The sequence below is a fragment of the Benincasa hispida genome, chromosome 8 (assembly GCF_027475165.1).
Source record: "Benincasa hispida cultivar pf3 chromosome 8, pf3_genome.v1.1, whole genome shotgun sequence".
Classification (NCBI taxonomy): Eukaryota; Viridiplantae; Streptophyta; class Magnoliopsida; order Cucurbitales; family Cucurbitaceae; genus Benincasa; species Benincasa hispida.
Genome location: NC_143485.1, coordinates 42,748,522 through 42,820,120, shown reverse-complemented (window position 1 = coordinate 42,820,120; position 71,599 = coordinate 42,748,522). Strand labels below are relative to the sequence as shown.

Here is a 71,599-nt window from a genome sequence, read left to right as displayed (position 1 = left end):
ATCCTTACCTGATTATTGTTGTGATGGTGAAGACATCTGGTTGACCGTTAGCCCTCTTATATGCTTCTATATAGTAGAGTGGTATCATCCAAATCGTGTGTTGAGACAGTTCAGTTTACTAAAAACGAAACCGTTGTTGTTCTATACACTCCCAGCATTACACCAGATCGATTTGAAAAGTAAGCACGATCAAGACTGGCGTCGAATCCATGCGGAATATTTATCCTACTGGCATGGACGAATGATCGTTGTGCACAAGGAGAATTAACAAATGGGCCCGTTGTATCAGATAACTATTTTCCTAGTACAATTCAATCACGAGACGATTTATCACACCTGACGGCGCTTACTATTACTGCATGGTAAGAGATTTAAAATCAGACATTTTCTATATATGTGATATGATATTGTTTAATATTTATTTTTTTTTATCGTATAGAATAATTTTATCGGCGATGTTCAACAATATTCAGAACAACTTACCAGACTTGGGTTCAATGTGTCAGCAAACATTGGTCAATGTAGAAAATATTATTCAACAAACAAGACGACTCAATATTGCTGACATCGATCGAAGATGTATTCGTCGTAGACGACAGTGATAAGGGTGAACCTAATTTGGAGGGCCACAAAGACAACCCCCATGAAGGGTGAGGGCCAAGAGGTCGTTTTTTAAATTTCATGTAAACTTTCATTTTCAAATTGTAAATTAAAGAACTAATTGTAAATATTCTTAAATATCATGACTTTTTTTTTTAATATGAGTGCAAGATGTTTTCATTGTAGATTAAATATATAATTAAGTTTAATAATAAAGGAATTTGTGGACACATTCCTAATGTCTTAATATTGTTGTACATCTACATTTTAAAAAAAAAAAATTAGTCAACACACTTAAAAAAAAGAAAAAAAAAAAGCAAATCGTGGACCAGGTCCACGAGTTTAAATGGTATTTGTGTACCGGATACACGAGTTTGCCACATGGCAATCGTGTACTCCGTACACGATTTCACTACCCCAATTTTGTCAATAGTTTCCCCAAACACCGAAAAAATTTATATCTTAACCTATTTTTGTCATTATATATTAAAAAAATATTATTTTAAAAAAAAATCATAATGCTTATATAGGTAAAATTTAAGTAATTAAAACTAATAAAAAGTACTTTTTTTAAGAACTGTTTTATATGAAAGAGAGAGGTATGAAAATTGAGATAAAGCAATGGAGGATATGATTGGTTGATATTAGATTACACTTCTAAACTTACCTCTTCCACTAATTCCTGGCTGAAGCTGAAGCTGAAGCTGAAGGACAACCAAATTCCTTCTCAAGCTTCCTTTCCCCTTCAACAATGGCGGTCACTTCACAATCACCTTCTTCCTCCGCTGCCACTGCTGCTCCTTCTCACCTTACCAACCGCTTCTCCATTCCCAGATTCCGCCACGTCTCTAACCATTCCCGCCCCTTCCCTTCCTCCACATACAATCCACTCACCATCGTCGCCATGGCCCCTCAGAAGAAGGTACTACTGCGATTCTTTCTCCTATTATAATAACACATCAACAATTTCTCTTTCGATCGCGTTGTTTTTTGGGAGCTAAATCGAAATTGATGGATTCAGGTGAACAAATACGACGACGCTTGGGAGAAGAAATGGTTTGGAGCTGGAATCTTCTACGAGAGCGCGGAAGATGTGGAAGTGGATGTGTTCAAGAAGCTTGAGACGAAGAAAGTGCTTAGCAATGTCGAAAAAGCTGGGCTGTTATCCAAGGCGGAGGAATTAGGGTTTACGCTGTCTTCGATTGAGAAATTGGGGGTTTTTTCTAAAGCTGAGGAATTAGGGCTTCTTAGCTTGCTTGAGAAGATTGTCAGCTCCTCTCCCTCCGCTTTGGCCTCCCTTGCTCTTCCTATTCTCGTGACGGCGCTGGCCGCGATTGTTCTCATTCCCGATGACTCGGTGGCGCTTGTAGTTTTGCAGGCGGTGGTTGGCGGTGGACTGGCGCTTGGGGCTGCCGGATTGTTGGTTGGATCGGTGGTGCTGGGTGGGTTGCAGGAAGCTGATTGAATAAGGTGTGTAGGTAAATTGAATAGTACTTTTGGAATAGTTTTTAATTTGTTTTGTGTAATTATGAACCATAAACATGCTGTTTCTAAAGTGAGTTTTAAAAGGGTCAGTGGATGATGACCCATAAATTAGGGGGGGAGGGGGGAATAAAAGTAAAATGCCTGTTTTCTGAAAGAAAAAAAAATGTGTATTTGATCTTTTGCTGACGTCAAATTGGAGTAAAATTATCAAAATATATTCACGCATATACAGAAAGCAATCTCTCGCTTGCCTCGCTCCTCACACTCGCACGCAGAAAAGATCCATTTTTCTTTCCCTTCTCGCCGGTCTTGCTCTTCCTTTCCTCACTGGTTTGTTCATCCTTTTCTCGCACAGTCTTGCCAAGCGCTCGGACATCAACAATCGCTTTCCTCGGAGTTGTTCGTGTGAACTCATCGAAGAAGAAGATACAGCGAAAAGAGATCGAAGAAGAAGATGTAATAGAAGAAGTCGGAGAAAGAAAGATGAAAAGGGGAAAAAAAGGAAAAAAAAAAAAAAACATGGAGAGCACACAAGAAAGTAAGGGCAATATTGTAGTTCTACGTGATCATGACATCATCAAAGCACAATATTATAATTCCACGTGATCATGACATCATTGAAGGGTCATTTGATATTTTTTAAAAAAATTTAGGACGTTTGGCATTTTGAATCTTTAAAATGAATCTTTTAAACCATTATCCGGTGTGGATTAGTAAATAGCTGTTTTTGGTATCATAATTTCATTTCTTTTAACAGGTATTCAAAGTATAGCCAACTTTACTTCAAATATTTAATTTCAACATTTTCAACCCTTACTTAGATGGGTGATTAGGAACACAAATTTTAGGGAAATAGAATTTCTTAATATTAGTAGTCGTTGAGAAAATTAAATCATAAATTTGATCAAAATAGTTCGAAGATTAGTTAGAATTTAATCTCTATAATTTGATAAAATCTTATTAGTTTCTATGATTTGATAAAATGGTAGGGACTATTTATGAGTATTTTATCAAATTATAAGGATTAAATTCCAACTTTTTTCAAACATGGAAATCAAATTTACAATTTAGTAATTATTTTTGGCTCCATTTTATTTTCCATAGAGAAAATTATCAACATGTAATTTAGAGATAAGGGACATTTTTTTTAGTTCAACCAATTATGAGAGTAAGAATTCAAGCTTCTAATCTTTTTGTCAAAGTTATTGTTGAAGTATGAACAAAATCTCATATTACATAGATAAGGAATTGAGACAATATCTTCATTAGTATAAAATCATTTAAGTGAATAAAAATAAATCGATAAACTAAATGTTATGGGAGTTGCTCCAAAGAACATATGAGCATTAATCCACATAAGTATGTCTAAGTTGACAAATAATTCCAAGCTTAAAACATAGACATTAAAGGACACCTTTTTTCTTTTTATCGGAGTTATTTTGCAAAATCTTGTCATGATAAAGGAGGAACAAGCACATTTGGAGAGCGCAGTACAATTGAGGAGTTGTATGCTACCATTCGGGAAGGATGAATTACTCCCGAAAAGGAATCTATTGATTCTCTTCCAATTGATTGGACCGTAGGTGTAATGATTAGGGGGGTAAATCGAAGATCAAACATCAAATTATGAATAATCTTGACTCTTTGAATTCAACTTTCAAATTCAACTGGTGTTAAACTAAACAAAATGAACCATCATGTTTTGGTTCATATTTCAGAAGAAAAATGAAAATAACAAATACATATCCTCTAAAAGATTGAAATTGTTTTACATCATTCAAAGTTCAAACTAATTGTTACCCTAAACAGATCTCTTCAATGGAAGGAGAGGATCAAGTTCAAAGCTTTTTATTATAACTATTTTTTTTAAGGAAGTCTTTTATTAAAAAGAAGGTAGAAGGAAAGGGCTTTTCAAGAGGAAGGTGGTGGAGCATTCTGTTCAGCTTCATGGAGCAGTTTCAAGAGCTCTTCTTTCTTGACAGCCAAAGCCTGCATCTTGGCTTCAAGCTTCTCAAGCTTCTGTCTTAGTTTTGTTGGGTCTTTCTTATCTGCTGGGTCTTTATCTTTCTTCTTCTTCTCTTTCTTTTCCTTCTTTTTCTCATCATCTTCTTCTTCTCCATGTTTCTCTTTATCTTTCTTCTCCTTCTTCTCAGCCTTGCCCTCGTGATTCTCTTCTGAGGTTTCTCCCATTATTTAATCTGTCAACATTCCAAACCGTTCTAAAAGGTGTTATTAAAATCACACATATTTTTAAAAAATAGGAACGTTACCTTTTAACTTTACATATACATTTCAAAGACTATCCCAGAACTAGAAATCCGTCGGAGAATGAAAATTAAGATTGGGTATGGTGTGATCTTTTCGTTAGTAGGATTATGTCCCCCACCTAAAAAAAACCATGGTGGTGTATAGTTATAAAAACCTCTTTAATATGTAGTGTGTGGTGAACCTGAATTCGTGAGTTATATATCGTTCGCCTAATCTTTATAGAGATTTTTGAAATTGCATACCACCTTCTTTGTTAAGGGGATTTTGGCCCCCATTATTGAAAATATACCACAGTGGGGTACAATTACAAAAACCTCCTCAAGATGTAGGGTGCGGCAAATTATATATGTCATGGATTCCTGAACACCAAATGATCTAGAATAGAATTTAAGACTGAATACTATCACACCGTTGAAGATCCCACATTGAAAAAAAAAATCAAGGATCTCACATTCTTTATTATATATATGAATTACCCTGTTTATCGTCAATTGGTTTTGAGATGGAACCCATGTTCTCTAATACACACCATTTCGAGTCATCGAGATCCATTCTAGGTACCCATTTTCATTTAAAATATAAAAATAGAAATCTATTTTTAGTTTTCATTCTAGATACTAGATTTCTATTTTGGGAATAATTTTGGAACATTTATAGTACGTCAAGGTAATATCACAATTTTTAAAAGAATGAGTATTCTTTAAAAAACAAAAGGCAATATTCAACTGTTAATTGACAGTATCATTCGTAAGAGAGTCAGATATCAATGCTTTGAACATAAAAACCGAATAGAATTCATACAAATTGGAGTGAAAGTAAATCATAACCAGAACATGGGCCAATTCAACTACTAAAACAGTGGAGAGAGAGAACCTGAAATTGCAGTGAGGTCCGTACCAATAGTTACTCTTTCACGACAGAATTGAACGCAAACTGAATGAACAATGTTGTGCAATTATTGGGTCTGCACCTCTCCTCCATAAATATGGCAACCCAACGGCTAGAAATTGGTGTGGGTTGCCGAGAATTCAGCCACACGACTTGGTAATCTCATTTCTAGTGGCCCTGATTTCTTAAAGGCATTTTCAACACCAAATATAAACAAAATAATCAAAGGCTTATAACATTAAGTTAAACAAAAGGAAAAGAAAAGGAAAGCTCTGTATTATTCTGAATCTTTTTCAAAGCCTACCAACAGTAGAAGAAAATCTGATAATGTTAGGATATCATTTGTGATGTTCTAACTTTTCAAGACACAATTACAGCAAACTCAGCTGCTTCCCAATCAAATACTCTATATTTTTCCCACCATTTCTCTCTTATTCAAAATCTGAAATAGTGTTAGTCAATCGAATTATAACTCCAAGAACAAAAGAACATGATGACAGCTTGTTACTTTTTTCTCAGCTCCCTTTTCACACTTTACCATGTTATTTTTGGGACATCTTTTTCAACTTAACCAGTTGAACCTTTTTTTTTTTTTGTTCTTTTTTCGTCCCTACTGGCCACCAAATAACCAACTCAATCACCCCATCAATTTGGGGTTCTAATTATGGAAAACCCCACAAAAGGGGTGGGAAAAAAATACACTTTTTAATACTTCATTTACTATTCTAACCCTACATTAACCGGTCTGATAGGCTCGGAAGTCGTCGGAAAAAGTTCAGACTTGCTGACGGCATAGGATCCCGGAACATGGGGTGGCGCAAGTAGTAGAACCCAAGTGCAACCGCCACCATTTTTGGTGGCACGGCATAGAGGATCAATGTGATGGCGAAACATACTCCAATGAACAACTTTGTGGCTCGAGGGTCCCTCCAGCTAACCAACGCTTGTACCCTCTCCCCTTGAGTCGCAAGATCCCCCAACACTGTTTGGACTCTAGCAGCTAGTATCCTTAGCCGATCGTACCTTACCCGGATTATGTCTGGTGGCTTTGAGCTCGGAATTGTGTCGAATTCCTCATCTAGTTCGTCTGGATCCACCGCCTCAGCGTGCGACAACCGTGTGTCCATTCCCGCAGGTATCTTCGGCCTGAACCGATAGTACCAAACTCCGATTAAGAACACATATAGAAACCCTGTTGGGACAATCAAATCCGGGTACCAAACGAGCACTAAATACAGTATATGAACAAGCATTGTGGTGATGGGGTTCCTCCATCTTCGGATATCATCCAACCATTTGGCCAATCCAACCGCCCATGCCAAAACTGCTACAATCCTAAACCAATTCGCCTTGCTTTTTCTCATACTCCAAGCGTGTGAATCTGCATCCAACATGTATCGAACCACCTCCGAGCCCAATGGTGGCTCGGACCGGCCTAGCCAAGTTGCCACCATCTTCGTGGCGGCTCTGCGTAAAGCCTCCTGTTGAGCCACCCCAAGAGGACGGAGATAATGCATTCTTGGAAGTAATGGTTGGCCGTAAACTGCACATGTATCCGGCAACAATGCTGGACAAGCGAACCGGATGGCCAGCTCGATTTCCCCCATTTTCTTCAACCCTGTTCTCTGCAACACCAACAGAGGGTACGAGTTTGTATAGATTTTGTTGCTCTCGAGAGTTGACACCCGAATCCTTACTTTTCCAATGTGGTAATCGGGCTTGTCCTCCGCCGCGTCCGAGTACATTCGCCAGTTGTCGAAGACGCCGATGGTGAGAACAGTGCAAGGGTCATAGACCTGCCACGTGTACTGTTCGTTCCAACGTGGATCAAAGCTGTCCGTCATCGTTCTGGTTCGGACCCACTTTTTCCCGTACTTCGCGACACAGTAAGCGTCGGTGGACCCCTTTCCCGGATCCTTCGTCTTCATCGGAAGCAAACCTCGTGCTCCGAGAATCCCGAGCTCCAGAATTCCAACAGCCGGCTTCCACAGCTGCTTTGCCGTCGGCCGGAAATCGCTGCACACGTGCGCCGCCTCGTCTAACACGTGATATCCGCCCTCCAAACAGAGGCGGAGATAAATTCTGCCACTGTATGTTTCACCACCATTGCCGCCTTCTAATGAGAACCATTTCGCTGCTACATACCGCTCATCGAACCGCTGTTCAACTGTGTCCACTGGAATCATGACATGGCCGAGGAGTACGGCCTCCTTGCTTGTTCGGTCTTCGACAAGTAAGATTAGGGAATCTTCAAGAGGCTCACCGGCGACGAAGACGAGGTCCTCGTTCCAGTGAAATGAGGCGCTGTGGTTGTTCATGGAACCTCGCCTGGTTCGAGCCGACTGAAAACTCAGCTGTGCTTTGACTCGAATCTCTGGTGCCGTTAATGGAGGCAGATTTGAAGCGATGTGAAGGTCCTGCGCTTCTATCACTGAAACTCTCAAGTACCATAACTTGGGAGATTGATAAACCTTCGAGCGTGTATGAGCCACGTGTGGCGCATCCGAGCACCAAGCTTCCGAAAATGCGTCGTCAGCTTGAGTTCCGATCCAAACAGAAAGCTGAATGTCGCCGGAAATTTTAGAGGGTTGTTGATCTCCGGCACCACCTTCGAGGCGGTACCACTGAGGAGCCAGTGGGCTATCGGGTGGATCTCGTACTGGTACATCGGAAAGATCAAAGCAAACGCCGCCGAGGAACTGCTCTGATGGCGTATCCCATACGGCAATCTCCAACGTCGTATTTGCCATATCAGGTCTGTTATGGCGGAGGGCAAAGACACGGTTCCATTCTGGCGATTCAGTCGGTTCACCAGGGCGATGACTAGCTGGATCCGATTTCACGAAATGGCCTGATGTGCGAATCTGTAAGTAAGGGCGCTCGTTAGGAGCGAGGTTTCTGGCTTTCACAATACGGATGAAGAGATACTGCATCGGTTCCACAAGATCGTATGGATGAATCCTCTCCGTCTCGGCCGTGAATTTCTTATTGATTACTCTCGGAGAGTAATCGCCATTCGGCCTTCTCAAAACCCTAATCCCTTCCCCAAATCCTGCTGCTTTGTTACTCTGCATCCTTCTCATTTCCGGTGCAAATTGCCCCTCTGCTGGCGGAGGACCATGTACCTCCCCCGGTGGTGGCTCAGAATGTACCGGCATCTCCTGCCGCGGCGACTCCTCGATAACCACCACCGGCGGCGAGTTCGAATCGTCGCGACCAACCTCCCCCTGCGGCGGAAGCTCGAACGTCCTCACTTCCTCGACCACAGCCTCCGGAGTTTTAGGCTTCTCAGTAACAGTTGGAGGAGGCGGTTGCTCCTCCTGCGGCGGAGGCGGCGGCGGAGCTTCTTCGACTAACTCATCGTAGTAACAGATCCTAAGTCCAATTTCGCCTCTAATCCAGCTGAAGACGCTCTTCTTCTCCAATTGATAGTAAACCAAACCTTCATCCCCTCTCTTCGCAAACTGGCTTCCGTACAGCTTCACCCTCCCCAAGAAGTGATTCTTCCGGCCACTGCCATTGCCGTACCTCTTATCGTTGAAAATTTCAATATCGAGCTCCTCGTAGTCCATATTATCAGGATCGGAGACGATGAATTCGAGCGGCTCGTTCCAGACGGGATTGAGCTCGCGAAACTTAGTGGCGGTACGCTTCCTCTGGCCATCAAAATCGGCGACGACGTAAGGACTAGAGCTTCCTTGGCCATCTTTGGGAAGAAGGTTGCGAGCATCGGCAACTTCGACAACAAGCTTTCTAACGGTTTTGCGCGGCGACGGCGGCGATGGCGATGGCGGTGGCTGTGGCTGTGGCTGTGGCGGTGGCGGTGGCGGTGGCTGTGACTGTGGCTGTGGCTGTGGCGGTGGTGGCGTCGTCATGGTCTCATTTTCGTATGAAGCAAAAAATAAATCAGAAAAACAAAATAAAAGAAGAGAGAGCGTTGATAGCGGAGGAGAAAAATAGAGGGAAACTCTAAACAAGAGTTTGTGATGTATAGAATATTTTATGCCCTTTGCTTTCACCTTTTTCATTTATTTCGTTTTTCTATACTTTTTTCCCCTCAATATTCAAATATTTCATTCTTATTTTTATCCCTTTAATTCCAATTTTATTAACTTTTAACATTAAATTACAAATCTCATCTTTGTGCTTCTTTTTAATAGTTTAACTTTAACCTATTTTAATTTATACGGCTCCATATCAACTAATTAACACATCATATGATTGACAAAAATGTTGGAAGTTTTAAACTTATGGTTAAAAAAGAAAAAAAAAATTGGTTCCTAAAATTTAGTAAAAACAATATCTCTAAATAAATTTATTAAAATTAGACGTCAATTTTTAATATTTTATAATGTAAATTTTATATTTTATAAAAAAAATCTCAAATCTCTAATTAGTTTATCGATTTATTTATGTAATAAATGTCATTAAATCTTAATAATAATTTTTATGATAGGGACTAAATTGTTACGAAACTTATATAGTAAAATTTAATGACTATATTATTACAAAGTTGAGAGTTCATGGACTGAATCGTTACAAATTAAGTTTCAGAGATTAAATTGTCATTTTTATAAAAGCTTAAGGATTAAAAGTGATTTTTAATCTAAATTTATCTATATATTTTATTCACTTGTTTCTTTAAATATTTAGTTCATAATTGATTCTGAGTTGATACAATAATGATAAAAATAATTAGTGAGACTTACTAAAGTTTGAAAATTGAATTGAAACTTTTAAAAATGATTTAAACGAAAAATAAATTGACGCAACTTCTAATTTTGAAATTAAACTCAAACTAATTTAACTAAATTTTAGGCTAAATTTTTTTCTTTCTTTTCTCTCTATATACTTTGAAATTAATTTCATTTTATCCTATATATAATTTAATTTTTAAACTTTCAATCAATCTTAAAATTTTCAAATTTATTCAACTTTTCACCATCATACTACTACAACTAATAAATTTCGCTCAATGTGAATACAGTATACAAAATTTATGAATAAAAAATGACAAATACTAGTCATTTCTTGAAGAAGTTAACCATACACTAATGATATATACTTATTTTAAAATTTATATAAGTACAACGACTTTAAAAATGATAGAAAATATAGAAATTAAAGTAACAAAATATAAATCCTAAAATAAATGAACGCAAAAATGGTGCTTCAATTTAAATTTTATTTCGCATCCATAACTTTGATCAGAATGTTTTACTTTGATATTTTTGTGAAGAAATTCAAAATTTAAATATTCAACTTCTTAATCGATAATATATATCTTAACTAATCGGGTTATTTAAAAGAATATTATTAATATTTTGAAGATTCTCTAAAAGGGAAAAAAAAAAAAGAAAAAAAAAAGAATAAGAATGTTAGAGAGAGTGGGGAGGGTGCGGTGTCAGTGGGGGAGAGATTAGATTCCATTCTCTCTTCCGAAGGTTTTGAATCCACTTTTTTTTTTCCTCTCTCTCTCATATATTCCAAAACAAATAAAATATTATTCTTGTACTATAAAAATATATATACTCCAAAAAAATGTAAATAAAATAAAATAAAATAAAAAAATAAAAGAGAGAGAAACTGTATGGAGAGTTAGGATTCCAAGAGATTTTTCTTCCAACACATGATATTAAATTGGAAATGTTGTTGTCACATAAGCATGATTATGAATTTTAATAATGTTAGAAGAAATAAAGTATTAAGGTATTTTTATACATGTCTACTTCTCTGTTTCTATTTATTATAGAACTACATAATAATAATAATAATAATAATATAAGGTATTTAAGTAACTTTTAAGTCATAGGTAGGTGTTGCCTTTGGGTAGATGAACAATGTTAGAGGACTACAATGCAATCAAATAATTAGGTCACATTGTCAAATAAAGTGTGAAGTTGAACTTTAAAGTAGACCAAAAATTGGAGCTTCTTGACTTAAAAAGAATTTCCATCAAATTTTAGATATATCGGATTTTTATTTCTTTAGGTATAACGAGTATAATTCCGTTTCAAGGTTAGAAGTTTAATTCTTTTAGTTAAATGTTGTAGAAAAGAGCATAATTCAACCAACATAAATCTTGTATTTTTTTTCTTTAAAATCAAAAGTTCAATTATTCTAGTTCACATGAAAACAAATTACACAAATTAAAAGTAAAATTAACAAAAAAAATGCTTATTAATTAAATTTTTGGGACTACACCGAGTCATTTTCCTTTGGTTTTTCGCCGTGATAGAAAATTAAAACACATATTTTAGTTTTTGTTTGGTTACCATTTGATTTATTAAAATCGTGTTTGTTTTCTTTTAATTTCTTTACCGTGGTTTTTATTTTTCTTTCATAAATATTTAAATTATTAGTCAAATTCCAAAAAAAAAAAAAATCTATTGTCTTTTTAGTTTTCCAAATTTTGATTTTGATTTTAAAACATTTGTATATAATTTTTTTTTTTTAAAAAAAAAACAAACTCAACTGACTGATTATCAAACTAGATGTTAATATCTAAACATTAATTTCTAATAATTTGGTTTATGTACTCTAATTTTGTAAGAATTTAATCTATAAACTTTGACATTGAATAATATAAGATTTATATGGTAGTCAATTTGAATATATACATGTTTTCTGATTTGTTGAATTGAGTGAATGTGTGCTTAGCAAATATATTTAGAATTTCTTCAAATATATTTTAAATTTTTTGAAAAATTTTAAATTATTTCTATTAAAAAAGATTTAAAATAATAAATATAATATTTCATGTTCTAATTTCAATTCATTTTTGTCAAACTAAACCATGTGTATACTATAAATGATATGATATGATATTGTAAAATAATAATTGTAAACAAAAAAATCATAAAAAAGCATGTTCATAAATTAATTAGTAGTAATTTGAGTTTTTTATACGGATGACCAATTCCTAGAATCCTTTTATGATTAATAATCTACTATTTACAAAGGTATGAATTATAACATTCAGTTTATGTCATAGTACACTACCGCATTTTATATCGCGACAGGGATGATCAAGTCTATCATAGCCCTAACACGATGGTCTTCTCTATTGCCATTAATTTTTTTTTTCACAATAAACTATGAGAAAAGTGGGAGTAATTTTTAATTTGCGTAAACCATATCTCGCTTTACAAAAAGCATGTGTCAAAAGACACAACAAAGTTACATATTTTATAACGTATTGCATCAGGGATGACCATGCGTAGTCATAATGTGATGATCGTCTGCATCGCAATCTTCATTTTTCTCATAGTGCAATAAACTGTGAAAAAAATGGGGATAACAAAATATAAAGATTTTACCATGATATAAATGATATCGTATTAAGATTGCAATAGATTTGGTTATCTTTAACGCAATACGTTATAAAATGCAATAATGCTCTATGAGGTAAATAAAAGGTTAGAATTTCTATATTTGTGAGAGTAGGTCATCAATCATAAAAGCTGTGTATGAGTCATCCATACAAAAACTCTTATACTTAATATTTAGTAGATATTTACAACTAATTTTGTAAATAGAACTTAATATTTTGGAAAATTATTTAAATTGAGATCAAATTTCTAGACGACTACCAGACACAAATTGGAACCTATTTTTGTTAAATCCACTATTTTCAAAATTTTATTTTTAAGTTACTTATCAATTATTTGTAATAATTTAGTTTCTATTGGGAGAATTATTTTTAAAATCTAATTATATTTTTAATATGTAGAAGGTAAATGAATTATATTGCAAAGTGACACTTAATTTTGATGAAACTTTTCATTTTAAAAAACAAAATTAAGGCTCATTTTGGTAATCACTTGATTTTTAGTTCCAATTAAGCTTATAATTGCCATTTTACCTTTAAATTTCTTATCTTATTACCTACTTTCTATCAATATTTTAAAAAACTAAGTTAAAATTTGAAAATTAAAAGAAAAATAGTTTTTAAAATGTGTAATTGTTTTAAATGACAAACTTGTAGAAATATTTTCAAATCTAGCAAAATGTCGATAGATAATAATAGATAGTGATATACTACTATCATCTACCACATCTATTAAATAAGTTGACTCATCTTGCTATATTTGAAGACAACCCTTTTAATATTTTGTTTTTTTAAAGAAATTTTAGCTAAGAAATCAATTATATTATTTTACCTAAGAAAAGATAAAAATTATCGTAAGAAATTGAAAAAAAAAAATTAATATTTAAAAATAAAAATTAGAAATAAGTGATTATCAAACATAACTTAAATTGTTGAATATTGAAGTTTAGAAACTAAATTGTTAAATTTGCAAAGGATGGAGTTTACAAAAGATGATTCAAATATACTACCCACATTGTGACTTGTCTCCTCTTGAGGCCAGCATGAGATGATATATCCCCATATCGTATATCATCTCAATTTTTGGAGACTCATTATCCTATCTCACCGATTTTATATTCCAAACGATCTCTTAGATTCATTCTAAAACTATCATCAGTTTCTGCCTAACTCTCATTTAAATGATCTTTTGAGTAAAACCATTTAGTTTTTTTGCTCTCATACATTCAACTGTTTAAAACTACATATCAATATATCATAGCACAACACAATTTCGAACAATTTATGCTTGTAATGCACCTACTAGATGCTCCTTCACGATGGCACGTGAGATTCCCCCTCCCCCTTTCCCCAAAAAAAGCAACCCACAAAAGTTCATTCCAAACGAAAACAACAAGCTCTCCCCTTTCCCCCAAAATCACTTCCATTACTCTACTCATCACTGACTCATCATTTCTTTCTTTCTCCTCCTCTACCTACTTCTTCACAGATCTTCAATGGAGATCCCAATATTCAGCAGGAGCTTTACAATGGATGAAAAAGAGGGTCTTCACGGTACCAATTTCTCGCTGCAATCGCTTAGTTACTGTGAACTATGGCCAAGGGCCTGTTTTTGCCCTTGTGGAAGAAGCTTCTCAATCCCAATGTCTTATTCTGCACTTTCTGAATGGGTGGACTTTGTTGCTAGAGAATCTGATCCCCTCATCTCATAAAAAGTAATTTTCTTTTCTCACCGATGCTTCTTCTTCTGTCCTTTGGCATATTTTTTTTTTCCCTCTCCGTGACATCATTTCAAATTTTCAATGCTTAAATATATGATAATGGGTGTGAAAAAGGATGTGTTTCTCTTCAACTTTCTCCATTCTCTGACTAATATCACCCCTCCAGACAGTTGCTTACCTTTGGGGCTCTAATCCATATCTATAGTGTTTATGTCTATCCCACTGAAAAAGAAACTTGGATTCCATATAGTTTGGACAAACTCTAAAATGGGTTGTGATCAAGTACATCAAACCGTGTGGTTAAAGTGTTGATATAATGAAATGAGGTTTTTGTATGGATGATCCATTTCTAGAGGCATTATTGTAGAATAATCCAAATCCTAAAAAACGAATGAAAGCTAACCTTCGGTTGACATTACAGAGCACTATCGCGTTAGAGGGACATCTCTCCCATTGCAAAATAATCGAAGCCGTAACACAAAATTCATTTCAATCAAGATTTTTTTAAGTCAATGGCTATATATATATATTCAACAGTTGACCAACGGATGATTAAAAATGAAAAGAGCATGAGAGCTCCGACCATTTCACAATGGATAAGACGTCCCTTATACGATATTGCATTCCAAGCGGTGGAGTGATGTACGTAGAAGGTTAGTTTTCATTAGTTTTTGAGGATTGGATCATTCCGCATGAATGCCGTTGGGATCGGGTCATCCGTACAAAAATCTCGTAAATTACCGTTACCCTGTTTTAGTTTTGATTGTTTATTAGAGAGGGAAGTTTTGGGTTCAAATTATGAATTCCCGTAATGTCATTTATCGTCCGAATTAGTATTGATTTTTCACTTGTTGGGCTTTCTATAAATTTTCAAGTCCATAAATGAGGAAGAGAGTTGAAAGGTTGATATAATAAGTTTAGAGTTGATAAAGTGATTTAACATAAATATGTATTTGTCTTCAATAATATGATCCATTTCTTTCTCTTGTTCTGCATCACCCTGAGGAGAAATTTCTGGTGATGTTTGTTTTGACTATGTTTTATGTTATGTTCTTCAAGAAGATAAGGTTAATTCACCCATCATTTTGAGACTGCTTTCATTGGACAGATAGACTTATTTGAATAAGATTTTCACTTGTTTCACGCAAAGAATTTTTGTCTTTCTTTATTAAATTAATTAAGATTCTTTTTTATTAGATTATGAAAAGTAAACCCATTCATTTTCCCTTAATCCTAAATAGAAACCCCATCAAGAAATTTTCATTTGTGATCACATTTTACTTGTATGACGTTCTCATATTCTGGTTTGGTTTATACTTTAGTACCTTTTATCATAATTCATTCTAAATTTTCTTTTTAGAATAAAAAAAAATTCCCCCTTTTGAAGGAAAAAGGTAGATTTATGCCATTATCTGAAAAATAACCCTGCAAATTCATATTGATTTTATTTCCAGTGTTTGAGACAAGCTGAGAAGGCTATCTCTGCTTTATTTTATTCCTTTGCTTTTTTACTTGTATCCAATTGCTGTTTAATAGCCTTTAAACAAAATTCTGTCCAACAGAAAAACTATGCTCTTTCTTGGCTCCAGAAAGAATAATGTAGGGGACAATTAATTTTCCGGTGATATCTTCAAAATATGGAATTTGGAAGTCTAGGCTACTGTTGGACCATAAGTAGTCTTCTCTGAATTGAAATCTCTGTTAATCTTGTTTAGAATGAAGGATATACTTGTAAATACTTAAATTTGATTTTATTATCTTGGAAACATTGTTTACTTAATATAGTTTTCAATATTCTTGTTAGAAATACTGACCCTTAATTGCTTTTGGAGCTAGAAGATCCAAAATTTAGGAGAAAATGAAGGGAAAAAATGGAAAGAAGATATGGTATGCCATTATGCATCCAATTCCTTAGTTTTGGGAAATAAAATTCATTTCTTTTTGTGGAGCTGTCACTTAGCTTATTCGATTTGGTCGAGATTCTTGGATGTTTTCGAACTCTCTTTCGCGTGGAGTAGAATTGCTGGCTATGATTGAGGAAATTTTGTTGAGAACTTTCCCTTTGGGGGGAAGGTGAAAATCCTTTAGTAGGTTTATCTTTTGGTTGTTATATAGATTTAGTTTGAAAGGAATCATAGAATTTTTCGAGGGGTTGAACATGCTGTTTCTTTTTTAATTCCTGTAAATTCTTTTTCGGTTTCTTATGAAAAAGTAGTTATTTCTTAATTTAATTGTAATTTCAAAGAACCCAAGATCTTACAATTCACATATTTGGCAAGTAAATGGAAAGTCCCAAGACCACAATTCCTTGAAAGTGGATAAAGAAAGCAAATAAGAAGTTGACCGTTGAAGGGGATGGTTCCCCTTTAATTCCTCTCCATTTCTCATTTACTTATTTAATGAAGCTCTGAATTTATCATTGTTAGATAACCATTCCAAATTCAAATGGATTGTTGAGAATTAACACAAGTTTACAAAGAAAAGTACCTCAAAAAGATTAAAAACAGCAGAAATAGAAGATGAGAGAAACAGAAACCACCATTGTTGGGATTAAACTGCTAATGATATTTGGTTTTGTGATGATATTTCCAACCCTGAAGGCTAATATTGCAGATTTTGATGAGGTATGGCAGAAAAGAGCTGAAGAAGCCAAGAAGGCTTCCTTTGAGGCCTACCAACCCCATCCAGAAGAAGTCACTAGTAATTTCAACAAGCAAGTTCATAAGTAATTGACCCCATTCCTCATTAGCAAATCAAGAAATTAATTTTCTGTTGAGTTGAGTTGAATATTAATAAGCATAAAACTTCATGTAGTTAATTAAAGAAGACAATATGACTATGTTGTATATATATAATTGTGGTTTTTTTTATTGTGGGACAGATCCTTAGATGGTGCAAATAACACAAGGAGACATTTGAGGAAGTACAATGGTCCATGTTTAGCGACGAATCCGATTGACCGTTGCTGGAGATGCGATAAACACTGGGCTAAAAACCGCAAGAAGCTAGCTGATTGTGCACTTGGCTTTGGTCGTGGAACAACTGGAGGCAAAAATGGAAGGATTTACGTGGTTCGAGATTCAAGTGATAACGACTTGCTGAATCCTAAACCAGGAACCCTACGCTATGGCGTGATACAGGATAGACCACTTTGGATTATATTTGCACATGACATGGTGATTAGGCTAAGTGAGGAGCTTATAATGACTGATAACAAGACATTAGACGGTCGCGGTGCCAATGTGCACATCGCTAATGGTGGTCAACTTACTCTACAATTTGTGAAGAATATAATCATCCATAATCTTCACATTCATGATATCAAGGCTGGCAATGGAGGCATTATAAGAGACTCGGTGAACCACTATGGATTCCGAACACCGAGCGATGGCGACGGAATCTCGATGTTCGGAGCCTCAAAGGTTTGGATAGACCATGTTTCAATGTCTAATTGTCAAGATGGACTAATAGATGCAGTCATGGCATCTACTGGCATTACCATTTCCAACTGTCACTTCACCCGCCATAATGATGTAAGCTCCTCAAACCATAAAAGAAAGATAACATAGCCATCGATTTATTTCATTTTTAGTTAAAATTTAACGAGTGAAGTTCAAGAGATTTGAACATCTAACTTCTTGGTCGATGACGTATGTTTTAACCAATTGAGTTATGTTCAGGTTGACAACATATTGAATTTCTTCTATATCAATGGTGATAACTAATAAATCACCATTAAATTTCTTTTGTGGATGAAGGTGATTTTATTGGGTGCGAGTGATAGCTACTCAAATGATCAGATAATGCAGGTAACTCTTGCATTTAATCACTTTGGTAAAGGGTTGGTGCAAAGGATGCCGAGATGCCGATGGGGGTTCATCCATGTAGTCAATAATGACTACACTCACTGGCTTATGTATGCCATCGGCGGCAGCCACAACCCCACCATTATCAGCCAGGGAAACCGATTCATTGCCCCACCAAACCCAAATTCCAAAGAGGTATGAAGAAGACGATTAGACAAATATCACTTATAATCACAAGCTAGATCCATTCCTAAAGAGCTTGCTCTTTATTGTGCTTCCTGAGTCTTAACCAATGAAACCAACCTCAGGATCATTTACAAAACACAAAGAAACAATATCTCCCTATTTACATATGTCCAAATGATTAGCAATGTATTGAGCAATTGTTATTGTTGGTTGATCTAGGTGACGAAAAGGGCGTATGCATCGGAAAGTGAATGGAGATCTTGGAACTGGAGGTCAGAGGGAGATCTGATGTTGAATGGAGCTTTTTTCATCCAATCTGGTAACCCCATCAGAAGATACTCCAAGAAAGATGTTATCCATTCAAAACCCGGGACCTTTGTCACCAGGCTAACACGATTCGCTGGCCCTCTGAAATGCATAAAAAACCAGCCCTGTTAGTGAAATTGTTTACTTGGCCATGTCATGGTATGTCTATAAACTACTCAAAGTTCAACCGAACCCTGTAAGCACCAGAGGTTTATAGTAGTAAAGATTTAGATAGAAGATCTACAGAACTATGACAGCTTTTGCCGTTATGAAGTTTTGTGAATCACTTGTGTGATATAATGTATTGAAATAATATTGGTTATCCATCTTTTGAAAGTTGTCTCTTTTCCTTATCTATTTTCCTTCCATTATTTTGGTGAAGTTAATTCAGCAACATGCAATTGAAATATTATGTATATATATGGAACCAATGGTAAATGAAATAGATGGTCAAAGATGTCACGATCAAATATGGGACTACATCAATTACATATAAGTTTCAGAAATCACTCAATTTGATAACTGAATTAAGTCTTAATTTTTTACCTCAAGATTAATCATATAAATTCATGCTAGTTGGAATGTGCTCATGTAAATTCATGCTAGTTGGAATGTGCTCATGTTAGGATTTAGTAAATAATAGATTATTTACATGCTAGTTGGAATGTGCTCATGTTAGGATTTAGTAAATAATAGATTTTTCGATGTCGGGAAATGAGTGCTGACAGTAAGTTTCACCGGAGGGGTTGAAGGAGGGAGGAGGACAGGAAGGTTAGAGAGAGAGGGACATACAATTTTTTTTTAACCTTCATTATTCTTATTTAAAAATTATCACATCAACATCTCCATTATATAACAAACTCTTATGAACCAAATCGTGGGTAAGATCGCGCAATTTTGAAACCGATCAAAACAACCTAGTTCTCAAAGCTTTTAATTGGTAGTCAATCAAAATAATAATAACAAAGATTGTCATAGAGATGATACTTTGCCCACTTGTTACACAAAGTAATCTAATGATTTCTTGATGTTGAGGACTGAAATAATATATTTACCTCTCATCTTAAAAATCTACAAAAGGCTCATAAGATGAGATCATGAAAATATAGTAGCGATGGTGCAAATTGAACCATTTGATTACTCTATGATTTGAAACTGGAAAAATACCATTAAAGTTTGGTTTCATTTTAGCTTGAATCAGTTTGACTCGGACAGTCTTTTCTGAATATCAAATTTTATCAATCAGAACAAAATTCAAACAAACCAACTAAAATTCATTTGGCGAATTCAATTTACAATCAAGAACTTCCTTACAAAAATGCATATTATTATTCGTTGTACAACTCAGAGACCAGTAAAATGGTCACCAACGAATGATAGAATGGGAGCAGAAAAAAGTTACCTTTCTGAATAGAAAACATCCCCCCCTCAGAAAAATGTCAAAAAAATGTATGCCTTATGCAAATGTTGACCAATCCCTAGTCCTCTTCCCAATCAAGTCCTCCTATCCTTTGTCGCCTTTTATCGAAAACAACTTTGAATGATAAGCTTTCTGCGCGCAATCGCTCCTCAAATCTGCTGTGTTTCTTTGTCTCGTTGCTGTTTTGGGTTGAGCCACGGTATTCTTCTTCTGCTAATGGGTTGGATTCCTGCAAATTTATACCAAACGAGAATGAACACCTTCACAAGATAGCTGATACTTGAAACTACTTGCTTTATGGTAAAGTTGCGATAGGCAATCAATCCATCTAAGTTATCTTACAGAGTTCCATTCCACTACACAAGATTTTAGTTTCACAAATGTTTTCATCGAAATGCAATCGATGACTAACCAGGTTATATCCAGCACCAGGACCAATTACTAGAGATAATCTGTTTGCCTTTTTTGTGGCACCGATTGAGAATCCAGTATTACCAACCTGGAAAAAAGGAGAGCGTAACTCTAAAGGAAAAAACCAAGAACTTGTGTACATGAAGACATTAAGATACAAACAGAAAGACATTGAACATTGTGGTGACTAGAGCAATTATGACACGGACTTCACACATTCAGCACGCTTTGCATTAAAGAAAATTCCAGATACTCAATAGTAAGGAGAAAATAAACTCAATGCAAACCTGGTCCATCCAGCGCACTGACTTTCCTTCTTTGGCGTATGCTTGAATCAGACCAGAAAGAGCATTTGCATGACCATTCCGGCCATCAATTCTTTCTGTATCATCATCATCTAAATCATTTGACCATTTACTCCTACCTAACTCTTTTACTTCCTCTCTCAGATGGTCCGGTTCTGCATCCCATCTCTTCTCATCATCTGCAGAACAATAAGATGTGAGAAACCAAAATCTGAATAGTGAAGAGCCGATGAAAACTAAATGAGATGACAGAAGATACTACTTTTTCTTTTTATTTTTATAAGAGTCAGAAGACGCTACTTGTGAGTCAAACTTGTAATGATGTGTTGTTAGCTTACCACTAACTGAAAAAACTTTTTAACATACTAAATGAACTCCTGAAAAATGCATATATTATGATGTTTCTCATTCATTTTACTATACCTTCAGAAGCATCATCTCTTATAGGAGGTAACACTGTCTTCTCAGACTTCGTTTCTTGAAAACTAGGCAAACTATCATCGTCTTCGTCTTCCATATCCATGTCAACCTGGCAGACAGACATGACATACACAAATCACACTAAACATATATAAGATTATTTCAAAACTTCACTACCAGAAAAAGGAAAAAAAAAGGAAAAAAAAAAAAGATATTACCTCCTGAATTCCACTTTCTTTAAGGTCATCTCCATGACATAAGGACTGCAAGTGATTACAACAAAAAGAAAAACTTGAATTGCAGGTAAAAAGTCTCCTTTTACCACCTCTATAAACTGGTAATTTTCATTCCTTCCTAAAAGTTTAGGTTCTCATCAGAAAGAAATTTGAGCGATTTTTTACGTTTTCTTATTCATGCCAACTAAAAAACAAAGTAAGTTCAAAACAGATCAACCTCAGGCATTTTAACAAACCTTGATGTCCAATTGTAAGTACAAAGGCGGAGCTTCTTCCCATTGTCTAGCCATCTTTTGTATATCATCGAGGTTAAATCCATGCACATTCCTTGCTGCGCAGCCCTAAATGCCCCATAAAAGAAAACATCTTAAGGAAGCTTTTCCCGGGTTTTCAATTGATAAGGCCTCAATTCTAGTAGACAGAACACATAGAGTCATCAAAAATAATTTTAATTTTTTACCAGGCTTGGAACTAGCAATTAAATAAATTGGACATTGAGGGCCCATTTCATAAAATTCTGGTTTCCTATTTCCAGTTTCTCAAAAACATGTTTGGTAACAATTCCTCTATTCCTGTTTAATGTTTCTCATTTTTCAGAAAAGTTCTCAAAATTACGTAAAAGTTCTTGAAACAACAAAATCAAGTTTCTTATTTGTGTTTCTAGATTTTTCTAAAACATAAATAAAAGTATTATTTTATCATTTTCTGTTACTTCTAAATTGCATAATAAATGACTAAAAATAAATCTCACATTAAATTTTTCGATGTTTAATTTCAAAAACTTATTTTTATGTAAAGCCTTTTCATTTAAAATTTCAGAGAAGAAAAAAATGTTACGAAACAAGTTTCTGTTTTGCTTTTTCCCAATTAGAAAGAAAGAAGAAACAATGAAACAGTTAACCAGAGACAGTTCTGTCTTCATTTAAAAAAGAGGATAAAAAAAACAAGAAATGAAAATGTTATCGAGGACTTGATCTTCCTTGTCAATTATTAAACAAAGGCACCAGTTGGAGCATAACTGCACGTAATGCAGACAGAAACTGGAAAGGATATACAATTATGGAAAATTCATTGTAGCCAACGAAAGGGTATTTGGTTTCGGTAGATCATCACATTTCTGTCAGACCGTGGTCTAATGCTTTTACTTTCTTTAAGTCAATGACAAACACTAGTGAATAACAACAGATAGGAGAAGAAAAAGACTTACTGTAGGGTCCTTATACGTAGCTTCCAAAATGTAAACTTCATAGCCCGAACTCTAGCAAGAGATAAATAAAGAAAAAATAAGAAAACAAAAAGCAGACAGCAAAACCTTACATTACCACTCTCGGCCATTTACTATAACTAAACTTTCAAGTTCCATGACAGGTTATGTAATAACTAAAACATCCGTTCTATAAAAACTATGTTCATTGAACGTCAGACATTGCACATGTTAGGCCATGTTAATTATTGCCGATCATCATAATTAAGCTGGTCAGTTTTCCTTAGTGTAAATAAAAATAAACATAATTCAGTATTATTATCAGAAAATAGCCAAATCTCCTTGTAGGAAGCAGCAAAGTCACGTAGAGAGGTTATTATGAACTTCCTTCAGTCTCCTGTGACCTTTTTAAGCAGACTAACATGACACTATTTGGAAACTACCAAAACAATTTCCAAAAGCAAAGACTTGCTAGAAAAATAAAAGGTAGCGCTCTAGCATTTGAGTATTACACAATTGACAAGATTTATGTTTAACAGGAAGCAGTGAAAGTACTATTAATACTGCAGACCAAGAACCACAAGCATCCCAAGTATTGAAAAAAGTTATGTAAGAGAACTTGTAGAAAAAGAAATGTGTGTGCGTGTGTGTGTGCGCGTGTAAAACACAGTAAAATAAAATACTAAATCACAATCTTATCGCAAAAGGAACAATAAAAGTACACCAACAAGATGCGTGAAATCAAATGCGGGCATCCAAAATAACACTGATATTCGCCAACAGCACATAAAATGTAAACCATATGGCCATTTAAAATTCAAAATGAATGTTTCCAGGCCATAAGCCCTTGGGTTGGGTCCAAAGCAAAAGCCACATAAGAATTGGTTGGTGCATGAATCCTATGCCAAAAAAAAAAAAAAAAAAAAAAAAAAAAAAAAAAAAGAAAGAAAGAAAGAAAGAAAAGGAGGAAAGAAAGACAGAGAAAAGGAAGGAAAGAGGGGGGGCGGGGCGGGGAAAACACCCTGCACCTTTAAGGCAGCCTCCAAAGCATGAAAAATATTGTGACCAATACTCAAATGTAGATGAAATAAAGCATAGCCTATACCAACATCGGTTCTGAAGAAATCTGAGTCTTTTTTTTTATGTTGTCAACCCATTCTCTACCTATTCCAAACTACTTACTAACGTCACTATGCACAATCCCATTGGATAACTCAAAACTTAAATACATGATGTTGCCACCCACATTTAAGTCGCCACTTCAGTACACGACGGCTAGGGTTGTAAGAAAGAGAGAATTGAGAATATACCTTTGCAATTGCCCAAAACTGAGCAAAATCAGCTACCCGCAGATTGCGGTCATCCACTAAGACGAGGCACACATACCACCAACAAAAGGATCAATTGCCGAACAAACTGCATTGTAGTTAGTGCAAAGAAATGCAGTGGCATTGGCACTGCATCACCACTTAATCTAAAATCAAACTTAGATCACTTAACTAATGCATGTCTAAACCAAGACTATGAGAATTGTTAACGTTTTTTAACCTTTTTATACCTAAGGTATAGACTACTATCACCAACCATGCCACCTCTTTTTATGCTACCATTGGCATGGGGAATGATAAGCTGAATGCTAAACTATGGACCAACAATTTTGAAACAAAAATTCACAAAAAAGGAAGGTCAAGTCACCACATTAAGTACAAAGTTCACAATATAGGGGCCACTGGCTTCACTTTGAAAGACCTCAACATTGGAAATGTGATTAAAAATAGTTCAAATAATTAGAATGATAGGGAAAATGTAGGACCTCATACAATCATTCTGATATTCTTGTAGGAGCAGAGTTCATACCAATTACAAAGGTGAATATCCCCTCCTCAAGGGTCTTCCTGAATGCTTTCAACATGCTTGACCGATAAGCCTAACAAAAATATAACACCATCAGATAATGTCTCAGAAAGATGTTTGGAAAACTAAAATGCTCCGGCAGCTCTTAGAATCCATTCTATACCAAGTGAATACAACAGATAATACATTTAATATCTTATGGGACACAGGTATAATAAAGCTTTATATACCAATGTCGAAGGTTAAATTCATTACTGCATTAACCATTGACATTGGTGCTGTTAGCTAACATGCCACGCCAAAATGGATAATGAAATTATATTTGCTCCTAATCTTCAAAGCGACCGCAATCCAATGGAACTACCAAGCCACCCAAAACACTATGCTGATTAGGATCCACGAAATACAAGGAATATTCGGTCTTCAGCAAAATACAACAGATAATTGGCTAGCAAAATTAATTATGTGTGTGTGTTGGTATAAAACATGCAGGAGCATATGTATAAAATGGCACTCCTTATATCATCTGTTACAAATACCTCCTCCATTTCAGGTTCGTAACAATATTCCATGACCTTCTTCATGATTGGCTTCTTGCCTTTAATTGAATTTGATGATTTGGCGTCACCTTCCTCGACCTGTCAGAAAAAGAAGGTGTTGCATATAAAGTTAAATAATAACCTAAATCAATTATCAATTAAAAGAACTAAAAGTCTAAAACCAAACATTATAATAACCATTGTAAACAAAGTAAAAGAGGATATAAATCAAGCGTACCTTTTCCACTTCTGTCATGAAGTAATCGTCCATAGAATGTATACGAGGAGCATCACCACCATTTTCAACTTCAACATCACGCAACATCTTTGCCAAATAGCTTTTTCCACTACCTGAAAAGAACAGTAATTCTTAGGGTCCATTTTTTATTCCCACGTTCAAAGAGACATTTTCTTATTATTATCAGCAAAAGATAAGATGACCCATGAAATGCGCAATTCAATTTAGACAAGTCATCTTGTCACAATCAAGTTCTTCCAACGAAAATATTTTTAACGAACTATTTGAGTATTCATAAAACAACAGAAGCCAATAATAATTTGAAGCAATGAGAGTAGGATGTGGAGCATGAAGAGAAATACAACGACCATTTTTCTATTCTTCACAACTTCAGTAAGATGCCTGGCTTTCTGTTCAATTCTAAGTAGTCAGGTGCAAACAACAAAATGATACCTGGAAGCCCTCGAAGGATAACCACGATATGATCTGGACGAATAGACCGATGAGGTAGCTTGAATAAATGTGAAGCATCAATAACTGTGGGTTTTTGCGGAGGCACTTGATTCAATCCAAAAGGTTTGCCGTCTGCAGCAAACTTCTTAGAATATGGGTGCAATGCCAGAGAATCCTACAAATAAATAAACCGAAACAAGAGTTTCATACACTATCCCCATAAAAATTACAAATGCACCAAAAAAAAAAAAAAAAAGGCAACCCAGGATAAAAATACATATCAATTTCTTCGAACCTCCATCATAGGGCTAGAAGAAACATGAGACATTGGTTTATGGTGGTGAAAGGAACGGTGTTCAGGAGCTGAAGAATATGCTGATGACGTTATAGTTGAGGTATTAACTGGAACAGGAAACAGGGATGAAGGTTTTGCTTGAGAAGAATAAGCCATAGACTCTGCAGAAGCGTGCAAGTGTGCTTCCCAAGGCATAGGCGGTGGTGGAGAAGCAGGAAGTGGGGGTTGCTCACCAAAGAAGCGAGAATCTTCAGTTGAGCTTCCATTTTCCAAGAACCTGCCACCGCCAGAAAGCCGTGGAGCGTATCCAGCACCAAAATTCATATTTCTAGTACCGTGATGAGCATTTCCATGCGATGAAAATGGTCTCATATGGATGGAATTCATCTCAGAGCGAGGGGGTGGCTGATAATCACGATCAAGAATGTTCATTTTGCTGTTATTTCTATCATCCATCCAGGAAAATGCTTGCCGGTCATCAGAATAATGCCATTCGTTTCTATGAGTAAGATAGTTGTCTTCGGTGGCTTCAGGAGGAACAGAGTGCGGCATATGCCAATGGCCTCCAACCTGATCATATCGAGCATGTGAAAATTCTTCATTTTGGGAAGGCCGCCGCGCGTCAATTCTACCATTCTCGTGAAAGTGTCGAGTCCTTCCATCATTAATGGCATTACCCGGATCTTGGAAGTGACTACTTTCCAAGATTCTCGTGCTCCTGACATCTTCTGAGTCCCCAGATCCCACTGAATTTTCAGGAGTTCGTCTGTTAGCTTCGGTATTAGAACCCAAATTCATTCTCGGCAAGGAATTAGAACCACCTCCAGGCGATCCACTCGATACAACTCCATGATCCCGAATCAACTTCAACCTTCGTTCATCCTCAAATGAACTCCTGCCGCTCTTCTGATTATGATTAAGCTCATGAACAACACCATCCGAACCTACATCATCAACCCTCGGCCTCTTGTAGCTTCTTTCAGCGTCGATTACAAACTCATTCCCGCCATAATCATATGGAGGCGGGAAAACCCCTTCTCTGTGAGAGTGGAACGGGACATGCCCGTATGAATTGGCAGAATTTCTCATCCACGGCCTCTGATCTGCGAAACCATCGTCAGGATTCCCCATATACGGAGGCGGCATCCCCATGGATGAACGATGAGAGTCGAAACCGGGGGTTTGAAAAGAAGGATCGGGTCCAAAGGAATATCTAGGGTTTTGGTTGAAGGATGGATGGGGAGGGCAAAAGGGGAAGTGAGACATTGCGCAAATTGGACAGACAGTGGGTTGAATTGGCCTGGGATGCCATTGTTGCGGATGATGAAGATGTTGATCCATTCTCAAACTCAATTTTGAAAAGAAGAAACCAAAACGAGATGACCTCAGTGAAGAATTAGGGTTTTACAATCTCATTGTTCTTTGGTTCTGACTCAGTGAAGAGGATGAAGAAGGCTGAGACCAGACGAGAAAATTTTAGGAAAATAAAAGGGAGATTATATATATAATAATCATCACAAACCCCTCAATGGATGAAAAATTAAATCGGTTTTAATTTTTTTAAAGATAATTTTTGGTCCTTCTTGGTTAATCACTCAATTTCATCTAATTTCAAAATGCGTACAATTACGTCATGAAATTTAATTTTTCGATCCAAAATTTAGGTTCGAATAATATTATTCGTCATAGTTTTTAAAAATAATGTAGTGTAAACCTTGAACCCTATTTTTCCTACTTAGGTAAGTTAATTAACATGTCAATCAAGATTAAGAATAAGTTATTAATATCTTTGTAGGGAAAAGCTTGAAGAAGAAAAGAAGAAAATTTTTAACTAAGTGTGGAAGTCCAAAATAGCCATACGTGGTTGAAGTATGCAGCAACCATACTCCTAAGAGGTTAGTTGAGCGCTTGATGGAAATGTTGCACGGAAGAAAATGGCTAAGTGTAGGGCACATGAGGTGCCTTGAAGCCATGCGTTAATCAAAAACCATGAAAGGTTAAATGCGCAAGAATGCACTCGCTAAAGCTTGAAGGCCTAAGGCGTTGGGGGTTGCACGTGTGGGTTAATGGCCGAGGGTGTAGGATGCGCCACGTAGAGCGCTGCCCAGCTGAGATTGTGTCGAGGATGGGCGTGCGTGCGTTGGCCTGATGCCCGGCGTGGGTAGGTGAGCCTATGTGATGGCCTTTAGGCAAGGCGATGGTTGATGGCTATGCAATGGCGTTGGCAAGGAAGCTATGCGATGAAGTTTGAGCCATGCGTTGATTTAAGTAAAGGCTACATCAAAGGGGAGCAGGCGTTGGCACTAGACCAAGCGTTGGGATAGATGCGTTGATGCCATGCGTAAGCCAAAGGTTATGCGTTGATTGTGCCAAAGCAAAGGTGAGGCTGTGCGTTGATTAAACGATGGTTAGCAGCTCAGTCACCAGTTATATTGGACCTACTGTTGGAATTTAATGAATTAATCCCACTTAGCGGGTGATTTGGCAGCCTAAAGATGTTTGAAGGCATGTTGTGCCTAGTATCAAAAGGGGGAAGCCTCAATTGAAGAGCTCGGTTTGAGTTGTTTATTCGTGCCACTGAGGTGATTTCAGAGCCATTTATTTGAGTATTGAGTGTAGTTGAAGCAAAAGGGCTACTGGAAGAAATCTTTTATGAATTTGAGGTGGAATCTGAAGAAAACTTCAAGAAGGCCAGGCTTTCAGGTGAACCTAGGCCATTAGTGAAGTTTGAAGATTTCCAGCCAAACCAAGAAGAATTAAGACCTTAAATTTTTTAAGAGGTGTTTAAACAAGTTTGTAGAAGGAAATTTTCTAAGATATAGTCTGGAAAATAAGTTATTCGAGTTCAAAATTGAAACTGGATTTTGGTCGAACAAATAGGCAGCTGCAACTGTTGAGCAAGCAGGTTGCAGGCGGGGGCAGGTTGGGCGCAAGGCTTGCGCTGACACAGTGCGCCAGGGAAGGTGTTGTGGTGAAACCTTGAGCTTAAGAGAGCGCAAGAGGCACTAGGTTGTATTAAATATGTTATTCCAATGTTTTCCAAACAATTTATAGTTAGGCAGTAAATGCCACAAAAGGGTTGATAATTGTTGCCGTCACACTCCCTTCTAAATTAAATGGGTAATCTGGAAGTGGGTGTTTTGTAATTATCGACTAAGAACGTATGAAATTATCTATATGCTCCTCATGATTTTAGTAAATGTAAAATTAAGATCATCTATATACAATGATACTCTTACACATGTTAGGACTCTTTCTCCCTCCTTCATACTTGCACTTGTACTCCTATGATTGCATTCAACCAATTTACATGCTAGGTCTCTTCCTTCTTCCCTTGTGCTTGTGCTCATCCTCTCTTGCTTGCACTTGCATTCAATTAACAAGAGTACTCTTATACGTTAGAACTCTTTCCTCATTCTCTCATGGTTATTCTTCACTCTCTCACTCATGTTGATCCTCTAGTTCTCTCATTCGCACTTATCGATTTAAACCTTCATTAATCGTGGGTAGTGTGATTCTTTCTTTTTTTCGACAATATGTAGATTGAAAACTCAAATTTTGATGTAGAAGTTGATAGTACAAGCACTATGCTCATTTTGGCAGCTCATTTAATTTTTAATTAACCAAATTACTTATATCCTAATTCTCCCCAAGCATCTTTTATAATCAAATTATATTATATATCTAATATATCATAATAATCATCCACTAACATGATCAAGAGTTCTCTCTAAGCCTCTTTTATAAATATATTATTCTTCAAATGCACAGCTAAAAATACATCATGAAGATGAGATCATTTGAAACCTCAACAAAAAGGGAGTTTTTAATGTTAAAAGTGCTTATTTTTTTGGTTTAAAATTGAATAAATTGAATGATTCTTGCTCCTCTCCCCTCTGGCGATGGTGATGCTTTTAGGAGTCGTTTGATTAGAGGTTTTCTGCATGAGAATTGGTACATACATCCAAATTCTATGCTTGTTTCACAATTTTTAAGAATAAGCTATTCCCAAGCATTCTCATTTCCTAACTAGGTTTTCTATTCCCTCCTAAAACTGTGGTTTTTCTTTTCCCTCTCCATCTATTTTTATTTTATATATAATTTCACTTTATATATAGTTAATTAATTGAGTAGTTAATATTAATTTAATACATATAAATATTTATTTTAATAAATCAATAATAATGTATTAAAATATTTACTTAATTATTTTCACAATAAAATTTTATTAAACGAATGCAATTACTTTTTTGTACGTAATTTAATAATATATTAGTCAACAAAATCTTAAATATATTTAATTAGTAAACTAGTATTAGTTAAATTTAATTAGTACAAAAAACTATATTTCAATAATAATAATTTATTACTTTATTATTTTTTAATAACCAAGTAATTATTTTTTAGAATAATTTTAATTTGATCATTCATTATAAACATGTAATCATTATTGATTAGTTAATTACTTATTGTTATTAATTTGTATTACTTCATTCGTTATTAGCACATCATGTTTACAAAATTTTTTTTTAGTATTCTTTATTAATATATCATATTTTATTTTATTTTTTACTTTTTATATAATATATTGTTTATTAAAATATATTTTCTTATATTATTTAACTTAAATTAAAATTACTAATGTTGGACTTAATTAATTATAAAAATGATTTAGTATTAGATTATAATTAGTATGATGTTTATTAAATATATAAGTTAGATAATTTTAATTATAAATTGTCAAATATTTATGATTAAAATTATTATCGATGGATAATTAATCAATATTTTTATTGATATATTGAAGGTTGTTTATTGGTTAATTTATTAATCAATTACAATTATAAAAGATTATGCTTAATTTCATAAATGGAATATAAACATAACTTTTATTTATAAAATTCTGATAATATCCTCATGCACAACCAAACACAGTCATATTTGATTCTCAAACATCTAATTCTCCATCATCTCAATCCTACTCATCCTCTTTATTATCAGGCATCTATAAAACATTAAATCAAATAACCCCTCAAAGGTCAGGGCAATCCTTTTGGAAGGCCAAAACCCCTCATAAACCTAAAACATGCGGTTGGAAAATTATTCACGATATTTTTCCAACTAAAGTTAATCGGGCCAAAAAAATTGTCCTACATGACCCTTCCCAATAATATCAGTACTCTTTATGACGACAGGGCTTTGTGGAGTTATCAAGATTTATGACGACAGGGATTTGTGGAGTTATCAAGATTGACTCTTTGAACAGGTTTCTTCTCTTGAGTGGAATAAAGTTGTGATCATTGTCGGGCAAATTTGAGAGGCAAATAATAAGATGTTCCAGTTTCAAACTGTTGATGTTGAATCCATCGGTGAATCAATTGACCGTCATATGCACGAGAGACAAGATGGCAAAGGAAAAGTCAGTCAGTCTACTTATGGCGATTTGTATCGAGATGGAGAGTGTAGTCCAAATTCTTCATTCAAATCTCTTAGTGGAATTTGATTGTTTAAAGGTGATTAATCTACTTAATAACGTGAGAATGATATCACTAAGGTCTCTTTCTTTATTGGCGAGGCTAAAAATTGGACTAATATAATGGGGGTTATTTCTTTATCTCATTCAAAATGAGCTAGTGCATTCTCTTGCATCTAGAGTTTTAGAGCATGAGTCTTCTTATTTCTATACTCCCTACCTCGAGCGGTTGTCGAAATTTGTGGCTCATGATGTATCCCTCTAGTTTGGTTTATTTTGTTGGCTTATAATGTTGTTCTAAAAGAAATAATCACCGTCATCTATTAACATAAATAAAAAAATATATATAAAAAATTCTTAAGCTCATTTTAGATAGTATAGATATAGATAGTTGTTGATAAAAAAAAAACATGAAAGAAAGGATAGAAGAGAGGGAAAAAAGTAACTACAGATTCCATTTGCAACCATTTATAATTAAAAATAGTCTTATTTAATTTGTACCTTTGGGTTATTTTATTTTATTATTTTTTTTAATTTTTGGATCTTTTTAACTTTTCTTTTCCAATTTTATATTCTCCATCGTTTTTTTTCTAAATATAATTAGTAACTTAATTTTAACTTTTCGCTTTATCTTTCTTTTCTTTGGTTGTCTTTTTCCAATTTTGGTTTTTGTATCTCTTATTCTTCTATTAATTTTCTAATTTTAAATTCATACATATCATTTCACTGAAATATACATAACATTTTATAGAATAAATAAAATACAAATCATTTTGTTTTTCTTTGACGCAAATGTTATTTTCAAAATGTCAAAGAGATGGTTTCTCTTAGAGACTAAAATTTTTAAAGAAAAAAGGAAATTAAATGTTTTAAGAACATTGAATCATGTCAAAATAGAATTTTAAGAATTCATAATTTTTTTTTTGATTAAGAGGTAGTATTGTTATCTGCAAACTTAAATTTTTTATTCCAATTACATCCAATGTAAATTAATAAAAATGCTCATGAACTTTAATCTTTGTGTAAAACATGCTCCTAAAGTTTAAGAAGTTTAAAAAATACTCTTAAACTTCCAAAATGAGTTAAAAAAATATGTGCGTAGTTTTGGATAGAAGCCATTAAAGTTTTGTTTAAAAAACAAACTTTCAAAATTTTAAAGAATACCCTTTTAACTTAAAAAAAAAAAGTTTAGAAATGTCTCAACCATTGATATTTGAACAAAAAACATTGATTGAAAAGAACCAATTTTAAAATCATACATAAATGAAAGTGTGTAATTTTATTCATTTATTTATTTTAGATAAATAAGTGTGAAATAGTTAACAAAAAGGAGTAAGAGTTTTTCTATCTTCTTATATTTTTAAATTTTATTCAAATATTTAATTTAAACTTTTTAATTATATGTTTAGTAAAAAATTTTATTTCCCAATTAAATATTATGTCTCAAAATTTTCTACCACATCCAATACATTTCATTTACCTTATAAATTAGCTTGAAACAAGAAATACATAGTTTTAGATATATATTTTTTTAATTATCTCATTTCATAATAAACATTTACTAATTAAACTAAATAAAAAATAAATTCAACCAAAATTAAATTTTGTTGTAAAAAGTAAGCAATAAACATTTTAAAAAAATTATCATGTTATTATCTGGTTGTTAATTAAACAAAAATGTTAAAAGGCAAACTAAATTAATAAATTTGACGAATGTTATATAAAAATAGGTCTCACACTAAATTTAAATTAAAAATTGAATTAGGTTAATAAGAATGATAAGCAAGTTTTTTTATAGAGAGAAAGAGAGAGAAAAGAAAACTGGAACCATAAAATTGGATCAATACTTCCAATTGAAGGAATAATGGTAACATATGTTTAGCTCAATGATCATAAGTTGCAATATAAATGAAAACATATTTGAAATTCCGTAAATACTAATTTCATCAAAAAAAATTATTATTAAAAAAAAAACTTAAATCATTTAATTAAGCCCTTCAAAATAATTTGTTATTGAAAATTATATCAACAATTAAAGATAGAAACATTATTGAAACATAATATTGATAGCATAATACATTATCAATTGATGGTATTAATCTATTTATAACTTGTAAGGCCTAACAAAATTGTTTGTTCATTGTTTATATTTCGTTAACAAAGTAACAAAATGGTTAGGAATGGAGAGAGGCAAAATAAAAGAAAAAGTAACTGAAATTATTTTTGTCCTTCAAATACCTTCATTACAGTTTGGAAACTTTGAATTCTCCCATCAAATTTATTTTGGAACATAAAAAACTAGATACCTAAATAACCAATGAACAAAGGCTCTAATTTACAGCAACAAATCAAACATACCAATTTCTGATGAATGAGACTTTATTTTCTGCAACTACAAAATTGTCATAGATTTTAGGCAAGGTTAGTCTGGCCTAAGCGGGGCAAGTAAAAAACCACTCTGATCATATTTCAAGTTGACGGTGGAGTTGTCCAATGCAAGGGCAACGGGCCAATATCATATATGATCTCTCGATGGCAAGACCATACAAGTTTGATGGCTTCTGGGGTTCCAATACCTGCACCCCTCGGATCTCCTGCAGGTCCAAACCTATACAAAAAAATTTCTTTATTGAATATCAATACAATAATCCCATGTTCAAAAAGAGAAAATAGGTCGTTAAAATTTACCAATGGTTCTGCGGAGCTCCCGTTGTTCTTGCTCGCAAACCTGCATATGTCGTTCCATTCACAGTGTTGCCAATAACTTCCTGCAAAATCCACAGCTTACTATAACCTATAATGCCTAATATAGTAGTACCAATAAGTTTATGTTTTTATTCACGATAAGACATTTCCTCAAGTTTAAATATGCAAATAAAAAAGATGTGTGAATTTTGAGTAGTAGTAACCAATATGAATGACCATCTATCAAAGAACAAATAATTATAGTTTCGTTTATATAAGACAATTAACCCGGCATTGTTGGTTGGAGAAATTCTTTCTATAAAAGATTTTAGGTAGAGAATCTATCAAACTCACTTGCATAAAAAGAGGGTCATTTGAAACAATAGCGGCTGTTAGATGAGCATGCATTCGCTCAAGAGCATCCAATACACCTGAAAGTTGATCTCTCTTATATTCCGTAATAATCTGCAAACACCAACAACAAACTGATTTTAAAAACTGCTTATTTATTCATTTTAAAAAGCAAGTAGAACTTAAACTAAGTCATTTCATAATTTTTTAGGTAAAAAAACAAAGAAAAGACTATCTATCATTCTCATAACATATTTATAAACTTACAAGTTACATCTACTTACAAAAATTTGACTTAGAAAACTTTCAGAACCTTTTTTTCTTCCTATTTACCTGGAATGGTCCAAAAATTTCCTTAGTCACAAGCTCATAATTCTCATCTTTCATCATTTCTTCAAGTGGAATATATAATGCAGTTGGCTTTATAGCACCATATATGGGTGGAATGGAATGGTTTTTTAGAGGTTCACCTCCAAAGAGTAACTTTGCCCCTGGTATCTTGAGCAATTTATTCACGTGATCTAAAATCATTTCATTTGTGAACTACATCAAACAACAAACAATTACTAGACGATTATGTATGCTAACAATATGAATTGAAACAATGAGGGTAGTATTACGGTAAGAACTGGGCCAATTGTTAAGTCGGTCAAATTTCTTCTCTCCGCAAGATTCTTTATCTTCGAAATAAGTGAAGTTGTTGACCAATTCTATTGTCATGCGACAAAATGATATCGTTAGAAAAGATATTGAACTTGGAGAATTGCTATCAATCCCAATAAGATGAGATTAAAAAATAGACTAACAATAAGATAATACAAAACAAATGTTTAGATATAGTAAGCGAAGCAAGACTAAAAGTAAAGCATTAAACCTCATGCATGAACAATATCGACTGTGCCGAGCACTTCTGGCCACTACAAGCATATGCATCTTGATCACAAACCCATGCAACATAGTCTTCCTGCAATTTAGTAACCACAAAAAATAAGAAATGAAATTGATATTTTATACCAGCATTGTAGAAATGATATGACATGCGATGGAGCTAATGACCTCTCGAACATCTGGTCCTAAGATTTTCCAATCAAAACCTGCATCTTCCAATTTAATCCGGCCCTTCAAATCAACGGCCAACTTATCTGCCACCCTTGAGCTACCGGTAAAAAGAGTCATGGATGGATTTGACTATAAAATTCATAGAAAACACTTAGGCCATAAATCTAACAGGTTGCACCATCAATTTATTCATTCTAACAGTAATTGTAATTCAAATAAAAAAGAACAAAAGAAAAGAGTTTTTTTTTTTAACCATGACATATTTCCAAGTACTACTATACAACAACATTCGAGATATTATATATAGATAGATTGATAACAAGAGCATATTAAGATAAACAAAATATAAAGTATCTACAAGATCAAAGTCTATTATGATAAAATGGTCAGAATATTGTTGAGACAATAAAACCTTCAAAGCACGAGAGCTAAACCACAACATTTCGCATCAACAATAAAATATTTAAGTTATAAGGATCAACATAAGTTTATAAATTTACCTCAATCAATAACTTGTTCATTGTCTTCCCATCACAATTTATAAAATCTAGATCTTCCGGAGGCAGCCCACAATGGTGAAGCAATCGAATCATTTGCTCCATGACTATGCTAACCTACAAAATATTAAGAATTTTTTTTGTAGTTATTTTATTTATAAGTTAAAATTAAAATATATTAATTTATGAGTATACCCTTTCCCCACTCATGAACAACAACAATACCAACCAATTTCCCCACTCATGAACAACAACAATACCAACCAATTACCTTGCTATCGACTTTTAAAACAGGTTTGTTGCCCATGTAAAGTGCACCCATCAACTGAAGTACAGGAATTTCCAATGGAAAGTTGAAAGGAGTGACAATTGCAACCTGCAAATGTTTTTGCAATTGTTTACAATTTATTGAGCAGAAATATAAAATCGAAAAAGCAATACACAATCAAGAAAAATAAGGACATGAAATATATGAGTATTTGAACTCTATCTTGAAAATTACTTAACATTACTTAATATAGACAAACCCTATCCGGCCTAAGAAAAGCTAGGCTAACCTAGTTATTTACTACTTTAATTTTGCATCTCTTAATTATGTTATTTTTATATTCACCTTTATGCATTTTATGAATATTTCATCATTTTTGCTATAATAGGGTTGCTTAAACATCTTGAGACTTCGGTAGAAAATGTGATTCTCTCAAACTTGTGTATTTCAAGTATATGATCAAAATATCTAGTGTACATACAATAATGAAAAGAGATAAAATAACTAACAATTTTTTTAAAAAAATAAAAAAAATAGAGAGTCATCTAAGTTTTCTTACGGGACCATAAGGCCAACGGAAACCATGACTTTGTTGTCCAAGATGATCTCCTGGTACTGCAAAGGACCTTGCTAGGAAGCGAACCTGTAAATAAACAAAACAATAACAAAAAGTCAACAAACTCTTCACATGAATTACTCATTGAACCTGTATATAAATGAAACAAATAACGATTAGTAAACAAACTCTTCACACGAATTACTTGATAGGAAGCGTTCTATGTGACAAAACTCCAATTGGTTTCATTAAGTATTAACTAATGGTTTTAAGTACATTTCATTCCTTGGAGTGTGAATAGAGATCATATCACAAGCATTATAAAAAAATAGGTAGTTACAACTTACAAACAAGATCATTAAATCATGAAATGACTCCTTAAATCATATTTTTAAAATTCTAATAAATACAATATTCATAAGATTCATCTTACACACATATATATATACACAAACAACTCCAAACACAAATTAAAGCATGTGATGAAGATGAAGGGAGACTTACACAAGTGTATGGTATCCTAAATTTCCTCACTCGTCCATAGGAGTCTTAGAAGGGTCTCTATAGTTTTTTTCAAGTCAAATTTCTCAAGCATTATGTTTGAAAGAACGACTTTAAAGGGGCTGTTATTTATAAAAAGTTTGTGCCTGTCCAAGACCCAAACTTTAGAGACATCTATGATTTTCCTATAAAGTTTAGTTCACTAGACCTAATCTAACATGATCATCCCTTGGGGCTACAAAAACCATTGACCAACTACTTTCATTAAACCTTACCTGATCGCCAGAGAAGTTCCGTAGAAATTTAACAGAAACATTTACTTCAGCACAAGCTTGCTGATAACTTTTGGGAGAAACTCTTTGAATTAACCTCGTGAAGAAGTCAGTTACCTGCAAACCATGTTTTGTTTGCGTAAACTATTGTAATAAGAATGTCGCTTATGTACAAAAGGCAAGAGAAGCAAGAAAATAATGACAAAAAAAAAGTAAAACAATTAAATGTTCGTCACACCTCTGGCTTGGAAAGCATGTCGGCAGCCTTGGAAGATATGTCTCCATACAACAGATATCTGCAAATATGACAGCATGTAATAGAATATTAATGTCAAATTAACAATCTAGCACAATCAAAGGAACAATGAAAGAAAAAATAGAGTGAAACTAAGGAAAATAATCTACAAAGTGGTTTATAAGAACCTCTCAGGTGATTTAAAAGGATTGTGTAAGCCATGTTTGGGGCACTTGGTCAGACTCTTCACAAATGGCTGCAAAAGCAATCCATCAAGTTAAACAAGCAGATTTTTAAAGAAATGAGCACTTATTAGAAGCAGGACATCAAGGATGAGTTGTTTTAAGCATGAGAAAATAATAATTCCACCGCCTAAAACCAAGATCGTTCATTAGTGGCAGTACCTGAATCTCGGTTTCATTGACTTCGGCAACTCTAATAAATGGTTCTCCATTTAAAGGATCTACAATAGTATTCCAACCGGAAGATCCAATCCATTTACCCTGCACTAAAATAAACACAAGTTGTGCCAACATTCCTTTTCTTACGCAATGAAGAAGTTTAAGCAGAATTAAGGTTCAGTCACATATACAGTATCTAACGTTAATTTTAGTATAAGATAACAAATAAAACAATGAATAAACAACAGTTATTGAGCATTGCAGCTTGGAAAAGATATTACAGCAACTTTACTCACCCAAGTTGTGAACATCTCCTGGCTTAGAACCTGATAGTTGATCCACTTCTACCGTAGAGAAAACAAAAGAATGAATTGTTCTGCTTTCAGAAGAGAAAAAGACATAGATTACAACATGAAGGATCCCAAAAAAAAAAAAATAATAATTGTTTATTCTAAACTGTAATCACAAGAACAAAGTAGGGGATTCAGGTATCATTTTCGAATAACAAACTTTCACATTTTCTTTATATAGATTTGATTTGGATTAAAACGATTTGTCAGTTCGAGGATGAAAATCAGAACTGGGGAAAGGTGCAACCAAAAAGAATCTAATTTACAGTAATTCTAATATCTTAATCAAATTCAGAACCTAGAGTTTTCCATTCCAATACAGTCCAAACAACCCCATAATTCTTTTATTTTATATTTGTGAGTGTCCGACTAATTTCACGAGACAACCATTTCAAAGCAACTCCAATATTAAATTCTAATTAGATAGTCATCATGGATTAAACCCCACCTCCAAAACAATCTCATGATCATTTTTCAATGAGAAATAAATGCATTAAGAAATGGAGAACTAAATCCCACCATCAACAGCAGTGAAGTTTTCGGAAAAAAGAAACAGATATGGGTTTTCCAAGCTACACATTTCTGCATAAAAAATGATAGATCGATCTTACCTGAAAAAGTTAAAGCCGGCGGTGGAGGTGCGAAGGAATGGTGAGTGAACATTCCGTCGGAGGAGTAACCGAGATAAAACCGGCGCCATGATTCAGGGCAAAACTCAAAACAGAGATGAATTATTGGGAAGAAATGGGATGAAGCGCAAAAGGAAAGAGGATTTCTTCACTTGGAGTTACTGTCACAGGGAGAGATGGAGGCCAGGCCACTCGCTGATTCCCTAATTCGAGTTTTTGGGTATAATTTCTTTTCAGCTTTTCAACTGAAATTAAAGTACAAATTTGTTTTTTGTTTTAAAAGGAAAATATGGATCGAATCAAAGAATTAAGATCCAATCACTGGTCTTATCTTTCTCCTACAAATACGTGTCTGACTTTTATTTCATTTGAAATTATCTAATGGCCTCATAAAATCTAATTTTTAGGACATTCAAACAAATGACAGCCTAATCAAATTTAACACGTGGACTCATTTTTTATGATTCAATCCCTATATTTTAAATTCCATTACATTTGGGTATTTTTAATAAATCTTAAAATTAGTTTTTCTTTATAAGAAGAAACTGATATTTATTAATATTTTCTTTATAAATTTGTAAGAACATATTCACGTGATATCTTCTTTTTATGGGAATTAGTGTTCTCAATAGGAGTGCAACAAAAACCGAATAACCAAACCAAAAAGTATAAAATTAATCTTTGTAGTTAGATTGGTTTGGTTTTTAATATAAAATTAGACATATTTATTTTGTATTTTAGAGAAAATCAAAAAGTATTAATTTGGATCGATTTTTTATTTGAATAAAATAACCAAACTAAACGAGGGTATAACCAAATCCTTGAAATAAACTCTAACTTAGGTATCTTCTATTATTTTAATTATTATGGTGAATATATATTTGTTGTTTAGAAAAAAAAGACCAATTATTATGGTGTTTATATATTTTTTATTTAAAAAATGCTACAAAAATAAAAATATCAAGGTTCAATCTATAAAAAAATTGATTTTAATTTAAAATTAGCAAAAAGAACGAATTTAAAACAAAATAAAAATAAAAATAAAAATTTTGAAGAAAAAACAAAAAAAAATATTAAAAATCGAAAACTAACCCGATAATAAAACCAAGTCAAATAAAAATCAATCTATTTATTTGATTATTTATTGGACATTGGTTTGGATTTCTTCTTTGTAAAACTATTGGTTTGGTTCTCATTGGCTCTAAAATAGATAGAACCAAACCGACTATCACCCCTAGTTCTCAATTAACCAAATTTCATAACAATCAGCTTTCAAGAAACTTATAAATTTTAACAAAAATGTTGAGTATACAATGACCAAAATTAGACATAGTTGAAAGTAGGAAATAAAATAAAACCCAAAATACATGGATCAAAATAGTATTTTAACTTTTCTCATGGTATAAATTTGATAAATTACAAGCTTAGTCCTTGAACGTTTTCAAACTTTTGTCTTTTGGTCACGTACTTTAAATTTATCTAGTAAATCTATCAATTCTCAATTTTATGTCTAATGTATCTATATCGTGTTTGAAATTTGTTAAAATTAACTAATAACTATATATAAATTAAAAATTTATGTCTATAGTACAATCCTATGTTATCGAATTAGTGCTTAGTATTTGTTGATTTTAACAGATATTGGATAGGTCAAAGATATATTAAACACATAGTTAACTTATCAAATAATTTTATAAATTTAAGAATATTAATATATATATATATATATATATATATAAATCACATCCATCCATAAAAGTGGAAGACATTCAAATTTGTAGCTGGTTAGAAACGTAATTTATATTTGTTTAAAAAATAATATTATAATATTTGTAAATTGTAACCACACTATCTAGGGACTAAAATTAACCTTTATGTGGATAAAATATAACTCAACTCAAGTTAAAAGGAAATAGATCAAAATCATCGTTTTAAAAACAATAACACCAAAATTGAAAGATACGGACTAATGTCATAGATATTTAAACTTAATAATTTGATTTCTCATCATCCCTCCTCTTACACGTGGTAAAAAAAAAAAACATATCAAATATTAAATTGACGGTTAAATTACAAATTACGATTTTATTATTATCTAGTTGGTATCTAAGCTTTTAAATTTAAAAATTTACTATTTAAATTATATATATATATTTTTAATTCACATATCTACCCAACACAAAATTTAAAGTTTTAGAATACACCAAACACAAATGTCAAATTTATAATTTAATATATCAATAAAATTTAATAAAATTAATATGGTAATAATCTATTAGATACAAAGTAATACATGATTTATTAGATATTTTAAAAATTCTTATCTTAAATCGATACAAACTTTAAAACTTTATCACTAAATATGAATTTAACCTAAAATATTGATGCTTCTTTTGTATCGAACCATCGGAACTTGGGCTAATAGTAAATGGGTTGTATGTAAAGATGATCTTATAATGGACCGGGTCATAACAAAGATTTGTATTTGATTAATGTTCAAATTTTTCATTATTTACAAGAATTTCTATTTTTTTAAAAAAAATTATAATAAAATTAGGACTCATTTATCTCTAATCAAGAATTTTTTAAAATAGGAAACTCAAATGTCACACGCTTTTTAAGAAAATGTAATTATTTTTTAAATATTCTCAAATAAACAAAAATATCAACAAAATATTAAAATGCGTAGAAACCCTCTCGAGAAGCCAAAACGACAAACCCTCGAAGACGCCGAACGTCAAACCCTCGCTCCCTCTCGATTCCAATTTCGGCGACAAGAAGAAGGGATTCCGGCGACAAAACGATTCCAATTGCAGCGACTAAAGGAATCCGGCGACTAAAGGATTTCGGCGACAAGAAGACGAAAGGATTCCAGTTACAGCGGCCACAAACCAATTATGGCGACTAAATTTCTGTAAGTTTCTTGCCTCTATTTCGGCCGATGTTCGATAAACCCCCATCCATTTAGAATGTATTTTTCTTGAGTTCGGGAAACAAAGTCAGGAAAAACCCGGCCCGTCAACGCCAACTCCGCCGCCTTCCCATACCCTACGATCCTTGGCAGCCTCTGCAGAGTCCCCAGATCCGCCGTAATCGCCAATTTAACCTCCCTCCCCCGATGCACCCTATCAATTTGCATATTGGACCCATGTTTCTTGAATTTCAGTTAAATAGGAGTATATACCAAAACACACACCGTATATTATAACATATATGAACGTATCATTTTGAAAACCCAATGTATGTGTATGTCAGTTTACTTTTCTTTAAAATTTCAGCAAGTATACGGTATTAAAATACATGGTTTTATATGTACTGATTACGCCATTTCTTAATCAATTTAAAGGTTTATATCCTAAGTTTTCTATCAAATAAATTGATTATATGAAATATATTGGAATATATATAATGGATTTGAAGGAAATCTAACCGGAGAGAAACGTGAGTAGAAGCAAGATCGACCTCATTTCCATATTTCATTAATTTAAGTTTTATAGTAAAACATATGTATTTACATAAATTATAGCATGCAATAAATAAAGGAAAAACTTTAGAAATCAAGAAAGTAAAAGTTGTGGGTTTTGTTTGAATTTTCAGGAAGAAAAGAGGAGAAGAGAGGAGGAGGAGGAGAGGGAAGAAAAGAATCTGTAAATTTTTTCCATAGAGCTCTCATAGAGAATTAAGGAAAAATGAATCTTCAATCGCATCATTCTTTCTCAATGGGGAGGGAGTTGTTCCCTTTAATTAATTTAAATTAAATTAGTAATAGTAATAATATATATATATAATAATTGCTTTATTATATATATATACATTATATCAAATATAACATATAGTCTATAATTTTATATTGCATCAAATACAATATAACTTATAGATTTTATTTTTTTTCAACAATACATGACATTTAATATAAATCACATTTATATTAAATTCATATAATTGATATTTAAATCATATTCAAATATTTAATTCCTCTTTAACTTATTTATAGTATTTAATATAAATCATATATATATTAAATTTAATTACATGAATCTTATTCATATAATTAGTATTTAAGTCATATTCAAATTTCTCTCGTATTATCTTATATTATAATATATCAGAAGCATTATATTAATTATATTTCATATATAATCAATTTAATTAATTATATTATCATATATAATCAATTTCCTTAATTAATTTGAACACTTCAAATTAATTTAATAATTCTCAATTAGATAACAGGGGACCTTATGATCTAGTAGATTGAAGCTTCAACGGTACTCGGATAATTAATTATAATTAATTAAACTCTTTAATTAAATTATCCAATATTTGTTAACTGTCGGTCATTACACTAAAGATCGACAGTTGCACTATTCGCATTACAGATAAATTTCTGTGTCCATTGGATAAAACTAATCGACATTGCTTATAAGTACAGCTGGACCAAAATTACCGTTTTGTCCCTAAAGTTAAATTTAACTCCTTAAGTATCACTGATCTATCTAATGAATAATAAGTCATAGATCAACTATGACCAAGTCTCTCTCGGGCCAAAAGAGGGTCTGGCTACTATGTTCAATACCTGGAATCAGCCCTTAAGGGAGTAATTTATCTACTTGCCCCTACATCGAGGAAGGAGTGAATTCCGTCTTATGTAGCTGAGTTCCCAGCTCCCAAAATGGTAGGCTTGTTAAGTTGGCAATCTAACCACTCTCATCCATATAAATCAAAGGACTATATTCATGAGCATGAGTTCACAACTCACTCGGGATTCAGGTCATGTCACCTATGGTCATCCTAGTGAAATGTAAATCTCTATTATCAACGGCGATATATAAAGAGACTAATCATTTCGTGGTCTGGTCTTATACAAACTCTTTGTATAGGATACCCCGCTCACATGTCTCCACATGAATGACAAGATCAGATCATTTGTAGCATTTTACAACACTTGTAACATCTACAAAGCGAGTCGTATCCATAGAGTTACCAAGATAAGGTACCCAGCCTTATTCATATACTATAGACCATTTAGGTTATTATTTAAACAAGATCCACTTGTATATCTTTACATACTTGTTTAAATTACATGAAATAACCTCGGATCTTAGTTTATTGGATTGAGTATATGCTTATAAAATAACACTTATTTTATTAACAAGAATATGTTTATACAAAGTTTACAAACTACGAGATTACAAAAGATTAGGACACCAACCCAACAGGATTTACGTGGGTTTAAACCCTAAATTGATTTTATGGATTATATTCTTGAAGATTTGATATATACTAGAGGTATTTTTTTTGTGTGTGCATTCAATATGGCCAAATTTGCTATGTAGGTTTGTGCATTCAGTACTTATTGTGTAGATTTATGTAGGTTTGTGCATTTAATATTTGTTGTGTAGATTTACATAGGTTTGGGACGTTAGTGAACCTGGACTAGACGTTTTGTATACTTTTTTTTTTTTTTGGGTATTTAACAATACTCCATGTCTTACGTAGGGTTCAAGTATTCAATGATTATATGAAATATATTGGGATATATATGATGGGTTTACGTAGGTTTCAAGTATTCAAGAATAAAACCCATAAAATCATGCTGAAGGGAGCATCCCCATTGAGTGATCGGTCTGCTAGTTCACGCAAATTCGAAGAAGTTATCACAGACGAGCCACATGCAGGGAAACTAGTTCCTGGAGGTAGCTTGAAGAAGATGAGATTACTCTCTAGATTGGATCAGGGGTGCACATCTCAGCTAAAGCAGTAGGAGCTGTTAAGTTAACTTTTGGAAATAGATATCTGTATTTAGAAAATGGTCTTTATATACCTTCTTGTAAAAAAAATTTGATATCTATTTCTTGTTTGTTGGAAGATTTGTGCAAAGTAAATTTTTGTCTTAATGAAGCGTTCATTACAAAAAGAAGTATACAAATCTATTCGGAAAACCTAGAAAGTAACTTATATAAGTTAAAACCATATAAAGTTGAAGTTGTAAATAACATAGAAATGTTTAAAACAACTGAAACTCAAAGAAAAAGGCAACACATTTCTTAAAGTATCTATCTTTGGCACTTGAGACTTGGCCACATTAATCTCAATAGGATTGAGAGATTGGCTAAGAGTGGTCTTCTAAACAAGTTAGAAGATGTCTCTTTACCGCCATGTGAGTCATGTCTCGAGGAAAAAATGACAAAAAGATTTTTTTTTTTTTCAAGAAAAGGTCTTCGAGCCAAAGAAATCTTAGAGCTCATGCATTCGGACCTCTGTGGACCGATGAGTGTTAAAGCACGGGGATGTTATGAATATTTCATTAGCTTTATAGATGATTATTCTAGGTACGGTTACATTTACCTAATTCATTTTAAGTCTGAAGCTTTTAAAAAGTTCAAGAAATTTAAGACCGAGGTTGAGAACCAATTAGGTAAATTTATTAAGACACTTCGATCAGATCGACGTGGGGAGTATTTGTATTTGAAATTCTAGGACTGTGTGATAGAACAGGGGATTCAGTCACAACTCTTTGCATCGAGAATGCCTCAGCAGAATGGTGTATCTGAATGAAGAAACATAACCTTGTTGGACATGGTTCAGTCCATGATGAGTTATGCTCGGTTGCCTAACTCGTTTTGGGGTATGCAGTAGAGACTGCAACTTACATTTTGAATAACATTCCCTCTAAGAGTGTATCAGAAACACCTTATGAGTTATGGATAGGACGTAAAGCTAGTCTACGTCATTTCTAGATTTGGGGTTGCCCGACACACGTGTTGGTGCAAAATCCTAAGAAATTGGAACATTATTCAAAATTATGTCTGTTTGTAGGTTACCCTAAAGGAATGAGAGGTGGTCAGTTTTATGATCCTTAGGATGATAAGGTAATTGTATTGACAAATGCCACATTCCTAGAGGAAGACCACATTCGAGATCATAAACCCCGCAGTAAACTAGTATTGGAAAAGATTTCAAATAATGCTACAGACGAATCAACAAAAGTTATTGATCAGCCTTGCTCATCAACAAGAGTTGTAGATATATCAAGGAAATTTGGTCCATCACATCCTACTCAAGAGTTGAGAGAACCTCGACGTAGTGGGAGGGTTGTGAGACAGCCTAACTGCTATATGAGTTTAACTGAAATCGAAGTCAACATACCTGATGATGGCTTAGAGGATCCATTAACATATAAACAGGCAATGGATGATGTTGATCAAGATCAGTGGATCAAATCCATGGACCTTGAAATAGAGTCTATGTACTTTAATTCACTATGGAAATTTGTAGATAAACCTGATGAGGTAAGACCTATTGGTTATAAGTGGATCTACAAGCGTAAAAGAGTCCATATGGGGAAGGTATAGACCTATAAAGCCCAGTTAGTAGTAAAAGGGTTATACCTAGGTTGAGGGGGTGGACTATGAAAAAACCTTCTCACCTGTTGCTATGATCAAATCAATCAGGATACTCTTGTCCATTGCCACTTTTTGTAATTATGAAATTTGACAAATGGATGTCAAGACTGCCTTTCTAAATAGAGATTTTGAAAAGAGTATTTATATGGTCCAACCAGAAGGGTTCATTGAACAGAGTCAGGAGAAAAAGGTTTGCAAGCTGAAGAGACTTATTTATGGATTGAAACAGGCATCCAGATCCTGGAATATAAGATTTGATACTGCTATCAAATCTTATGGCTTTGAACAACGCATTGATGAATCATGTGTATACAAAAAGATCATCAACTTCACTATAGCATTTTTAGTTTTATATGTAGATGATATCCTACTTATTGGGAATAATGTAGGATACCTAACTGACATTAAAAATTGGCTAGCAACCCAATTTCAGATGAAAGATCTGGGAGAGGCGCAGTATATTCTTGAGATTCAAATAGTTCGAAACCGAAAGAACAGAATGCTAGCCATGTCTCAAACATCTTATATAGACAAGATGTTGTCTAGGTTTAAGATGTAGGATTCCAAACGAGGTCTTTTACCTTTTAGGAATGAAATACACCTGTCAAAGGAACAATGTCCTAAGACACCTCAAGAAGTTAAAGATATGAGACGGGTTCCCTATGCATCAGCAGTCGGAAGTCTGATGTATGCAATGTTATGTACTCATCCAGACATATGCTTTGTAGTATGGATTATCAGTAGGTATTAGTCCAATCCTGGTTATGAACAATGGACTGTTGTTAAGAATATCCTCAAGTATCTTAGGAGAACGAAAAACCACGTGCTCGTATATGGAAATAAGGATTTGATCCTTACGGGATATACTGACTCTGATTTTCAGACCGATATAGACTCTAGGAGATCTACTTCGGGATCGGTGTTCACTCTAAATGGAAGAGCACTAGTATGGAGAAGTATTAAGCAGAGTTGTATTGTAGACTCTACAATGGAAGCAGAATATGTTGCTGCTTGTGAAGCAGCCAAGGAAGCAGTATAACTTAGGAAGTTCTTAAATGATCTAGAAGTTGTTCCAGACATGCATATGCCAATTACTTTGTATTGCGATAAAAGTAGGCAGTAGCGAACTCCAAAGAACCTAGAAGCCTAAGCACGGAAAACATATTGAGGACAAATATCAGATCGTGCTAAGAGGAGACGTTATTGTCTGAGGACATATTGCTGATCCGTTTACTAAAGCCCTCTCGACTAAGATTTTCGAGGGTCACCTGAAGAGTTTAGGACTACGGGTAGAATAAATAGGGCAAGTGGGAGAAATTTTGGGTATGGGATGCCCTAGTTTATTGTATTTAGTTTTCTTTCACAACACCCAACTTTATTGTAACCCACTAGGAGTTTTAGTCCAAGTGGGATTTTGTTGGGTTGTATGTCTTAAAACTCGTAGTTTTGTAAACAGTAAACATATATGAAGTTTATTCAGATAAGTGTTGTTGATTGTTTAATAACTCTAAATCCAATAAACTACGATCCTTGGCTAATGTCATGAATACTTGAACTTTATGTGGAGACATAAACTTGATCAAGTTCGAGTAAAATAGTCTAAACCACCTATAGTACTTGGATTAGGTTGGGTACCTATTTCTGGAGATACTATTGAATACGACCCGCTTTATGATTGTTACAAATGTTGTAAAGTGTCATAAACGATGTGATCAGTTCATTCATGTAGAGACATGTGAGCGGGGGTGTTCTACACGATGAGATTGTGTAAGACAGACTACGAAATAATCACTGTTACGTATTAACACCGTTTACTGTTAACACTGATTAATTTCACTTCTTGATGACCTAGATAACTTGATCTGAATCCTGAGTTGTCTATGAACTCTTGTTTATTCACGATTGTCCCTTGATCTGCATAAGTGATGGTAAGCTCAGCTCGCTGCTCAATATGCCTCCCATTTCAGGGATAAGACCAGGTAGATGGCTGGGAACATAGAATTTGTAAGATGGAATTCACTCCTACCCATTTTATGGATATTAGAAAGGTTGTTCCCTTAAGGGCTGATATTGAGTCTTGAACAAAGGGCCTCATGCTCTCGTTGGCCTGAGAGGGAATAGATTTAGTAATTATGATCCTAAATCAATTGTTCATTCGAGGGATAGTGGTACTTAAGGAGAAAAGATGTAACTTAGGGGTATTTCAGTATTTGACCTAGTTGAGGTTACGAACAACCTGTGAAGGATCAACCTATTGATGATGGTTATATAAAATGGACACATAATATATTTATGGTGAGGAGAGTGCAACTACAGGCTATAGTGGACAATCTTATTAGTTAACGAATGTTGATTAACTAGGTTAAAGAGTTTGACCAGTTAGTCTTGGATCATTGGAGCCCGTGATCTGTAGGTCCATAGGGTCTTCTTGCTAGCTCAATACGGACAAAATTGAAGAACTAGGTGAAGTGAGAATTTGAAATGTTCAAATTCGGTCTTAAGGGAATATTGTATTTTATATGAGTTATAATTTATAATTAAATAATTAATTTATTAATTAATTATTTTTGGGAGTATACTTGATCATTAGCATGAAGGTATTTTTTTAAACTTGATTAATGTGATTAATCAAAGCTAGGTGTCTTAAACAATTTGTTTATTTTTTATTTAATTGAAATTGTTTTAATTAAATATTTTTCTAAAATTTGAATTTTTTTTTCATTTTTTAATTAAAAAAATAGTTAGTGGAAACATCCGATTGTTGGATTTTCCCACTAACTAAGTAGACTTTGGAGTGGCATTTCCCAAGCTTGACACCTAGAGATTACATGCTAATGGAGTTTGAGGTGGAAGACATGCAAAATGAGATTTTGCATGTGTTTTCTCAACAGAAGGCTTTGTTTTTTAAATTTAAAAAACTAATGCTTCCACAACTTTTGACCTAAAAATCTTCCACCTCATTTCTCTTTACTATCCTTCTTTCTATAGTGAAATCCCTTATTTTCACTAACATAATGGTCCCACAACTGTGTTTTTCAACTGAAAATTAGCGGGATTTATCGTTGGTAGTGTCGATCGAGCTCAGGAGAGGAAGAGAACAATAGCCTGACAAAAAGTTCGGTCCATATCGAGTAATTTAACCTAAATTGATTTTATGGGTTTTATTCTTGAATACTTGGTATATACAAGCGGTTTCATTCTTGTTGTGTATTCTATTGGGATATATATGATGGGTTTACATTGAAATAAACTTGGAAAATGTACATATCGATGTATGATGAATAAATTTACATATTCAATTGCATTCTATTAGAATAAAAAAGCAATGCTTTTATGGATGTAGGAGGACAATCTACCTCTTATAACTAAGAAAGAAGCTAGCCAAGGGGACATATAATGGGACGCCATGCACTTGGTCAATGAAGGTAATACTCATATTTTGGTAGGCTAGTATATATCGAATATACTTAAAAATACCATCTATATAGGGTAGGGGGATGAAAGATGTTGAAAGGAACTTTGAAAGAAAGCAACGAAAACATGTTAGGGTGGTTGAAAATCGAAAGTTATAAAATACAACTACTTTGTAGTAAATAATTAATATATTTAAAATATATTGAAATATACTTGGGTATATTTAAAATGTTGTACATAATGTTACACATGCTTTTTATTTTTACTAACACAAACTTATTGTTGGGATTGGTATCCAAAATCTCTTGTAATCTCGTAGTTTGTAAACTTTGTATAAACATATTGTTGTTAATAAAATAAGTGTTATTTTGCATATACTCAATCCAATAAACTAAGATCTGAGGTTATTTCATGTAATTTAAACAAGTATGTAAAGACATACAGGTGGATCTTGTTTAAATAATAACCTAAACGGTCTGTAGTAGATGGATAAGGCTGGGTACCTTATCCTGGTGAGAGTATGGATACGACCCGCTTTGTACGTGTTACAAATGATCTATTCCAGATCATTCATGTAGAGACATGTGAGCGGAGTATCCTATACAAAGAGTTTGTATAAGACCGGACCACGAAATGATTAGTCTCTTTATATAACGCCGTTAATAATAGAGACTTACATTTCACTAGGATGACCATAGGTGACATGACCTAAATCTCGAGTGAGTTGTGAACTTCTGCTCATGAACGTGGTCATTTGATTTGCAAGGGTGAGAGTGGCCAAATTTCCAACTCAACAAGCCTGCCATTTTGGGGATTCGTCTGACTGGGGAGTTGGGAACACAACTACACAAGACGGAATTCACTCATTCTCCAATGCAGGGGCAAGTAGATAAATTGTTCCCTTAAGGCCTGATTCCGGGTCTTGAACATAGTGGCCACACCCTCTCCTGGACTGAGAGAGACTTGGTCATAGTTGGTCTATGACTTATTGTTCATTAGAGGGATCAGTGGTACTTAGAGTTAGATGTAACCACATGGGCAAAATGATATTTTTGGCCCAACTGTACTTACGAGCAATTTGTGAAGGGTCATCGCATTGTTGATTGGTTATATCCAATGGACACAAAAATTTATCTGTAGTGCGAAGAGTGCAGCTGTCAGTCTTTAGTGGAATGACCGACAGTTAACGGATGTTGGGTAATTTAATCAAAAAGTTTAATTAATTATCCGGTACTGTTGAGCTTCAATCTACAGGTTCATAAGGTCCTCTCTGTAGCTCAACAGAGATTTAATTGAGAATTATTTTTGGATTAATTTGAAGTGTTCAAATTAATTGAGAGACTTAATTATATATGATATAATTAATTAAATTAATTATATATGAGATATAATTAATATAATGTATTTGATACATTATAATATAAGGTAATATGAAAGGAATTTGAATATGATTCAAATACTAATTATATGAATGAGACTTGTGTAATATGAGATTTATGGTTTATATTAAATACCATAAATAAGTTGAGAAAAATTCAAATATTGAATATGATTCAAATATTAATTATATGAATGAGATTCATATAAGTGAATTTAATATAAATGTGATTTATATTAAATACCGTGTATTATTGAAAGAAAATAAATCTATAGGTTATATTGTATTTGATGCAATATAAAACTATAGGTTATATGTTATATTTGATATAACATATAGTGATATATATAATAATAATAATAATAATAATTTAATTTAAAATAATATATATATACATATATATAAAATTAATTAATTAATTTTAAATTAATTAAAGAGAAGGAGTTACAACTCCCTCCCCCATTCTTTTAGTTAATTTACGTGGATGTGAAAGAATGATGTGGGTTAGATTCATCTTCTTCCTTAATTCTCTTTGAGTGAATAGTTCTCTCTGGACAAATTTATAGAGAAGAAAAGTTCTTTTCTTTCCTCTCCCCCTCTCCATATTATTCCCTCTTTCTAGGATTCAAGTAAAGCCCACAACTCTTACTTGAATCCTTTGTTTCAAGAGAATACAAAGGGCTCTCAAGTGGTGGCGTCCCATTTGGAGAAGGAGATCCGTTCGTGATTTGTTCGAGGCATTCTTGAAGAAAGTGTTCTTCAAAGATAAGGGTTTCTAAAACCCTAAGTTTTCCTTTATTAAAGCATGCAATAATTTATATAAATGCATATCTTGTTCTTGTTTTACTGTAAAATTTAAATTTAATGAAAAATAAAAATTTAGGTTGTTCTTGCTTCTGCTCAAGAATCCCTAAGTTTGAGTTTCCTTCAATTGGTATCAGAGCCAGGTTGCTGGTTATCTAATCCCAAATTCCATTCTTTTATTGAGTCATTTTTACAATGATGGTGGGTTTTATATATTCTATATTCTGGTTCATGCAATGAATGGTTGTGAATATGCCTTTTCTTGTTTGACCGATTTTAATTACACGACGTGGAAAGAATCCATTAAAACGTTTTTCGTGGTAAACGAACTCGAAATTGTCATGATTGAGGATTGTCCTCAAGTCCCAACCCTTGATGCATCACGAGATGTTCGTAATGCATATGAGGTGTGGATTTGGCTAATTCGAACGCCCGAGTTCATATTTTGGCAAGCATACTTGATGAGTTGGCCAAAAGGTTTGAGAACATGGTCATTGCATATGAGATCATGGAATCAATGCAAGAATTGTTTGAACGAAAGTTCTCACGATTCAAGCAAAATGGGATTGATGAAAATGAAACCTGTAGTGTCAGTTCTTAAGATAATCTGCAGTCCATTTTGAATGTCAAAGGACTAACAGAGAAAGCAATCGTTACCAACTTTGATGAAGTTCACCTACGAGGATTGTCCTCTGAGATGAAACTTGGAGTTTATGACTTGGGTTCTGGAGCTGATCCAACTACTCTCCAGAAAAGGAAGAACTTCAAAGAAAATAAATCTGACTTATTTGTCTTGGTGACATGCTTAGTAGAGAATGATGATTCTGCCTAGATAGTTGATTCAAGAGCTACTAACCATGTGTGTTCTTCCCATCAATGATTTAATTCCTGAAAATAGTTAGAAGCTGGAAAGATGACTCTTAGAGTTAGTACTGGTGAGGCTGTTTCAACTATTGTTGTAGGCTAGCTTATGTTATTTTTGGACAAGAAACGATATATGTTATTAGATAACGTATATGTAGTTCCTTATATCAAGAGGAACATAAGTTCTGTTTCCTGTCTAATTGAACAAAAATATTCCATATCCTTCTCTGAGAATAAAGTGTTTATTTTTAAGAATGGAATGAAGTTAGGTTTTGGTTCAATGGAAAATAACTTATATGTATTAAGGTTGTTAGTCATAAAAGCTATGCTCAATACTAAAATGTTCAAAATAGCAACAACTGTAAAAAGACCGAGAATTTCTCCTAAAGAAAATACGCATCTTTGGCATCTAAGGTTAGGTCACATCAATCTCAGTAGGATTGTGAGGTTGGTGAAAAGTGGACTTCTAAATGGTTTAGAAGAAAACTCTTTACCAGTATCTATGTTATGCCTTGAAAGCAAAATGGCCAAACAACCTTTTACTGGAAAAGGTTATAGAGCCAAAGAAACATTGGTGTTTATACATTCAGACCTCTATGATCCGATGAATGTAAGAGTACGAGGTGGGTATGAATATTTAATCTCTTTTATAGATGATTATTTTAGATTTGGGTATCTATACCTAATGCAACATAAGTATGAAGCTCTTGAAAAATTCAAGGAGTACAAGACTGAAGTTGAAAACTTGTTAGGTAAAAAGATAAAAACATTATGATCTGATCGTGGTGGAGAGTATATGGGCTTAAGATTCCAAAACTATATGATAGAACATAAAGTATATGGACTTAAGCCTACCATTTTGGGTATTCGTCTAACTTGGGAGCTGGGAACTCAGCTACACAAGACGAAATTCACTCCTTCCCCGATGTAGTGGCAAGTAGATAAATTATTTCCTTAAGGGTTGATTCCGGGTCTCGAACATAGTGGCCACACTCTCTTCTGGCCTGAGAGGACTTGGTCATAGAGGGACTATGACTTATTGTTCATTAAAGGAATCAGTGGTACTTAAGGAGTTAGATGTAACTACAGGGGCAAAACGGTATTTTGGTTCAGCTGTACTTACAAGCAATTTGTGAAGGGTCATCACGCTGTTGATTGGTTGTATCTAATGGACACAGAAATATATCTGTAGTGCGAAGAGTGCAACTGTCGGTCTTTAGTGGAGTGTTTGACAGTTAACGGATGTTGGGTAATTTAATTAAAGAGTTTAATTAATTATCCGAGTACTATTGGAGCTTCAATCTACAGGTTCATAAAGTCTCTATTATAGCTCAACAAAGATTTAATCTTTGGATTAATTTTAAATGTTTAAATTAATTGAGAAAATTAATGTATATGATATGATTAATTATAATGTATTTAATACATTATATATGAGAGGAATTTGAATATGATTCAAATACCAATTATATGAATGAGATTCATGTAACTAAATATAAATATGATTTATATTGAGAGGAATTAAAATATTTGGATATGATCATAATATCATTTATATGGATGTGATTCATATAAATGGATTTATATCAAATGTGATTTATATTAAATGCCATGTATAGTTAAGAGAGAATAAAATCTATAGTTTATGTTATATTTGATGCAATATAAAATTATAGACTATATGTTATATTTGATATAACATATTGTGTATATATAATAAAATAGTTATTATATATTCTATTTTATTAATTTATTTGAAATTAATAAAAGGTAAGAAGTTATAACTCCCTCCTATTATTCTCTCAATATCTCTTGTGATAAAGGAAGTCAAGAGATCTTTTCTTAAAAGAATTCTTACAGAGAAGTTTTAATATGAAAGAGAAAGGTTCTCAGAAGAAAACTTCCCTCTCATCCTCTCCATCTTCTTCCCTCTTCCTAGGACTCAAGCAAAACCCACAACTCCTGCTTGAGTCTTTGAATCCGAAAAGAGAATACAGAGGGTTCTCGCTTGGTAGTGTCCATGCATGAAGAAGGAGATCTGCGAGGAAGGAGTTTTGTTTGTGGCTCGTACGAGGGATTACTAGAAGAAAGGTTCTTCAAAGGTGAGGTTTCTTGAAACCTGTTTTCTTTGTAAAAGCATGTTGTAATTTAACCTTGAATGCATATCTATTTGTATGTTTACTGTAAATTTTGTATTCAATAATTAATGGAATTTGGATGATTCGTTTCCGCTCAAGGATCTCCTCATGATAAGATTCCTTCAATTGGTACCAGAGCCAGGTTGTAGGTTTCTAATTCCAAATTCTATTCTTGTATTGAATTCGTTTACAGTACTGGTGGGTTTTAAAATTTGTATTGTGTTTATATGATAAATGTTTGTGGATGTATTGTTAATGGATGTTTCGGGATAAAATTCTTGTTTTATGGCTTTCTTTATTTTTACAAAGTTGGTTTGTAAAGGGCCCCTGCACTTTTAGACAATAATTTGCAATTGAGTCTGTATTTGTTTAAGTTTTGAGTTGCTCATGAAGCTTCAAAGAAGAAGGGTTGCAATGCGTTTTGATGGAGAAGACAAAACGGAGGTTGTCACATCGTGTAGCTAGAACTAAACGATAAGATAGCTTTTGTTATGTAACTACACGATCGTGTAACATTTGCTAAACGATCACATAGCTAATGCTACACGATCGTGAAGAGGTTGCTTCACGATCGTGTTGCGTTGACTGCATGATCGCGTAGGCGCTCGCTCGGTATTGGATGCTCGATGCATTGTTGCGTGCTACACGATCGTGTAGACTATTATGCTCATCACATAGTCATCAGCTACACAATCACATAGTATATGATACTCGACGCATGATGTTTACTATACGATCACGTAGACTTTCAAACATATATACTCGATGCCTCGCTGCTCGACGATTAGGCATTTGCTACATGATTAGCTGCAAGGGTTCTTTGTGGAGCGATTCGAGGTGAGCGGTTCAAGACCCGGTTCACTTGTTCAAAACTGGTGGACTCATTTTTGTAATAGATTAGCCTTTTATTTCCTTGTTTAGAGATTTTCTATCCCAGTCCATCAACTCTTAATATAAATATAAATGTGATGTATATTTTATTATATGTCATAATGTATGCCATATAGTTTTAAAACCCACTATAGGTTATGCATTTATTTTCGTGCATCATTTTATATTAGAAGTGTTATAATATATTAATATGCATGATTTAAATTACATAAAGCATGCTCATGCATCATATAATATAAGAGTTATAGTATATGTATGCATGCATTATAGCATATCCATGCATCATTTATATTATAAATATTATAGTTGAATAGTTGTATGGCATTGATCATTACTTAGTTATATAAATATTATATATTAGTAATGAATGAACATTGCATGATGCATGACATTACTTTAGGTAATCTTATAAACGTTATAATTTTATAAAGTATGTCAATGCTTGTAATGCCGGTTTTAATTTGTTTCATTTACTTTATAAGAGTTATAAATAAATGAAATTAGAAATTAAATCAATAACCAAGAGTTGCATGCAAACTTAGGTAAAATCATTTTTTAAAATATGATTGAGATAGACCTAAGTTCACAAATTTCTAATGAGATTAGAAATTAGATTAATCTTTTAAATCAGTTTAATAGGATCAAATTGATTTCAATAAAAGATTAAATTTGCAGCAAATATATCTATAAGGGACCTTTTGTATAAGACAGATTCTGGCTAGGCTGGGGTATCTAAGTTGACGAAAACGGAACAACCCTACCTGGGAACCTACCTGGAAAGGTGAATTAGATACATTTGCTACCAGCATGCAATTGTTGATTAATATTTGTTAAAGTGTTTAATGAATGTTAATCAAAATTGTTTAACTTTCCAAGGTAAGTTTTACTTTTGGGCAAACTTAATAAAAATAATTAGCTGTATTTTTCCTAAGTAAATTAAACCCTAGGTTGTTAAAATATTCAGTGGGAGGAAAAGATGTATATGATATGTCATTTTTCCACTCATATTTCTACCTTAATATTCATACCGTGAGACTCATGCTTGGCCTTGAAGCACCCTAGGAGCATTCCCCTTTGAATGGCATTTGCATGGGCCAATATCAAGGTGAATGGAGAGAGTATTTATAGTAAGTGGGAGAGGGATGTGTGTCAATATGTCCTACGATCTCTTTCATTGGTTTGCACCGTGAGACCTTCTTGCACTGCCTCGAGGCGCCCTGGGAGCGTCGCCCTTCAGATGCTTTGTGTAGTTGGTCAATATCAAGGCGAACTCTAGAAATGGATAGGATCGCTTTAGTTTTTACCCCAATCGATTTTCCCTTCGGTTAGCTCATTGGGGCGGAAGTTTAGAATCTAAAATGAAGGGTCACACTTACGGAAAATTATTAAGCAAGTCAATGATTTCTTGACCAAATAAATTATGACTGATCATTATAGGAATAAGAGTTATTCTGATGTAATGATTAGTTGAGAGTGTCTCGATTCAGTGAAGGGAGAAATTGACTACCCTTCGTTGGCTTTTGTCCTAAATCACTGAAGCATCATTGCAAAATTAGATGTTAAATAGGGATCATTTAGATTTTTGCTAAAATTGATTGTATATTTTTAAAGAGTTGTGCTAAAATTTAATATAGATCAATATGTTTGTTTTTTCAGCAAAATGTAAAATAGTGATTTTCCGTTAGTTGCCTTTTCAAGTTTGATCAGTTTTAATTACATGATGTGGAAAGAATCCATTAAAACATTTTTCGTGGTAAACAACCTCGAAGTTGTCATGAATGAAAATTGTCCTCAGTCCCAACCTCTGATGCACCACGAAATGTTCATAATGCATATGAGGTGTGAATGAAGGCTGATTCGAGGGCCCGAGTTCACATTTTGGCAAGCAAAGCTGATGTGTTGACCAAAAGGTTTGAGAAGATGGTCATTGCACATAAGATCATGGAATCAATGCGAGAATTTTTTGAACGAAAGTTCTCACTATTCAAGAAAAACAGAATTGATGACAATGAAACCGGTAGTGTCAGTTCCCAAGATAATCTCTAGTCTACATTGAATGTCAAGGGACTAACAGAGAAAGCAGTTATTGCTAACTCTGATGAAGATCATCGACGTGGATTGTCCTTTGAGATGAAACATGGAATTTATAATATGGGTTCTGATACTGATTCACTTACTCTTCAGAAAAGGAAGAACTCTAAAAACGATAAATATGATTTATTTGTCTTGGAGACGTGCTTAGTAGAGAATGATGATTTTGCCTGGATAATTGATTTAGGGGCTACTAACCACGTATAATCTTCCCATCAAGGATTTAGTTCCTAGAAACAGTTGGAAGCTGGAAATATGACTCTTAGAGTCGGTACTGGTGAGGTCATTTCAGTTGTTGCTGTAGACAAACTTAAGTTATTTTTGGACAAGAAACGATATATGTAGTTCCTCATATCAAGAGGAACCTAATTTCATTTTCATGTCTGATTGAACAAAATTATTCTATATCATTCTCTGAGAATAAAGTGTTTATTTTTAAGAATGGAACGGAGTTAGGTTTTGGTTCAATGGAAAATAACTTGTATGTACTAAGGCCGTTAGTCATAAAAGCTTTGCTCAATACTGAAATGTTCAAAACAATAACAAATATAAAAAGACCAAGATTTTCTCCTAAATAAAATGCCTATCTTTGGCATCTAAGGTTAGGTCACATCAATCTCAATAGGATCGAGAAGTTGGTAAAAAGTGGACTTCTAAATGGTTTAGAAGAAAAATCTTTACCAGTATGTGAATCATGCCTTACCTTGAAGGCAAAGTGACCAAACGATCTTTTACTGGAAAAGGTTATAGAGCCAAAGAAACTTGGAGCTTATACATTCTGACCTCTGTAGTCCGATGAATGTAAGAGTACGAGGTGGGTATGAATATTTCATCTCTTTCATAGATGATTAATCCAGATTTGGACATCTATATCTAATGCAACATAAGTCTAAATTTCTTGAAAAGTTCAAGGAGCATAAGATTGAAGTTGAAAACTTGTTATGTAAAAAGATAAAAACACTACGATTTGATCGTGGTGGAGAGTATATGAACTTGAGATTCTAGAACTATATGATAGAACATGGAATCACGTCCCAAATCTCAGCCCTAGGTACACCTCAGCAGAATGGTGTATCAGAAAGAAGAAACAGAATCCTATTGGACATGGTTCGGTCTATGATGAGTTATGCTCATCTTCCAAACTCGTTTTGGGGATATGCAGTAGAGAGTGTAGTTTATATTTTGAACAACGTTCCCTCAAAGAGTGTTTCTGAAAAACCTTTTGAGTTATGGAGAGGTCGTAAAGGTAGTTTCTGCCACTTCAAGATTTGGGGATATCTAGTCCATGTGCTTATGGCAAACCTAAAAAAGTTAGAACCTTGTTCAAAAGTGTGCCTATTTGTAGGTTACCCTAAGGAAATGAAAGGTGGATATTTCTGTGATCCAAGTGAGAATAAAATTTTTGTATCGACAAACGCTACCTTCTTGGAAGAAGACCACATGAGGGATCATAAACCACGAAGTAAACTTTTTTTAAATGAGATTTCTAATGAGATTGCTGAGACTTCAACAAGAATTGTTGAATAGGTTGATAGATCAACAAAAGTTGTTGATGTCAGTTCATCTAGTCGCCCATCTCAAGAGTTGAGATTGCCTCAACGTAGTGGGAGGGTTATGAACCCACCTGTACGCTACATGGGTTTAACAGAAGCCCAAAATATCATATCTGATGATGGTGTTGAGGATCCATTGTCTTATAAGCAAGCAATGGAAGATGTTGACAAAGATGAATGGATTAAAGCCATGAATTAAGAAATGGACTCCATGTACTTCAATTCTATCTGGGAGCATGTAGAACAACCTGATGGGGTAAATCCTATAAGTTGTAAATGGATCTACAAGAGGAAAAGAGATGTAGATGGAAAGGTACAAATCTTTAAAGCTAGACTTGTGGTAAAGGGTTATACCAAGGTTGAGAGAGTGGACCATGAAAAAACTTTATCATCTATTGTCATGTTAAAGTCTATTAGGAGTCTCTTGTCTATAGCCACATATTATGAACATGAGATATGGAAAATGGACGTCAAGACTGCCTTTTTGAATGGTAATCTTGAAGAGACCATCTACATGATTCAACCAGAAGAATTCATTGAACAAGATCAAAAGCAAAATAGTTTGCAAGCTTAATCGATCCATTTATGGACTGAAACAAGCATCTCGATCTTGGAATATAAAATTTGATATTGCGATAAAATCTTATGGCTTTGATCAAAATATTAATAAGCCTGGTGTTTATAAGAAAATCATCAACAACTTAGTAGCTTTCTTCGTGCTGTATGTGGATGATATCCTGCTCATTGGGAATGATGTATGTTTTTTTACTGATGCAAAGAAATGACTAGCCACCCAATTCCAAATGAAAGATTTGGGAAAGGTGCAGTTTGTTCTAGGGATCCAGATTATAAGGGATCATAAGAACAAAATGTTGGTCTTGTCTCAGGCATCGTATATTGCCAAGATGCTTGTCAGATATTCGATGCATAATTCCAAGAAGTGTTTATTACCTTTCAGGCATGGAATTGTATTGTCTAAGGAACAGTGTCCTAAGACTCCCCCAAGAGGTTGAGGAAATGAGACGGATTCCATATGCATTGGATATTGGTAGCCTTATGTATGCAATATTATGTACTAGACCTGACATTTGCTATGCAGTAGAGAACGAGGGACTATATGCTCGTGTATGGAGATAAGGATTTGATCCTTATAAGATACACAAACTATGACTTTCAGATTGATCGGGATTCTTAGAAATTCACATCAGGGTCAGTGTTCCCTTTGAATGGAAGAGTATAGTATGGTGAAACATCAAGCAAGGATGTATCGTAGACTCCACTATGGAAGCCGAATACATAGCTGCTCGTGAAGCTGCTAAAGAGGCTGTTTGGCTTAAGAAGTTCCTTATTGATTTGGAAGTTGTTCCAAATATCTCTTTGCCCATCACACTTTATTGTGATAACAGTGGTGCTATGGCAAATTCTTAGGAACCTAGGAGTTACGAAGAGGTAAGCACATAGAACGAAAATATCATCTGATTCGGGAAATTGTGCATCGAGGTTATGTGATTGTCACTAAGATCGTGTTGGAGCACAATGTTGCTGATCCATTTACAAAAGCTTTCACAGCTAAAGTGTTCGAGGGTCATCTAGAAAGTCTAGGTATACAGGATATGCGACACATTGTCTAGGGCAAGTGGGAGATGTTACTAGGATATAGTGTATGCCCTAGTTTATTGTATTTTTGTACTTTATTTGTATTGTACATTAGTCTCTCTAAGCTTTAGGACAAGTGAGATATTTTTGGGAATCATATCCTAAATCTCTTTGTAATCTCATAGTTTGTAAACTCCGTATAAACATATGGTTGTTAATAAAATAATTGTTATTTTATAAGCATATACTCAATCCAATAAACTAAGATCCGAGGTTATTTCATGTAATTTAAATAAGTATATAGAGACATACAAGTGGATCTTGTTTAAATAATAACCTAAACGATCTGTACTAGATGGATAAGGCTGGGTACCTTATCCTTATGACACTATGGATACGACCCACTTTGTAAGTGTTACAAGTGTTGTAAAGTGCTACAAATGATTTGATCCTGATCATTCATGTGGAGATATGCGAGCGTGAGTATCATTACAAAGAGTTTGTATAAGATCGAACTATGAAATGATTAGTCTCTTTATATAACGCCACTAATAATAGAGACTTACATTTCACTAGGATGACCATAGGTGACATAATCTGAATCTTGAGTCAATTGTGAACTCCTGCTCATGAAGGTGGCCCTTTGATTTGTATGGGCTAGAGTGGCCAGATTGCCAACTCAACAAGCCTACCATTTTGAGGATTCATCTTACTGGGGAGCTGGGAACTCAATTACACAAGACGAAATTCACTACTTCCCCAATATAGGAGCAAGTAGATAAATTACTCCCTTAAGGGCTGATTTTGGGTCTCGAACATAGTGGCCACACCCTCTCCTGGCCTGAGAGGACTTGTTCATAGTGGAATTATGACTTATTGTTCATTAAAGAGATCAGTGGTACTTAAGGAGTTAGATGTAACTACAGGGGCAAAACAGTATTTTGGCCCAGCTGTACTTACGAGCAATTTGTGAAGTGTCATTGCGCTGTTGATTGTTTATATCCAATGGACATAAAGATATATCTGTATTGCGAAGAGTGCAACTGTTGGTCTTTAATGGAGTGCCCGACAATTAACGGATGTTGGGTAATTTTAATTAAAGAGTCAATTAATTATCCGAGTACTGTTGGAGCTTCAATCTACAGGTCCATAAGGTCCCCACTGTAGCTTAACAGGGATTTAATCTTTGGATTAATTTGAAGTGTTCAAATTAATTGAGTGAATTAATTATATATGATATGATTAATTATAATGTTTTTGATGAATTATATATGAAAGGAATTTGAATATGATTCAAATACCAATTATATGAATGAGATTCATGTAATTAAATAAAAATATGATTTATATTGAGATGAATTAAAATATTTGGATATGATCCAAATATCATTTATATGGATGAGATTTATATAAATGGATTTAATATAAATGTGTCATGTATAGTTAAGAGAGAATAAAACCTATAATTTATGTTATATTTGATGTAATATAAAATTATAAGTTATATGTTATATTTGATATAACATATACTGTATATATAATAAAGTAGTTATTATATATTTTATTAATTTATTTGAAATTAATAAAAGGGAAGGAGTTATAACTCTCTCCCATTATAATCTTAATAACTAACTTGTGATAAAAGAAGTTGAGAGATCATCTTCTTAAAAGAATTATGACAGAGAAGTTTTAATCTGAAAGAGAAAGGTTGTCTGAAGAAAACTTCCCTCTCATCCTCTCCATCTTCTTCCTTCTTCCTAGGACTCAAGCAAAGCCCACAACTCCTGCTTGAGTCTTTGAATCCCAAAAGTGAATATAGAGGGTTTTCGCTTGGTAGTGTCCATTTATGAAGAAGGAGATCTGCAAGGAAGGAGTTCTATTCGTGGCTCGTACGAGGGATTACTAGAAGAAAGGTTCTTCAAAGGTGAGGTTTCTTGAAACCTGTTTTCTTTTTAAAAGCTTGCTGTAATTTAACCTTGAATGCTTATCTATTTGTATGTTTACTGTAAATTTTGTATTTAATAATAATGGAATTTGGATAATCTGCTTCCGCTCAAAGATCTCCTCATGACGAGATTCTTTCACTTATGACAATTTGAAACAATCACGACATCAACACGATCCCTAATTATTCTCTTCAAGTTGACAAAAAAACCATTGTCATGAAGCATCATTCTCACCCTCGACGACGAAAAAGGTTAGTGAAAAAAATCTGATCATTTGCATCTGGTGTAGTAGCAGTTAACAAAGACTATGTACTTACTCTTTAAAGATGTGCGATCTACAGAAATGACTGGATGACAATACTTCCAACCAGAAATTAATGTAGCAAATGACATGAAAAAAACATACAAATCTGTCATCCTCGTCAATATGGTAATCAATATTTGAACCTACGAAAACATAATGTACTATACTTTATATAATATATACACAAAATAATTAATCATATATACACAATGTAAGAAAATAATATTTAGAATATACCAGAGTTTTTTACTTCCAACATATATATTCCAAAAGAAGGAATCCTTTTGTAAGAATCTTCAGGAGATCCTCTTAGGGAATCCAATGCAGTTTCTTGAGCATGCCAAACTTTCTGATAACTAATGTTCAAACCATGCTCCAATCGTATATAATGTTGAATTTTCGTTGGAGTGGTTAATTCATTACCATAAATGCTAATCTTCTTCAAAATAAATCATTGATGAACGAAAAATTGGTTTTCTTATGATCTATCAAAACAATATTTAACAAACATGTATGCTTGTTGTCAAAATTAGATATAATCCATAAATCACTACCATCATTCCCCAAACGAGTAGCTTGAATCTTCCAATGACATACATCAACAACACATTTTACTACCAAAACATCATGATTTGATTTTGTCGTATTATACTAAAAGTTGTCACTAATTGCAATAGAACGCAAAAAAGTTTGCAATATTCTTCGAAGCATGTCATCCACCTTAACTTGAAAACTTAGGGAAAACTTAGCAACATCAATATTATGAAAGAATCGTCCTGCAAGAGCATAATAATTACTGCTTGATCCAATCATTTATGTGTTATCCATAATTCATGCGAGAGAATTTTTTGCCTCAGAATTATTGAACAAGATTGTTCAACACTAAGGGACACAGAATTGTATGACCATTTAACATTATTATCGTTACTAATGTCTATGTCATTTTTTATGAAATCCTTAGATCCTATAGAAACAAATAATTGCGAGGATGCAAAATTGTGAGAAGACCTAACATCCTAATAATCGATTGCTCGAACTCAATAAAGGTCAGTCTATTTGTTGGGGTTGATGCCCTAAATCTCGTAGGGTTCTATGGTTTGTAAATGTTTTGTATAAACTCATTGTTTGTTTAATAAAATATATGATATTTTATTCTATTTTCAGTTGCATCAACCACAAACCAATAAACTAACATCCAAGGCTATCTTGTAGCTTAAACATGTATGTAGAGACATATCGATGGATCATGTTTAAGTGATAACCTAAATGGTCTGTAATAGATGGATAAAGTTGGGTACCTTATCCTACTAACACTATGAGTATGACCCGTTTTGTAGGTGTTACAATTGTTGTAAAGTGCTACAAATGATCTGATCCTGATCATTCATGTATAGACATGTGAGCAGGGATATTCTATACAAAAGAGTTTGTATAAGATTGGAATACGAAATGTCTAGTCTCATTTTATATAACACCATTCATAATAGAGGCTTACATTTCACCAGGATGACCATAGGTAACATGACCTGAATCTTGAGTGAGTTGTGAACTCTTGCCTATGAGAGCGGTCCTTTGATCTATATGGGTGAGAGTGGTCAGATCGTCGACTCGATAAGCTTACCATTTTGGGGATTCGTCTGATTAGGGAGCTAGGAATGCGGCTACACAAGAAGGAATTCACTCATTCCCTAAGATCGGGGTAAGTAGATAAATTACTCCCTTAAGGGCTGATTCTGAGGCTTGAACAATGTGGCGTTACACCCTCTTCTGGCTCGAGAGGGATTTAGTCATAGTTGGATTATGATCTATTATTCATTAGAGGAATTAGTGGTACTTAAGGAGTTAGATGTAACTATAGGGACAAAACGGTAATTTTGGCCTAGCTGTACTTACGAGCAATTTGTGAAGGGTCATCGTACTGTTGATTGGTTATATCCAATGGACACAGAAATATATCTGTAGTGCGAAGAGTGCAACTGTCAATCTTCAGTGGAGTGCCCGGCAGTTAACGGATGGTGAATAATTTAATTAAAGAGTTTGATTATTTATTCACGTACTGTTGGAGCTTCAAGATATAAGTTCATGAGGTCCCCTTGGTAGCTCAATAGGACTAAATGATAATCAGTTTTTGGATTAGTTTGAATTGTTCAAATTAATTGAGGAAATTAATTATATATGATATAATTGTTATAATGTATTTGATACATTGTATTATTTATGAGTGGAAATAAATATTTGACTATGATTCAAATATTAATTATGTTAATTGGATTCATATAATTGAATTTAATGTAAATGTGATTTATATTAAATACCATTTATGAGAGGAAATAAATATTTGAATATGATTCAAATATTAATTATGTGAATTAGATTCATATAATTGAATTTAATGTAAATGTGATTTATATTAAATACCATTTATAAGAGAAAAGAAACTATAGGTTATATTGTATATGATATAGTATGAAACTATAGGTTATATGTTATATATGATATAACATATAATTATATGTATAACAAATTAATTATTATATATATAATTATATTTTATTAATTTAAATTATTATTAATTATTTATTAATTTGAATTAATGGGAGGGAACTAACTTCCTTCCACATTTTTCTCTCCACCCACGTATAATGTGGGTGGTTGGCAAATGTTGATCTGCTTCTTCTTTATCATCATGGTAAAGCACAAAACTGTTATGTGACTTCTCTGAGGAAAAAGAAAAATTTTAATTGCTCTCATCTCTTCCTTCCTCCAATCACCTCCATTCCCTCACCAAAATCACTAGAGCCCACACCTCCTGAGTTCTCAGTCTAAGAATACCAAGGACTCCTTCGTGGTAGTGCCCAATTCCAGTTCGAGGATTTTTAATTGAAGACCAGTCTTCAAAGGTAAGGGTATTCTGAAACCTTAAATTTTATATTAATGAGCTTGCTGTAATTTTGTAAACGCATAAACTGTTTTTCTTTTCTGTAAAATTTAGCTTTGTGTAAAAATGGGATTTGGGACGATCCCACTTCTGCTCAAGGTTTCCCTTCAATGGGATCCTTCACCATCATGCATTGCAATATCTGCTGATTTGTAATCCACATAATTGTCCCTTTCATTGTAAAGACCATCATATAAAATTAACATGCAAACGATACCTGATTAGAACGACGTATATATTAGAAACATGCACACTTTTTTACATAATGGCATTTGTTTGACAACAATTGGTCATATTTATGCACCAAAAAATAAACAATGGAATATATGTGATAACATACATATCATATCATAGAGGTATATATTAGAAACATGCACACATTTTTACATACAAGATATACTATGGTATGTGATTGATAAAAATTGGTGATATTTATACACCAAAAAATAAACAATGGACTATAGGTTAAGAAGCACAGACACAAATACGGATACGATACGATACGATGATACATTAATTTCTAAAAAACTAAGATATGGATACATTGAAGATACGTTATATATATATATAATGTCTAATTAATTACTATAGTACTTATTTTAAGTTATATTAAAATAGATTCAAGAAGAGAGTGAAAACTTGAAAAAAAAATCCAGTAACGTCGAGTCATTATTGGGCGACTAGAGTAGACTGTAGGAAAGAAGTAGAAGATGAAGATTCAAGAATGAAGTTGAAGATGAAGGGGGTGTGAATCATGATTTAAATAGTGAGAGAAAAGTGAAGAATGGAGATTTAATTACGTTTTGAGTTTTTTAATTTTTTTTTTTTATCATTTTTAATTTATTTTGTTTTAGATTGCTCAATTTAAGTAGACTTTTATATTTGGCAGTGATTTTAAAATGGTCGAAATCACTTTTTTCATTTTCAAAATCACCGTAAAACATGTTTAATCCTTCAAAACTAATCTTGATGATATGAAAATTACATTTAAAAGTTTAATTTTTAAAATTAAATTAATTTTGAGTAATTAAAAGTATGTTTTTGAGTGATTTTAAAAATGAAAAAAGTGATTTTTGATGATTTAAAAATCACTCTTAAACATGCACTAAAATAAAATGAGTTGTGGGCTTAAATTTGAAAAAAAAAAAAATTGACCCACATATCTCATTCACGTATCTGGAAGCAGATATGGTATCTGAAAATTAAAATTAAAAATAAAAAATCAGATACTTCAAATCACGTATCAGACATGTATCTACCACGTATCTGGATATATCCGTATCGTATTCATATCTGATACCGATTCTTTGCATAATTAGAAGTATCCGTGCTTCCTAGACTATATGTGATAACATACATATTATAACATAGAGTTATATATCACAATTACTATAAAATAAAGTATATATGTGATATAAATGGAAAATAAACATGCACAATCTCAATATATTTCAAATAATAATATAAAACAACACAATGTAATATATCACGTAAATATCAAACATATTCAACCAAACTAAAAAACACACAAACATAAATATTACACTTCAACAATAAAATAGAGTACATATGTGATATAAATGCACAACATAAACATGCACAACCTCAGTATATTTCAAATAATAATATAAAATAAACAATGTAATATGTCACATAAAAATCAAACATACTAAAAAAAATAAAAAAATAAAAACACACACACACAAAAAATAGTTATCAACACGCTCGAAACATACTCATCAATATCCAATTCAATTAGCAACAAAAATATGAAACGAAATTTTGAAAGAAAGGAAAAAAGCAACCTGCCGAAAAATAAAAATATATCAAATGCCAGAAATGAAATTGAAAATGAACGGTGAAGAATCAATAGACGAAGATGCCAGAACAAACCTGCTGGAAATCTTCATGGCATCAAATACTTTCATATTTTTTGCGGTCCGTATTATATATTAGTTGATCAAGATCCAAAGAAAAATATGGGATTCCAAAAGTGATGAAGGAATTTTCTTGGGGTATTATGCAAACAGCGGAGCTTATGTTAGAATTGGTGTCCTAATTCTCCCGATGTCTGGTAGTTTGTAAACTGTACACATTGTTATGAATAAAATAATAGTTATTTTATCTAGCATTTACCCATATCCAATAAACAAATCTCCATGGTTATTGTATGTAAACTTAAGCATGTATATGAGATATACAAACTGTACACATTGTTATGAATAAAATAAGAGTTATTTTTTCTAGCATTTACTTATATCCAATAAACAAATCTCCATAGTTATTGTATGTAAAATTAAGCATGTATATGAGATATACAAATGGATCATGCCTTAAGTGATAACCTAAATAGGTCTATAGTATACGGATTAAAGAGGGATACTTGATCATGGTAATACTATGGATACGGCCCGCTTTGTAGAGGTTTGCAAGTGTTGTGAACTGCTACAGATGATAGATCCTGACCATTCATGTAGAGACATGCGAGCGGGGGTGTCCTATACAAAGAGTTTGTATAAGACCGGACCACGAGATGACTAGTCTCTGTATATAACACCGTTGATACTTGAAACTTACATCTCACCTAAACGACCATAGGTGATATGACCTTAATCCTGAGTGTTTTGGAACTCCTGCCTTTGAGGGCGGTCCTTTAATTAGTATGGGTGAGAGTGGCCAAATTGCCAGCTTAACATGCCTACCTTTTTGGGGATTTGTCTGATTTGGGAGTTAGAAACTCAGTTACACAAGATGGAATTAGCTCATTCCCTGAAGCAGGTGTAAGTAGATAGATGACTCCCTTAAGGGCTGATTCCAGGTCTTGAACATAGTGGCCACAATTTCTCTTTGGAAGAGAGGACTCAATTAGTAGAACTATGACTTATGTTCATTAGAGGGATCAATAGTACTTAAGGAGTTAGATGTAAATATGGGAGCATAACGATTATTGGCCCAGTTGTACTTAGGAGCGATTTGTGAAGGGTTATCGCACTGTTGATTGGTTGATATGGACACATAATATATCTGTAATAAGGAGAGTTCAGCTGTCGGTCTTTAGTGGAGTGCCTGACAATTAACGGATGGTGAATCCCGTGACTAAAGAGTTTAGTCAGTTATTCATGTACGGTTGAAGCTTCGAGCTACAAGTCCATGAGGTCCCTTGGTAGCTCAATGTATTCAAGTTGAGAATCAGTTCTTGGTGTTGATTTGAAATGTTCAAATTGACAAGAGGTAATTCGATTATATATGATATGATCGGTGTGATGTATGAGATACATCAAGTGGAGGATTAATGTAAATGAGATTTACATTAAATACCATGAAATAGAAAAAGAACTATAGTTTATATATTTCATGAGATGAAATATTAAAACTATAGGTTATAAATATAATATGGTAAGTTGGATATCATATATATTTATAATAATATTAAATTTAGATAATTATATCTTTTTCTCTAATAACCAATTGAGTGGGATGTTATTAGTGGTTTTCATGGTAACCGTGAGATAAAAAGAAAATTGTTTTCCTAAATTTAGTAGTTGTTGAAAAGAGATTTTCCATTCTCGAAAAGACTCACGGTTTGCTGTCAAGTGAATAGGATTCACTAAACGATAGCTGAAGAGACATTAAACAATCGTGGAGTGACACTACACGATATTTCACTCAGCTGGCCATTAGCTAAACGATCATAGAGCTTTTTCTAAACGATTGGGCATCGTCTATACGATAGACCTTTGTCATCTCCCACTTGCTCAATCGTTTACACGATTGTTATTCCTCCGGTCTCTTCTTTTAACCATGTCCACACAGAGCCCACACTTGTGGATTCTCACACCGAGAATACCAAGGTTACCATTGTGGTGGTGTCGTACTTAACTCGACTAAGTCGAGGTTTTTGGAGGTCGTTTGCTGTGTTCGTGATCTAGGAGATCGTTGTGTTCGTGGTCACTGTGATGTGTTGTGTTATGGTCGTGGTGTACGAGCCTTCGTGTATTGCAGTCTTGGAGATTGATCGAGCGGCCATGATCGATGGAGTTTGAAGATGAGTCTTCAAAGATATGATGTCACACCCCGTCTCGAGCCTGCCTTATGAGACCGAGGAGAGGCATAAGGGACCACAGATACCACCCTTTTGTGATATCTACTGCCCATCTGAATCTCTTTGCTCTCAGTAAACTTCAAGTCAAGAAGATAAATAACAACTAATTTAGTAGACCCATTTTATTACAACAATTAACATTTATACAACTCCAAGAATTAACTACAAAGTTTACAACAACAACTCTAAAACCCCGGAAGTGTGACTATGGCCTGTGGCAGACCTTGACCTTAGCAGCACCCTGGAACTTCTCACCCTTCGCTACCTGGGAAGAAAACATGAAAGAAAAGAATGAGCTTCACAAAGCTCAGTGAGTGGTAAACAACTTCTAGAGTCTATTTCAACTCATAAAAATACAAGCATTTCACAAATACGAGGTTAATACTCAAACCTTAGCTTTGAATGAGTCTGGTCTCAACTCTATCTACACACACGGTAGATAGTTAAACTGATAACTACTTAGAATGAGTCTATTCTCTACCTATACACACGGTAGATAGTTAACTATTACTAATCATAAACGCTTACTTTGATGCGTTCCCTTTTTTCCCTATGTGCATATAGCTCCCCACATATGGGCTCAGAAGCTAGACCCATCGACCCTTTGACCATCCCATACGAGGTTCCTCCCACAGGCTCAGGAACTAGCCCTCCCGGTCCCCTGACCATCCCGTGAGGTTCCACTTTTGGGCTTAGGAACTAGGTTTATTGACTCCCTGACCATCCCGATCAGATAATCTCATTCTCATGCTCATTACTTATTCACAACATAAGAATATATACTTTACTCTGAAAGATATGCTTTAAGACTTAAAGGAAAGTACCACTCACCTTGGTAATGTAGGAATCTTCCTTTCTAAAAGTTCCTTAGTCTTCTCGGGCTCCCTTTTGAACCCTAAATTCCAAATTCAAATCAAATTATTCATAGTTCT

General features: G+C 33.7%; 6 protein-coding genes and 1 long non-coding RNA gene across 15 annotated transcripts; 3 read left to right on the top strand and 4 right to left on the bottom strand.

Annotated features, from left to right (window-relative positions):
- Positions 1 to 793: 793 nt before the first annotated feature.
- On the top strand, positions 794 to 2,781 carry LOC120083851 (transmembrane protein, putative (DUF1118)). Its single transcript, XM_039039737.2, has 3 exons — positions 794 to 1,522; positions 1,622 to 2,070; positions 2,441 to 2,781. Exons 1-2 carry the CDS (start codon positions 1,352 to 1,354, stop codon positions 2,063 to 2,065), a joined length of 615 nt encoding a protein of 204 aa, XP_038895665.1. The 5' UTR covers positions 794 to 1,351; the 3' UTR covers positions 2,066 to 2,070; positions 2,441 to 2,781.
- Positions 2,782 to 3,809: 1,028 nt separating this feature from the next.
- LOC150034603 (uncharacterized) lies at positions 3,810 to 5,388 on the bottom strand. Its single transcript, XM_090316302.1, has 2 exons — positions 5,251 to 5,388; positions 3,810 to 4,283 (listed from the first exon to the last, which is right to left on the bottom strand). Exon 2 carries the CDS (start codon positions 4,273 to 4,275, stop codon positions 3,997 to 3,999), a length of 279 nt encoding a protein of 92 aa, XP_090172428.1. The 5' UTR covers positions 4,276 to 4,283; positions 5,251 to 5,388; the 3' UTR covers positions 3,810 to 3,996.
- A 107-nt stretch (positions 5,389 to 5,495) lies between these two features.
- QKY (C2 calcium/lipid-binding plant phosphoribosyltransferase family protein) lies at positions 5,496 to 9,250 on the bottom strand. Its single transcript, XM_039038027.2, has one exon. The coding sequence runs from the start codon at positions 9,114 to 9,116 to the stop codon at positions 5,973 to 5,975; it is 3,144 nt and encodes a 1,047-aa protein (XP_038893955.1). The 5' UTR covers positions 9,117 to 9,250; the 3' UTR covers positions 5,496 to 5,972.
- A 4,610-nt stretch (positions 9,251 to 13,860) lies between these two features.
- On the top strand, positions 13,861 to 18,943 carry LOC120083123 (pectate lyase-like). Of its 2 annotated transcripts, none has more exons than XM_039038681.2 (4): positions 13,861 to 14,286; positions 17,174 to 17,825; positions 18,051 to 18,293; positions 18,504 to 18,943. In XM_039038681.2, the coding sequence occupies exons 1-4, from the start codon at positions 13,865 to 13,867 to the stop codon at positions 18,720 to 18,722; spliced, it is 1,536 nt and encodes a 511-aa protein (XP_038894609.2). In that variant the 5' UTR covers positions 13,861 to 13,864; the 3' UTR covers positions 18,723 to 18,943. The 2 variants fall into 2 exon arrangements, with proteins under 2 accessions (XP_038894609.2, XP_038894610.1); XM_039038682.2 differs by lacking the exon at positions 13,861 to 14,286 and adding an exon at positions 16,665 to 17,017.
- LOC120083122 (P-loop containing nucleoside triphosphate hydrolases superfamily protein) lies at positions 18,287 to 27,463 on the bottom strand. Of its 2 annotated transcripts, XR_005483372.2 has the most exons (14): positions 25,966 to 27,450; positions 25,671 to 25,845; positions 25,218 to 25,330; positions 24,980 to 25,078; positions 24,444 to 24,513; positions 23,897 to 23,952; positions 22,590 to 22,640; positions 21,619 to 21,723; positions 21,365 to 21,409; positions 21,150 to 21,255; positions 20,709 to 20,905; positions 20,423 to 20,509; positions 19,993 to 20,239; positions 18,287 to 18,692 (listed from the first exon to the last, which is right to left on the bottom strand). XR_005483372.2 is itself a non-coding variant. In XM_039038679.2 (13 exons), the coding sequence occupies exons 1-13, from the start codon at positions 27,304 to 27,306 to the stop codon at positions 20,069 to 20,071; spliced, it is 2,616 nt and encodes an 871-aa protein (XP_038894607.1). In that variant the 5' UTR covers positions 27,307 to 27,463; the 3' UTR covers positions 19,844 to 20,068. The 2 variants fall into 2 exon arrangements, 1 of the variants encoding a protein (XP_038894607.1); XM_039038679.2 differs by lacking the exon at positions 18,287 to 18,692 and having other exon boundaries at positions 19,844 to 20,239; positions 25,966 to 27,463.
- Positions 27,464 to 33,634: 6,171 nt separating this feature from the next.
- ALDH12A1 (aldehyde dehydrogenase 12A1) lies at positions 33,635 to 39,626 on the bottom strand. Of its 7 annotated transcripts, none has more exons than XM_039039360.2 (16): positions 39,225 to 39,626; positions 38,560 to 38,639; positions 38,267 to 38,370; positions 38,051 to 38,118; positions 37,866 to 37,923; positions 37,631 to 37,744; positions 36,858 to 36,941; positions 36,302 to 36,406; positions 36,034 to 36,147; positions 35,531 to 35,662; positions 35,349 to 35,438; positions 35,095 to 35,184; positions 34,808 to 35,017; positions 34,478 to 34,588; positions 34,127 to 34,206; positions 33,635 to 34,046 (listed from the first exon to the last, which is right to left on the bottom strand). In XM_039039360.2, the coding sequence occupies exons 1-16, from the start codon at positions 39,311 to 39,313 to the stop codon at positions 33,908 to 33,910; spliced, it is 1,668 nt and encodes a 555-aa protein (XP_038895288.1). In that variant the 5' UTR covers positions 39,314 to 39,626; the 3' UTR covers positions 33,635 to 33,907. The 7 variants fall into 7 exon arrangements, with proteins under 7 accessions (XP_038895288.1, XP_038895291.1, XP_038895290.1 ...); XM_039039363.2 differs by having other exon boundaries at positions 38,267 to 38,365; XM_039039362.2 differs by lacking the exon at positions 35,531 to 35,662.
- Positions 39,627 to 41,859: 2,233 nt separating this feature from the next.
- On the top strand, positions 41,860 to 43,088 carry LOC150034602 (uncharacterized). The gene is made up of 2 exons (XR_016531142.1): positions 41,860 to 42,156; positions 42,840 to 43,088. It is a non-coding gene; the product is annotated as an uncharacterized LOC150034602 (long non-coding RNA).
- The last annotated feature ends 28,511 nt before the right edge of the window (positions 43,089 to 71,599 follow it).

Coding starts and splice junctions, on each gene's coding strand:
- ALDH12A1 (XM_039039360.2), bottom strand. CDS start 39,313: ATGGCGCCGGTTTTATCTCGGTTACTCCTCCGACGGAATGTTCACTCA. Junction 38,640..39,224: donor GCCGGCTTTAACTTTTTCAG/GTAAGATCGATC, acceptor TTCTGAAAGCAG/AACAATTCATTCTTTTGTTT. Junction 37,745..37,865: donor ACATGCTTTCCAAGCCAGAG/GTGTGACGAACA, acceptor CATGGTTTGCAG/GTAACTGACTTCTTCACGAG.
- LOC120083123 (XM_039038681.2), top strand. CDS start 13,865: ATGCACCTACTAGATGCTCCTTCACGATGGCACGTGAGATTCCCCCTC. Junction 17,826..18,050: donor ACTTCACCCGCCATAATGAT/GTAAGCTCCTCA, acceptor TTGTGGATGAAG/GTGATTTTATTGGGTGCGAG. Junction 18,294..18,503: donor CAAACCCAAATTCCAAAGAG/GTATGAAGAAGA, acceptor TGGTTGATCTAG/GTGACGAAAAGGGCGTATGC.
- LOC120083122 (XM_039038679.2), bottom strand. CDS start 27,306: ATGGATCAACATCTTCATCATCCGCAACAATGGCATCCCAGGCCAATT. Junction 24,514..24,979: donor ACGAACCTGAAATGGAGGAG/GTATTTGTAACA, acceptor TATTTTTGTTAG/GCTTATCGGTCAAGCATGTT. Junction 20,906..21,149: donor AAGAGATGATGCTTCTGAAG/GTATAGTAAAAT, acceptor ATTGTTCTGCAG/ATGATGAGAAGAGATGGGAT.
- LOC120083851 (XM_039039737.2), top strand. CDS start 1,352: ATGGCGGTCACTTCACAATCACCTTCTTCCTCCGCTGCCACTGCTGCT. Junction 1,523..1,621: donor CCATGGCCCCTCAGAAGAAG/GTACTACTGCGA, acceptor TGATGGATTCAG/GTGAACAAATACGACGACGC.
- QKY (XM_039038027.2), bottom strand. CDS start 9,116: ATGACGACGCCACCACCGCCACAGCCACAGCCACAGTCACAGCCACCG.
- LOC150034603 (XM_090316302.1), bottom strand. CDS start 4,275: ATGGGAGAAACCTCAGAAGAGAATCACGAGGGCAAGGCTGAGAAGAAG.